We start from the raw sequence: 60,948 nt of genomic DNA on the forward strand, positions 1-60,948 counted from the left end.
GCCCTGCAGGTCTCCAGTTCATAATCTATTTACTGTTCCTTCTCCAGGGCCCCACCTTCTGGTGTGCAGATCTGCCATCCCTTTTCTCCAACATGGATTATTGTTCTACACTCCTCTCTGCCCCAGGCTTTACCTCTTTCCTCCTGGCTTAATTTCATCACCCTTAATCTCTTCACTGTTCAGCCCTTCTTGCAGCTCTTTCCCAGTCTCCTGCCACTAATATCTGATCTCAACCAACCCACACAACAGCCCCTGAATACAGTAAACGGGGCTGAAAGAATGTAATTCATTTGCCTGTGCTAATCCCACGAGTGAGTGGTCCTATTCAACAAATTCTGTAAATTAGTAATGGTAACAATAATAGCTGGCACTTGAAATTGAGCTGATGGACAGGTTGCAGTTATTAGTAATGATGAAGTCTAAGGATTGACTTTGGGTGTGAGTGGCATGAGGCATGGAAGGGTGCAAGGCCATTTGAAGAGGGGAAGCCTAAGAACACTAAGACTAGATACTGTATTGAAGAAAAATCATCTCTAACGATAAAACAATCATCAAGGATGACAGGAACCACGTGGGTGAGAGGAAGCTTGAAGGAACGAGGGCGTGTGAAGGAGAAGGTGTTAGAGGACCGCAACACGGTGGGGTAGAGTTTGATGATGTGACAGTCAGAGGTGGTAGTGGGAGCTACGGAGTGGGAGGGAAAATAGCCTGGACACAGGAATGAGAACACTCACCCCATTTGCAGGCCTGTGGTCTGAGGAGTGTGGGAGAGAAAACGGCCATCAACAGCAAGGGGAGCAATGTGCTCAAGAGAACCAGGTCTAGCAAGCAGGCAAAGAGAGCATTCAGAGAAGTGAGGAAGTGAGGTTTTTGAAAGAATATAGCTGAGGTCCCTGTGGAAGAGTTGCAGAAGTTGGGGAGTGGGCCGGTGCAGTGGCTGACGCCCGTAATGCCAGCACTTTGGGAAGCCGAGGAAGGGGGATCAAATGAGGTCAGGAGTTCAAGACCAGCCTGGCCAACATAGTGAAACCACGTCTCTACTAAAAATGCAAAAATTAGACGGGCGTGGTGGTGCGCACCTGTAGTCCCAGCTACTCCGGAGACTGAAGCAGGAGAATCATTTGAACGTGGGAGGTGGAGGTTGCAGTGAGCCGAGATCACACCACTGCACTCTAGCCTGGGTGACAGAGCAAGACTTTGTCTCAAAAAAAAAAAAATTTAAAAAGTTTTTTTTAAAAAGAAGAAGTTGGAGAAGGGTAAGACATGGGATCAGAAAAGGGGATATCCAAGGCCATGTGGATATCAGAGTCTAAAGGATGAGTGATGACCTGGGAAACTGGGCTGACATAAACAGGGAGGAACAGGAAGGACATGATGGGATTAGTCCCAGGATCCCAGAGCAGATTGCAGTGGCACAGCTGTGAGTTCGGGGGGCAGGATAGTAAGAGTTTTCAGGAACATGAGGAGTTCTTGCCCACTGCAAATTAATAATCTGTTGGGGGAGCCCCATATACATGACAGAACCATACATCCCAGATGCCTTTGGAAATTGCAGATATGGAAACCTACAGGAGAGGGACCCAAATCCAACAGGGAGGGTCATAAAACACTTCGAGGGAGAGAGAGAGAATAACAGAATTCCATAAAATGATTGCAACCACTAGAAAAAAAAATTTTTTTTTTTTGAGATAGAGTCTCACTCTGTTGCCCAGGCTGGAGTGCAGTGGCATGATCTTGGCTCACTGCAACCTCCACCTCCCGGGTTCAAGCGATTCTCCTGCCTCAGCCTCCCAAGTAGCTGGGACTGTAGGCATGTGCCAGCAAGCCTGGCTAATTTTTTTTGTATTTTTAGTAGAGATAGGGTTTCACCATATTGGCCAGGCTGCTCTCAGACTCCTGACCTCGTGATCCGCCGGCCTCGGCCTCCCAAAGTGCTGAGATTACAGGTGTGAGCCACCGCGCCCAGCTGGAAAATAATTGAGATGCTTCTCCTATGGCAATGAGTCTTTGTATAAATGAACCATAAGTTGAAAAAAGTTGTATAATATTTTATATTCACATTGTTTGAATAGTCTTTAGTCTTGTCAGAGTGAAATGTATTGCATTTGGCTAGAGAACTTTGCAAGATTTACACAGCACGAGGTGAGTATATTACCTTTAATGTAAGTTGTAAAATTCTAAATAGATGTAGGTTAGAGATTTTCTAAGATTCTAATTCTTTCCCTATCCCTTTAGTACCTGAAATCTCTGAAATTAACTCCAGTATTTGGGGTGATGGCTAGAGATAGAAAATTAAATTGATGGAACCTTTCCTGACTCCCTTATCTAAATTAGCTAAACTACCTTTATGTCAACATGTGCTGATTGCCTGAAATGTATCTCAGATAATCCTCATAACAACAAGCAAGGTAATAATTTCTATTTTATAAACAAGAAATCTAATGTTCAGAGAACAGCTGAAGCGGGACTCATGATTGTCTGTTAACTGCCCTTTCCTGTAGACCATAATGCAATCACATTTTCAGCGTTGTTAAAATGCAAAAAAAAAAAAGGCCGGAGCGCGGTGGCTCATGCCTGTAATCCCAGCACTTTGGGAGGCCGAGGCGGGCGGATCACAAGGTCAGGAGATCGAGACCATCCTGGCTAACACGGTGAAACCCCGTCTCTACTAAAAATACAAAAAAATTAGCCGGGCGTGGTGGTAGGCACCTGTAGTCCCAGCTACTCGGGAGGCTGAGGCAGGAGAAGGGCGTGAACCCAGGAGGCAGAGCTTGCTGTGAGCGAAGATGGCGCCACTGCACTCCAGCCTGGACGACAAAGCCAGACTCCATCTCCAAAAAAAAAAGCTATTGTGTTGTCCATGCTAGATGGTAATTCACTTACCTCTGCTAGTAGTTTCAAGGGAGAATACTAATTGATTAGACCTTAAAGCTTTTTATATGGTCATTGATAACATAAAACAAATTAAAATAGAATGTGGGAGAATCCCCCTAGGGAATTCTAAAGATTACAAGCTAGTTTTCCAAGAGGAAATTGGCTTGTGTTTAGTAGAAGCAATAGATTGGAGACAGACCGATAGATTTGGACAGCCAGAAAGTCCAAATGGGACCACTCATTATATCATAACCAGACAGGTAGTGTTGAAAGCAGGCTCAATCTACAGAGCATCCTCATTTCATTTTATTTTATTTTGAGACAGAGTCTTGCTCTGTCACCCAGACAGAAATGCAGTGGTGCAATCATGGCTCACTGCAGCCTCAACCTCCTGGGCTCAAGCAATCCTCCCACCACAGCCTCCCAAGTAGCTGGCCCTCATTTTTACAAACAAATAAAAAGGCATCTGTCAACCCACATAGATGGACTACTATTCAAATGTAGAGCATTTACTCATCTTAAAACAAATCTGTGGCTGGTTGTAGCGGCTCACACCTGTAATCCCAGCACATAGGGAGGCTGTGGCAGGAAGATCGCCCAGGAGTTCAAGACCGACCTGAGCAACAAAGTGAGACACCAACTCTATAGAACATTAAAAAATCAGCCAGGCATGGTAGTGCACTCCTGCAGTCCCAGCTACTCAGGAGGCTGAGGTGGGAGGATTGCTTTGGCCCATAAAGTCGAGGCTGCAGTGAGCGGTGATTATACCACTGCACTCCCAGGGCAACACTTTCTCAAAAAGTGAGACTCTTTCTCAAAAAAAAAAAAAAAAAAAAAGAAAAGAAAAAAAAGGAAAAGAAAAGAAAAAGAAATGGATTTAGATTCAGGATCAGAATCCTGGGTTTACCATTATTAGCTGTGCAACCTTGGGTTACTTAACCTTGGGTTCCTCATTACCTTACCTATAAATTCGGTATAATATTGGCACTCACCTCACAGGGGTGCTGTAAGAATTAAATGGATTAATGTTTGTAAAGTTCTTAGCATAGGCCTGGCTCATAGTAAACCTTTCATAAACGTTCACTATTATAATTATCCCTGGTTCTTAGACTTTTTTTTTCTTTGTTTCTTTTTTTTTTGAGACAGGCTCTTGCTATGTTGCCCAGGCTGGTCTTAAATGCCTGGGCTCAAGCAATACTCCTGCCTCTCGGCCTCCCAATGTACTGGGATTACAGGTTTGAGCCACCTCACCTAGCTGGTTCTTAGACTTTCAAACTTCCAAAATCAGTGTTTAAAAGAAGAATTAGGAAATCAATGTGGGTTTGTCTTCTTTGCTTTTTTGTTTTTTTTAACTTTTCCCAAATCAAAACAGTTTTTAAAAGCCAGTACTTTCTATAATAACCAATATTTCATAGAAAAAAAAATATTTTAATAACACAAAATTTAGGCAGAAGATAATGTCAAAATAAATGACTTCCATTATTACATTTAGCTTTGAGAGAAACTTAAAATTTTTTTTTTAGAGATGGGGTCTCATTCTGTCATCCAGGGTGGAGTACAGTGGTACAATCCTAGCTCACTGCAGCCTCGAACTCCAGGGCTCAAGCAATCCTCTAGCGTCAGCCCCCCACGTAGCAGGGACTAGAGGCCGTGCCACTACACGTGGTAATGAGAGACATTTTTTATGTTATGCATATTTTTCTCAGTTCTCCTTGGAATAGTAAGCATATTTTTTGTTCACTGTATTTGAAGACGACTTAGTCATATTTTCCAACACCCTTACACGTATAGTTTTTACTAATTAGTAGTTAAATGTTTTTAATTTTTAAAAAACTAATCATAGACTATAGACAGTAGTGTTTGTAAACTGCGAATGAAAGAACAGGATCATAAGGTCAGTTACTGGCTTTGCACATTGCAAATAACAGACAAAAAGAGAAATATTTTTCTGTAAGACACTGGAAAAAAATAAAAGTGGAGTTAAAACCTATTCTTTGGACAAGAAACTTGGCATTCCTACTTTTACTGTGATAGAGGAGTCCCTAAAAGCAGTTGAAGTGAAAATGAAATTCCCAAGCACCCACGTGCCAACTCATTTGTGGAAGAGCAAAGAATCTAATTAACTCGAAGCAAGACCTGAAAAGGGACAGAATGCTCAGGAAAACTACATGAACTGCCCAAACTATTGATTGAGCAATTTGCAATCATTTCTAGTTTAAAAACAAATAGTTTGGGTAAATGAATGAATATTCCTATTGCATTATTTATTTAATATTGCTATTGCATTACTTCTTGCAAAGTTTTCCAAGGAATTTCATAGTTCTCAGGCATATATATATATGCATATATGTATATATATGCGTATATATACATATATGTATATATGTGGATATATACATATATGTGGATATATACATATATGTGGATGTACATATGTATACATATATGTGGATATACATATGTATACATATATGCATATGTGTGTATATATACACATCTATACATATATGTATAGATTGTATATATACATATATGTATAGATGTGTATATATACGTATATATGTATATATATACGTATATATATACATATATATATATTTTTTAAAGACAGAGTTTCACTCCTTTTGCCCACACTGGAGTATAATGGCACGATCTTGGCTAACTGCTGCCTCCCACTTTCAGGTTCAAGAGATTCTTCTGCCTCAGCCTCCCGAGTAGCTGGGATTACAGGCGCCAGCCACCACGCCCAGCTAATGTTTGTATTTTTAGTAGAGACAGGGTTTCACCGTGTTGGTCAGGCTGGTCTTGAACTCCTGACCTCAGGTGATCCACCTGCCTTGGCCTCCCAAAGTGCTGGGATTACAGGCATGAGCCACAGCGCCCAGCCATCAGGCATATATTTAACAAGTATATAATAATAATAAAATTAAACTACCACTTAATGAGAGCTTACTATGTGCCTTGCCCTGTGCCGTTATCTCATTTCATCATCACAGCCATTCTTAGTGATAAGGGAATATTGTTATAATGTCCATTTCAAAGATAAGGAAACTGAGACTTATACAAGTTAAATAATCTGCTCAAAGTTTACACAGGTGGAACCAGAACACAAACCCAGACTGGCTAACTCCAGAAGTCTTACTCTTTTGTTTGTTTGTTTGTCTGTTCATTTTGAGACAGGGTCTGGCTCTGTCACCCAGGCTGGAGTGCAGTGGCGTGATCTTGGCTCACTGCAACCTTTGTCTCCTGACTCAAGGGGTTCTCATCTCCCAAGTAGCTGAAACTACAGGTGGACACCACCACACCCGGCTAATTTTTTGTATTTTTTGTAGAACTGGAGCTTCACCATGTTAGCCAGGCTGGTCTCGAACTCCTGACCTCAAGTGATCCACATGCCTCAGCTTCCCAAAGTGCTGGAACTACAGGTGTGAGCCACCACACCTGGCCCGCTAATTTACTCTTGACCAGTGTGCCACACTACCATCCTAGGCCCTATTTTATCATTTGTATTTTTTCTTTATATATATATTTTTTAAAAATTATAAATAGAGATGGGGGCCTCACCATGTTGGCCAGGCTGGTCTGGAACTCCTGACCTCAGGTGATCCGCCCGCCTCAGCCTCCCAAAGTGGTGCTGGGATTACAGGCATAAGCCACCATACACAGCTGATATTTTACCTTTTTTTTTTTTTTTTTTGAGACAGAGTTCCACTCTTGTTGCCCAGGCTGAAATGCAATGGCATGATCTCGGCTCACTGCACCCTCTGCCTCACAAGTTCAAGTGATTCTCCTGTCTCAGCCTCCTGAGTAGCTGGGATTACAGGCATATGCCACCACGACCAGCTAACTTTGTATTTTTAGTAGAGAGAGGGTTTCTCCATGTCAGTCAGGCCGGTCTCGAACTCCTGACCTCAGGTGATCCATCCACCTCGGCCTCCCAAAGTGCTGGGATTACAGGCGTGAGCTACCGTGCCTGGCCGATATTTTACTATTTTTAAAAGTTAAGGAGAGGTCAGGTGTAGTGGCTCACACCTGTTATCCTGGTACTTTGGGAGGCTGAGGCAGGAGGATCGCTTGTGGCCAGCAGTTTGAGACCAGCCTGGGCAAGATAGAGAGACCCTGTCTCTACAAAAAAAAAAAAAAAAAAAAAAGTTAAGGAGAAAATAAAATGCTTCAGCCGGGTGCAGTGGCTCACTCCTGTAATCCCAGCACCTTGGGAGGCTGAGGCTGGTGGATCACCTAAGGTCAGGAGTTTGAGACCAGCCTGGCCAACATGGTGAAACCCCGTCTCTACTAAAAATACAAAATTAGCCAGGTGTGGTGGGCGTGCCTGTAATCCCAGCTACTCAGAAGGCTGAGACAGAAGAATCACTTGAACCCGGGAGGCGGAGGTTGCAGTGAGCTGAGATCGCGCCATTGCACTCCTGCCTGGGCAAAAAGAGCAAAACTCCATCTCAAAAAAAAAAAAAAAAGACACCAGCCTGGACAACATAGCAAGACCCTGTCTCAAAAAATTAAAAAAATAGGTTGGGCAAAGTGGCTCACTCCTGTAATCCTAGCACTTTGGGAGGCTGAGGTGGACGGATCACTTAAGGTCAGGAGTTCGAGACCAGCCTGGCCAACATGGTGACACCCTATCTCTACTAAAAATACAAAACTTAGCTGGGCATGATGGTGGGCACCTGTAATCCCAGCTACTCAGGTGGCTGAGGCAGGAGAATCGCTTGAACCCAGGAGGCAGAGGTTGCATCGCACCACTGCACTCCAGCCTGGGCAACAGAGCAAGACCCTGTCTCAAAAATAAAATAAAATAATCATTTAAAAAAATTGTTTTTAAAAGAAAATATAACGCTTCTACTGAACAAGAAAAGAAAACATGCTATGAGCCATCTTTAACAAGCATCTTGGAAGACACCCGAATTACAAGAAATCTTCTGGCCAGGCAAGGTGCTTCACACCTGTAATTCCAGCATTTTGGGAGACCGAGGCGGGTGGATCACCTGAGGTCAGGAGTTCGAGACCAGCCTGGCCAACATGGTGAAACCCCGTCTCTACTAAAATTAGAAAAAATTACCCAGGTGTGGTGGCGAGTGCCTATAATCCCAGCTACTTGGGAGGCTGAAGCAGGAGAATCCCTTGAACCCAGGAGGCAGAGGTTGCAGTGAGCAGAGATCGCGCCATTGCACTCCAGCCTGGGCAACAAGAATGACACTCAAGAAAAAAAAAAAAAGAAAGAAAGAAATCTTCCATTCTAGGCCAGGCTCCCAATTCACTCCATAGCCCTCAGCAGGTCCCAGCAGCCTTGGCTTGCTCATCTCTTTTTTTGAAATCGGTGATGTCTAGTTCTGGACAACCACGGAATTTATAGGGATAAATTATTCCACTGATTTCTTCTTTTCTTAAAGAGTTGGCTTCTAGTCAACAACTTATTTATTTATTTATTTAAATTACAACCTGTTTTTTTTTTTTTTTACTTCATAGCCAATAGTCTACAATTTAGATGGGATGCGGGTAGTGTGGAAAAGAAATAAGACCCTACTTTTTACTGGTTTTGTTTTGTTTTGTTTTGTTTTGTTTTGTTTTGTTTCTTCAGTTGAGATGAGTCTTGCTCTGCCACCTAGGCTGGAATACAGTGGTGTGATCATCTCTCTGTAATCCTGAACATCTCAAATTCCTGGGCTCAAGTGATTCTCTCGCCTCAGCCTCCCAAAGTGCTGGGAATTACAAGTGTGAGCCACCATGCCCAGCCTTTTTTTTTTTTTTTTGGTGGGGGAGGGGGTTCCTAGCCACTAGACCATCAGGGAGGAATAGTAAGAATTATTATTTTAGAAGACTAGCAGTCACTTTTCTTTCTTTTACTAGTTATACATCTAGCAAGACCATATTACTTACAAGCACACATAAAGTTATATACCAGGATCTTGGAATATTCATTTTACCAAAAAAAGTCAGTAAAGTCAGTTGTGCTGCTACAGTTTTCATATTTTCTACAGATTCCAATGAGCCAACAAAAGTTCTACTAATAAAATCCACACAAAATAAAATGCAGTCAGTGGAAACACTATATGTACATTGTAGGCATTTATACTAAGACTGTTGAATACAATATTCCAGAGTAAAATGATCTCAATAACAGCTATGAGGCTTCTTTTTTTTTTTTTAAGAGATGGAGTTTCCCTACGTTTCCTAAGCTGGACTTGAACTCCTGGACTCAAGTGATCTGCCTGACATGGCCTCCCAAAATGCTGGGATTACAGGCATGAGCCATTGTGCTGGGCCTATGAGGCTATTTTTAAAGTCTGAATCTTAATGTCTAGGTTGGATGATATTAAATCCCCATTTACTCATTCATTAGCTCTTCTGAGAGAGATTTTTCTCTCTTAGAACTAGTTTTCTTTTTTCTTTTTTTGAGACGGAGTCTCGCTCTGTCGCCCAGGCTGGAGTGCAGTGGCGCGATCTTGGCTCACTGCAACCTCCACCTCCTGGGTTCAAGCAATTCTCTGCCTCAGCCTCATGAGTAGCTGAGATTACTGGCACCCACCACCATGCCTGGCTAATTTTTTTGTATTTTTAGTAGAGATGAGGTTTCACCATCTTGGCCAGGCTGGTCGCGAACTCCTGACCTCAGGTGATCCACCTGCCTCAGCCTCCCAAAGTGCTGAGATTACAGGCGTGAGCCACTGTGCCTAGCAGGACCAGTTTTCTTATAAGAATACCTAATTTTGGAACTATAAGATGTATACCCCTTGAATGGGAAATTAGATTTGTATTTTACAATCATCACACATAGTACTCTTGAAATAAAAGCTAAATATATTATTCTTTCATTATAGACCAAAATTATAAGCTCATACACATTTGCCCTATTGAATAAAATAATGGTGATTCCTAATTGCATCCAAATCAAACCAGTCATATACTAAGATATATTCCGTTGACACTGACATTCTTGTAGACTTATCACAGTCCAGCATTAAGCAAGGTGCCTGGCACAGAGTAGATGTCCAATAGTTGTTGAATGAATGAATGAACGAACAAATGTACACACTTCTCTGTAATTTACACCTTTTTAAGTCCATTTTCCCCAAGAAATACTGTTTCCTTTTCCTCTAATCCACCTTGCTCATGTAACTACACTAGACACTTTTTCCCAATGGCTGACATGAGTTTGAATCTTCACAGAATCACTTTCTGATCATTAAAAGCTAATATAATGAGACTCAGAGATCTATGATCAGAAAATGTCTTTCAAGTATTTCTTTTTCTCTTGGTTGGTTTTAGGTAGTAGCCCCCAAATTGCAAAAATTAAAATGACCAACCCAGTTAAAATGGTTTTTATCCAAAACACAGGCAATAATGAACGCTGGCAAAGATACAGAAAAAAAAGGGAATCCATAGACCAGGTGCAGTGGCTCACGCCTGTAATCCCAGCACTTTGGGAGGCCAAGACGGGTGGATCACGAAGTCAGCAGTTTGAGACCAGCCTGGCCAATACGGTGAAGCCCCGTCTCTACGAAAAATACAGAAATTAGCCAGGCGTGGTGGCACGTGCCTGTAGTCCCAGCTACGTGGGAGGCTGAGGTAGAAGAATTGCTTGAACCCGGGAGGCAGAAGTTGCAGTGAACTGAGATCACACCACTGCACTTCAGCCTGGGCTACAGAGAGAGACTCCATCTCAAAAAAAAAAAAAAAAAAAGAAGAAAGAAGAAAGAAAGAAATGATAAATGCTTGAGGTGATGGATACCCCATTTACTCTGATGTGATTATTGGATTTTGTATGTCTGTATCAAAATGTCTCATGTACCCTTGGGCAGGTGTGGTGGCTCACGCCTGTAATCCTGGCACTTTGGGAGGCCGAGGTGGGCAGATCACTTGAGGTCGGGAGTTTGAGACCAGCCTGGCCAATATGGTGAAACCCCGTTTCTACTAAGAATACAAAAATGAGGTGAGTGTGAGGTGCAGGTGGTGGCACGCACCTGTAATTCCAGCTACTCAGGAGGCTGAGGCAGGGGAATCACTTGCATCCGGGAGGTGGAGGCTGCAGTGAGCTGAGATTGTGCCACTGCACTCTAGCCTGGGCAAAAGAGTGAGACTCTGTCTGAAAAACAAAACAAAACACACAAAATCTCATGTACCCCATAAACACATATATCTACTACATACCCATAAAAATTAAAAATTTTTGAATAATAATAAAAATAAATAAGTTGACAGTCAAAAAAATAAAAATAAAACAACCAATTAAGCTTAAAAGCAAATAGTTCTGCTCCCCATATCTATGGGTTTATGGTTAAACTCCATGCCAAGTATTTTCCTTGTCTTTCCCCTAGATCCTTTGAATGTTACTTTAGCTAAGTCTTTTTTTTTTTTTTTTTTTTTTTTTTGAGATGGAGTCTCACTCTGGTCGCCCAGGCAGGTGTACAGTGGCATGATCTCAGCTCATTGCAAACTCCACCTCCCAGATTTCAAGTGATCCTTGTGCCTCAGCCTACTGAGTAGCTGGGATTACAGGCACATGCCACCAGACCCAGCTAACTTTTGTATTTTTAGTAGAGACAGGGTTTCACCATGTTGACCAGGCTGGTCTCAAACTCTTGACCTCAACCAGTCCTCTCGCCTCAGCCTCCCAAAGTGCTGGGATTATAGGTGTGAGCCACTGTGCCTGGCCTAGCTAAATCTTTATAGTACCCATTTACTCCCACACTCCTCCTCCATGCACCATTCATAAATTGATGCAGCATCAAAGGTTTGCTGCTTCAAAACGAGGACACACTGACTTTTCCCTAAATTCATTTCACACAAATAAAAAACAACCAAACACTGACCAAATGACACAAGAAAATGCAGTACGACTGAAAACTGCACCACATATATTGCTTGTATAAGTTTGTGTGGCAGACTGTAATATATCTGTGTTTTTATGGTTTTGAAAAAACAGCTCTAGGAAATGTGAAATATAATTATGTCTCCTAATTTCAATAAGGCTTGCTTTGGCAACTGGCTAGAAATAAACCCAAAATGTGATTGAAAGCCAATTTTTGCCATTTTAACGGATGTAACATTCAATCAAATCAGAGGTTGGTTTCAAAAGAGATGTCATTCTCCTCCTTTGAATCTCATTTAAAAAAATACTAAAATATACCCACTGGAGAACACTTAACAAGAACTAGGCTCTTAATTAATTCAAGACTTTGTAGAAGATACAATGGTGCACCTGAAAATAGTTTTTATTCTTTCCTTTGTGTGAAATTCAATTACATAGAAAGCAAACAAATGGAGCAAACAGTGAAAATGACACATGGGTTTTTTTTTTTTTCAATTACTATAAACTGTACTCTCTAAAACAAAAAGACCATTTATGCAGCAATTGCATCTAACGATGTGCATTGTTCTGTCATCAGGCTATTTCTGATTTTAAAAATGCTTTTGCTTAGAGCCTCATACCACTAAACCCAGTTATTAACTCCTTTAGAACAAGAAATTACCTCTCCCCATAAATGCAAACTAAATAATAATCTTGCTTTTGTCTTGATCTTTCTGTCAAAAAACTTAAAAACTTAGACAATATTAAGAAAGACTCAATAAGGTGTTTATGTCTTTCTAGAAATATTTCAGTGAGCCTACTGTGACCATTCTAAAGCAGGAAAAATGGAAACTATGGCATCTTTTTGCTTTTACTTAACTACTACTAATATATTATTTTGGAATAAGAAAAAAATCTACTATATTACACAGGTGTAAACCTAAAAATACCAAATCATACATCTACCAGATTGTCTTTGTTTTTCTTGCTGCTATAAGAGAACACCACAGATTGGGTAATTTATTGGCTTATTTTATGTATTTATTGATTTATTTTGAGACAGGGTCTTGCACTGTTGCTGAGGCTGGAATGCAGAGGTGCTATCATGGCTCACTGCAACCTCAACCTCCCAAGCCCAGGTAATCCTCCCACAGAGTGGATGGAACTGCAGGCGCAAGCCACCACACCTGGCTAATTTTCTCTCATTTTTGTAGAGACAGAGTCTCACTATATATTGCCTAGGCTAGTCTCAAACTCCTGGGCAAGACCTCTCAAGAGGTCAAGGCTACAGTGAGTTGTGATCACGTCACTGCACTCCAGCCTGGGTGACAGAGTGAGACACTGTCTCAAAATAAATAAATAAATAAATAAATAAATAAATAAATAAATAAATAAAACACTAAAATTCTTCTTTTCATTTCTTAAAATAGCAATCTCTTATATTTAAAATACAACTCATAAACAATTAAAATTTGGCTCCAAGGCTGGGTGCAGTGGCTTATATCTGTAATCTCTGCACTTTGGGAGGCCAAGGTGGAAGGATCATTTGAGGCCAGGAGTTCAAGACCAGCCTGGGCAACATAGCAAGACTCCATTACTACAAGTAAAAATATTTCATATTAGCTGGGCACAGTGGCATGCACCTGTAGTTTCAGGTACTCAGGGGGCTGAGGGGAGAGGATCGCTTGAACCCAGGAGATTAAGGACGAAGTGAGCCATGATCATGCCACTGAACTCCAGCCTGGGTGACAGAGCAAGACCCTGTCTGAAAATAAGCAAATAAGAGATAAAATTTAGCTCCAAAAGACAAAAAACAGATACTGTAACACATTTCTGTGAATAACACATGTCTAGGAGAATAATACCAAGAGAGGTTGTCTGAATTTAAAATACATATATACATATATAACTAGTATATATATTATATATAGTGTGTATATATAGTATATACATATATTACTAGTATATAGTATATATTATATAGTATAATAAATTCAGAGGTTGTCTGAATTTAAAATATATATATAACTAGTATATATATTATATACAGTGTGTATATATAGTATATACATATATTACTAGTATATAGTATATATTATATAGTAATATAATGTATACTGTATATTACTAGTATATATGTGTTTGTATATAAACAAACACATATATACAGGTAATATATGTATATACTATAAATATACTACATATATGCATACACACACATACATGTACTAGTAATATATGTCTTACTAGCAGATACTAGCAAAAATCTGGGATGATTTCTACATTAAATGATTGGAAAGATGTTACAACCTTGTCCTGTGCCTTCCGACCCACCCCCTACCCCAACCCTGGAGCACAGATTCAAGTTGCACTTTGAATACACTCCCCCAGTGTTTTTATTATTATTATTTTTGTGTCTTTTATTTTATTCTATTTTATTTTTGAGACAAGGTCTGGCTCTATTGCCCAGGCTGGAGAGCAGTGGTGCCCCGTCTCAACTCACTGCAACCTCAACCCCCTAGGCTCAAGCCATCCTCCCACCTCAGCCTCCTGAGTAGCTAGGACTACCGACATGCACCACTAAGCCCTTCTGATTTTTGTATTTGTTGTACAGATGGGGTTTCATCATGTCACGTAGGCTGGTCTCGAATTTGTGAGCTCAAGCGACCCGCCTTCCTGGGCCTCCCAAAGTGCTGGAATTACAGGCGTGAGCCACCTGGACTGTGCCCGGCCTCCCCTTCTTTCATTTAAATGTATATTTGATGTTTCATTTTAAAGTAATGGCTCCTAGGCCGGGCGCGGTGGCTCACGCCTGTAATCCCAGCACTTTGGGAGGCCAAGGTGGGCAGATCACCTGAGGTCAGGAGTTCGAGACCAGCCTAGCCAACATGGAGAAACCCTGTCTCTACTAAATATACAAAATTAGCGGGACATGGTGGTGAATGCCTGTAATCCCAGCTCCTTGGGAGGCTGAGGCTGGAGAACCGCTTGAACTAGGGAGGTGGAGGTTTCAGTGAACCGAGATCGCCCGTTGCACTCCAGCCTGGGTAACAAGAGCGAAACTCCGTCTCAAGAAAAAAAAAAAAAAGTAATGGCTCCTCTGTAAGGCATCCAGGAATTCTATTGAGCCTTTCTTTCATGTTTACTCCAGGTGAAGTTGGAAGTTGCTACTCTCAGAGTACGAGTTGCAAAGTTAGAATCACAAATAATGTGTATCATTATTGAGGCAGATTTTTAGTGCGTATCTGAACTCATCCTCCTGCCTTGGCCTCATAAAATGCTGGGATTACAGGTGTGAGCCACCGCATCTTGCAGAACATCACTATTAAGGTTGAGAATTGTCTTGTTCATGCATTCATGTATCCACTGAGTACACTTTTACTAAGTTTCTCACCTAGGGCCAGCAAGGAAGACAGACCCATACATAACCAACCATAACGCACAGGTGCTATTGCTCTTAAGGAAGAGTGAAGGGAGGGCTGCAGATGACAATCAGCAAGGTCCCATACAAGAGGGGATGTTCCAGGTTGAGGCACATATGGTCAGACAGGGATTCTTGGAAGGAATGCAGAGGACTGTCAGGGCCACATACAAGTGGTTCATACAGGTCTCTCTAGGAATAAGTAGTAAGGAGCAATTGCATCCCCTCTGGAGACTTGCAAAGTGGTGATCTCCATTGTCATTGTGGAAGGGACTCAGAAAGAGTGTGGTCTAAGAAGTGGGTGCATTCAGGCCACAAGGGGCTCCAGACTGGCTGGATCATCACTGTGTAAGTAGTTTTAAGGACCACCTACTCGGGCTGGCCATAGTGGCTCACACCTGTAATCCCAGCATTTTATGAGGCCAAGGCAGGAAGTTCACTTGAGGCTAGGAGTTTAAGACCAGCCTGGGCAACATGGAAAGACCCATCTCTACAAATAAAAATAAAAATAGCTGGGCATGCTGGTGCACATCTGAAATCTAACTATTTGCGAGGCTGAGGCAGGAGGATTGTTTGAGCACAGGCGTTTGAGGCTGCAATGATTTATGATGGTGCCATTGTATTCCAGCCTGGGCAATAGAGCAACACCTGTTTCTTAAAAACACAACGAAACAAAAAACCTCACCAACTTGAGAGGGCAGTTTAGTTAGAAGGAAGAATCTGCAGGGAGAAGACAAAGTTCTCTGTTAATATATCCTTCCAGGTGGGATGAGTAAATCAGATTCGTTGTATATCTGATAATCTAAATAACCAGTGTAAAAGTTTCAAATATAAATTAGAATAGATTAATGAATAATAAAGTGATGGCTGCTTCTGTTTGATTCTATATATTCTTTTTTTTTTTTTTTTTTTTTGAGATGGAGTCTTGCTCTGTTGCCCAGGCTGGAGTGCAGTGGTGCAATCTTGGCTCCCTGCAACCTCCGCCTCCCAGGTTCAAGCAATTCTCCTGCCTCAGCCTCCTGAGTAGCTGGGATTACATGCGCGCACCACCATGCCTGGCTAATTTTTGTATTTTTAGTAAAGACAGGGTTTCACCATATTGGCCAGGCTGGTCTCAAACTCCTGACCTCAGGTGATCTACCTACCTCAGCCTCCCAAAGTGCTGGGATTACAGGTGTGAGCCACCGTGCCTGGCCTGATTCTATATATTCCTGATTGTGTTGTTGATAACAACAATAATAGCAGCTACTACATATTGGGTATTTCCTATGTTTCAGGCAATTATTTCAGTGCTTTACATTAATTTTTTACAATAACCCTACAAAATAGACAGTGTTTGCAAATCTCCACTTTACAAATGAGCAAACAGAAACAGAAAGGTTAAATAACTAGCTAAAGACCACACAGTAAGTAGTGAAGCTGGGTTTCAGACCCAGAACTGTCTATAACTCCGGAACCTGAATTCTACCCTATGGCCTACATGCTTATGGAATCTCTAAATGGCTCTATGGACATTCGAAAGAAGAACTCATCAAAGTGCTCTCTCCTTTTTACTAACATCTATTATAATAAACATATTACTAACATTTACTAGAACAATGATAAATTTTTAAATCTTAAGAGTTTTAGGTCTCAAAGGGACCTTTGAGGTATTTAATCAATGCCCACAATTCTACAAATAAGGGACTGAGCTATCTCAAGTTCAACTGAGCTACAACTAAAACACCAATGATTCTCTTAAAAATGTTACACAATGGCCGGGCACGGTGGCTCATGCCTGTAATTCCAGCACTTTGGGAGGCCGAGGCAGGTGGATCATGAGGTCAGGAGATTGAGACCATCCTGGCTAACACGGTGAAACCCCATCACTACTAAAAATACAAAAAAATTAGCCGGGCGTGGTGGTGGGCGCCTGTGGTCCCAGCTACTCTGGAAGCTGAGGCAGGAGAATGGCGTGAACCCAGGAGGCAGAGCTTGCAGTGAGCTGAGATTGCGCCACTGCACTCCAGCCTGGGTGACAGAGATTCCATCTTAAAAAAAAAAAAAGTTACACAATATAGACCTCATTGTATGTATACATGTTGTTGTTGATGATAACTACAGTCTGAAATTAAATGATCATGTACTGGGAAGATGGTATCAGCCTAGCCATGGATTTGACACAAAAGACTGGCATGCTTTCAAACCTTACTTAGTAAATTTGTTGCTGGACTACAAGGCCAAAAGCAAGTGGCTGCCTGGACACTGGCTATTCAGCTCTCCTTTAATCTTTCTTAAAATATCAAAGGTATGTTTATTTTAAAGATGTCCTCAGTGGATGCATTTTTATTTAAAAACCTGGTCATCCAAAACTGAATTTACTTTTCCCCTACAGCAAAAGCAAAACCTTTCTAGAAGTAATTGAAAATAAAAGCATTGCCTAAAAAACAAACACTATTCAAAAATCAAGATTATATTGGCTAAAAATAACAGAGACAGAAAGTTCAGCTTGTGGTTTTTTACGTTGTTTATTTTTTATCCTCCTATCCTTAATAGGATCAGTTTTTTCCATGAACAGTTTATTGATCATTTGGTAAGTTTGTTTTTTTTAAGTAAAAGACCATTTATTTCCACTGTAAAATGAGAAAATAAAATTTTCCTCAGAAGAAAAAATGTTCAACTTCACTAATAACCTGAGTGATACAGATTAAAATGAGATACCATGTTATAAACAATGAAATTGACTGAGATCAAAGACTCCCCCCACCCCACCCCAATTCGCAATGTTGGTCATGGTGTGAGAAAACAAGCTTATATGGTGTTTTGATAATATTAGGAAATAAACTAAGGCAGTCTTTCTAGAGGTCATTTGGCAAAATCCCTTAAAAAGTGCATTTTTGGCCAGGTGCAGTGGCTCACACCTGTAATCCCAGCACTTTGGGAGGCTGAGGCGGATAGATCACCTGAGGTCAGGAGTTCGAGACCAGCCTGGCCAACAAGGTGAAACCCTGTCTCTACTGAAAATACAAAAATTAGCCTTAGCCAGGTGTGGTGGCACGTGCCTGTAATCTCAGCTACTCCGGAGGCTGAGGCAGGAGAATTGCTTGAACCCAGGAAATGGAGGTTGCAATGAGCCGAGATCACTGCACTCCAGCCTGGGTGACGGAGTGAAATTCCGTCTCAAAGAAAAAAAAAAGTGCATTTTCTGGACATAGCAATTTCACTTCTATGAATGTAAACTACAAAAACAATTAAGCTTTATGTGCAAAGGCTTACCTATAATGATATTAATAACAGGGTTGTTTGTAATAAGATGGAAGGAAGGAAGGTTAGAGGTGGAGGGAGAGAATAAAGGAAATCAGAATTTCCATCAATAGGAACTGGTTAAATAAACAAATGTGGTACAGTGCATGCATCAAAAGCAGTATTATTTTTCCATTGAAAGTGATGCTGTGGATAAATATTATTGAAATGGGAATTGTTCACATAGGTTACTAGATTTAAAAAACAGATTACAAAACTCTGTGTAACTGTATGTTTCTATTTATATGAAGGTCAAGATCAGGCAAAGCCAATCTGCAGTGGTAGAAATCCAAACAATGGTGGAGGGAAAGTGGGTAGAGCAGAGTCTGATTTGGAAAGAAGTAAGGGAACTTTCTGGAGTGATGGAAATGCTCTAAGATCATATTCTTGCCATATGGCTTGTGGGGGGTGGGAAGTACAGAGTAGGTGGACATTTGTCAGAATTCATCAAAATGGTCAGTTAGCATCTATACATTTCATTTCATGTGAGTGATACCTCAATTTTAATAAGAAACAAAATACTCAAATGTACAACATGATCTTAAGTTTATAATAAAAACAACGGTTTCTATTTGTACAGACAGAAAAGGATTTGGAGACTGTCTTAGTCCATTCTGTGCTACTATAACAGAATATCACAGACTGGGTAATTTACAATAAACAGAAATGTATTGGCTCACAGTTCTGCCAGTATCTGGCAAAGACCTTCTTGCTGCATCATAACACAGCAAAAGGCATCACATGGCAGAAAAGTGATGGAGAGAGAAGGGGTGTGGGGAGAGAGAGGGAGAATGAGCAAGACAGCAAGAGGAGGCCAAACTCATCCTTTTATAAGGGACCCACTCATGCAATAATGTAATAATGGCTTTAATCTGTTTGTGATGGATCCACCCCCGTGACTAAACTCCTCCATTAGGCCCAATCACCATCAAGTTTCTAACCCGTGGACTTTGGGGAACACATTCAAACTATAGCAGAAAGGATTTAGAGGTAGTGGGATTGTGGGCATTTTTAAACTCTTTTTTTTCCTCATTTGTCTCAACAAATGTTGTAATAATTTAATCATAACAATTAAACACAAAATGTAAATGTATCCAAATGTGTTTCAGTGAGCCTCTCTTGCTCTTAATCTGAATATTTCCCAACACCGCATTAAAGGGTACTGTGCAGATTACCCAGTGCATCACGGACTTGCTTGTAATTCCTTGGAAGGATACCAATGGCGTCCCACCCCTTGTGGAGGTCTTTCACCATATGCACTTCCGGCCATTTGTTTTACTCTTTCAAACAGCTCAAAATGCCAAAGTTAAATCAAGAATTTTATCATTTAGAGGCATGCTTGAAGTAGATTTTATTTCTGGTGCCCAAACCCCTCTCAGGTCCAGAGTAAAAAGCTTCAAATTCCTGAAGGTAACGCAAATACTTTACGGGCTGAGAAGTAGCTGTTTCTTTGCATGTGTCCTGCCAAGCTTCTAAGAATGGTTTTGCCATTAGTTCCAAACCCACAAGCAGCCTGGTCTGAGCTCCACCACCTCCAGCAGGCTTATTACAGATAAGTCAGCTGGTCTTCATGTGACAGAGAAGCCTTCTGTGCCAGGTGTGCTCACAGCCAAGACTGGGTGTCTGCCACCTCATGCTGATGGCAGCTCACGTTCACATGCAGCCCACAGATCTCAGCACAGGCTGCTGGGTGGTTAACAATGCAGGCACAATTACCTCCTAACAATAATAGTGCAAACAACTATGGGCAGTTGGTTGAAGGATGGGAGAGAGGAGGAACAGTAACAAGCAGATGAAACATCATTACACTTCTCTAAACTCCTGCAGGATGCAGCCCAGCATGGTGGCTCACATCTGGTAATACCAGCACTTTCGGAGGCCAAGGTGGGCAGATCACTTGAGGTCAGGAGTTTGAGACCAGCCTGGGCAACATGGCAAAACCCCATCTCTACTAAAAATACAAAAATTAGCCAGTTATGGGGGCATGGGCCTGTAATCCCAGCTACTCGGGAGGCTGAGGTGGAAGAATAGTTTGAACCCGGGAGGCAGAGGTTGCAGTGAGCCAAGATTGTGCCACTGCACTCCAGCCTAGGTGACAAAGCAAGACTCCATCTCAAAATAATAATAATAATAATAATAATAATAATAATAATAAACTCCTGCAGGATGGATACAAATTGAGAACTGAAGTAGGTGGGAATAAGTGAGAACTGAAATCTAGCTTTTCCTTGGGATATAGCCAAAGAAACCAATGGACAAACAGTGCCAAAAGAAACTCACCTCCAACAACCTGGCCTGGATCTGGTGCAGAGAGGAAGACAAATGTCCATGGATCTGTATCTCTACCCTACTGAATAGCTAGACAAAAACTTCCCACAGGGCCATCAGAATTACCTGGTCTAACATCCCTGAACTGAACTCAACATCCCTTCCTTGCCTCCAACCTGCTATGTGTTTTGCAAAGACATATAATAACCAGTGTATAACACAGGTTGCTGGGTGTATAATAACCAGTGACCCCTTTACAAGAGCAAGAACTTAGAAGCCCTTTAGACCTCCTCCTTCTTCATCTTCCACATATGATTAGTACCAGTTCCTAGTTAGGACACTATCATCCTAATATCTTTCTGACTAGCCCTTCCTTCTTGTTGTGCTGCCAACTGTCACAAAATCTAATTTCCACCTCACTGCCTGACTGATCTGTCTACACTGCAAATCTGATCATGCCTCTGGCCTATGCTAGTCTTTCCACGGTTCTCCATTATCTACCCAGCATATTCTTGAGAAGATCTCAAATGCCTTCACTACCAGGCACTCAAATGTGTGAAGCCATGGGGTTTAATATGGCCAAGAAGGAAGTTGTATGGACCTGGAGAAGATCTGTCCTACCTAAAGTTATTCAAATCAAAAATTATTTTAAAACAGCTGCACTGGCCTGGGAAAACTTTCTGAGGTCACTTTGATACTCCTGGTCTACAACAGAGTGAAATTCCTTAGCCTGTGATGTAGCTGAAGCCTGCTTCTCTAGCCTTGTCTTCACCTATTTTCAGTTAAGCAGCCTGCATTTTCCTGAAGGTTCTCTTTCACACAGTGATGCCTTTGAACATGATCTTTTCTGCTTGGGTCCGTCTCCTTTCCCCACCTTGCCTAGAAACTTATGTCAAGACCTCATCTGCCAGCCTTTGTGGAGCCCCGGGAAGAGTTATACCCTGGACATGCATCTGTTATTGTTGTTCTTTCCAAGCTTGCAAATATTTATTTTCCTTCTCTGCAAGTAGTACTTAGGGGACCTGTCTTATAATGGCACAAATTGTATGTTACAAAATAAATGGCAAAGGCTAGAGACAGTTTTCCTCCCCAACATTTTAAATAAGATTGAGAAATTATTGTTTACATCACAAAATGTCATTTAAAAAAAAAATTCGGAGTGTCCTTTAGGAGCTAATAGAGATTTTACGAGGACTTCCAAATATGCCCTGTGTCCCTAGCTAGCCTTCACCAATAAACCTGTATTGAATAGGATAGTACAACAATCCTAGTCCAGAAAAACTGCTTCAGGCCTTGATCAGGTTCCCAAAATATTAGAGGTGATATTAATCATTATCATAATATTTTAGTTGTTCCAAAAAAAAAAAAAGAAAAAAGAAACGGTTACATGCTCCAGTGCCTTTTTAAAAATCACTTAAAGAAATAAAAGAGAACTCAACTCCACTCCCACAACTGGGTCACAAGCTCCATTGGCTAAGGTAGTTGAGTTCCCAGCCACATGAAATAGTTCTATTTCTCAGAACTTGTCCAAAAGACCTCACCTGCCTGCAGAGATAGAAGTAAGGAAAAGAGAATCTTTCCTACGCCTTTAAGTTTGACCTGCCTCATTTTTTTTCCCTCCCTTTCTGTCCATTGATTTAGGCCATCAAGGAACTGTAGAAGTAAAATAGGAAGTGGGAAAGGGAAGAGATAGTGAAGGATGAAGGCGTGGGCCAATCGTGGGGGGCTTTCAAGGGATCTATGTCTATAATGGCTGAGGTTAAATGAAGTTAACCACAAAGCTAGAGTCACCTCACCACTTCCTACTTTGTAGACTAACAGGCTGAGCTCTGGTTTAACTTAAACTTGAGTGGTCTGGAGTGAACTCATTGGTTCTACACCAGTTCCTCACAGAATATTATATATTTTTTATCATTATTATTGAGATTTTACGTGTTTTTATTCTTTCCTTTTTTTTTTTTTTTGAGACAGGGTCTTGCTCAGTTGCCCGGACTAGAGTGTAGTGGCGTGATCATGGCACACTGTAGCCCTGACCTCCCAGGGTCAAGCAGTCCTCCAGCCTCAGCCTCCCAAGCAGTTGGGACTATAGGTGCACACCACAACACCCAGCTAATTTTTTTTTTTTTTTTTTTTTGGAGAGATGGGGTTTTGCCATGTTACCCAGGCTGGTTTCGAACTCCTGAGTTCAAATAATCTGCCTGCCTTGGCCTCCCAAACTGCTGGGATTACTGGCGCGAGCCACCACGCCTGACTGTTTTTATTCTTATTAACCAATCTGAAAGCAATTTACTTAATGTCTGGCTGAACACACACACACACAGATGATATTCTAATACAAATGAACATGCATATGACATAATTTTGAGAAATACAGGAAAGCATAAGGAAAAAACTATAGTTAACCCAAAAATAAAAATTATTAACTATTTTGTCAATTCTGCTATTAAGATCTTTACATAGTTGGGACTGTATTGTATTCACAACTTTTTTTTTTTTTTTGAGACAGAATCTCACTCACTCTGTCACTCAGGCTGGAATGCAGTGGCACAATCAGGCTCACTGCCTCCCGGGTTCAAGGGATCCTCCCACCTCAGCCTCCAGAGTAGCTGCGACTACAGGCATATGCCACCATGCCCAGATAATTTTTGTATGTTTTTTTAGAGATGGGTTTTGGGTTTGGCCATGTTGCTCCAGGTGATACAACCTTTAATACTTAGAAATATAACTTTGTAACAAGCTCTTGCCTTGCCTTTAGAAACTATGTAAGCATTGTTATTTATAGCTACATAGAACTCCTTGAAGTGTATATACTGTAATTTATATGACCATTTTTCTTTTTTTTTTTTTTTTTTTGAGACAGAGTCTTGCTCTGTCTTGTCACCCAGGCTGGAGTGCAGTGGCATGGTCTTGGCTCACTGCAAGCTCCGCCTCCCGGGTTCATGCCATTCTCCTGCCTCAGCCTCCCGAGTAGCTGGGACCACAGGCACCCGCCACCACGCCCGGCTAATTTTTTGTATTTTTAGTAGGGACGGGGTTTCACCATGTTAGCCAGGATGGTCTCGATCTCCTGACCTTGTGATCCGCCTGCCTCGGCCTCCCAAAGTGCTGGGATTACAGGCGTCAGCCACCGTGCCCGGCCTACTTATATGACCATTTTTATATTACTAGGCATTTAGTTTTTAACTAAACATATTTTGGGATAATAATATGGATTTCGACCTTTTAAAAGCTCTCACTACCAGCAATGAGAAAATAAGACCTCTTTAAAAAAGGTATAGGCAGCAGTAGTTTAAAAGTATTTTAGTCATTGGTTTCCTTTAGCCAAGAAAAACAGGTACAATATCACTGAATTATGGACAAAAGCAGGAAATACCCTGAAATTTTCCCAAGAATAATATATTTCTTAAGCATATGCTGATGTGAAGGTTGGACTTGTTCTAGGAAGGCTTTAGGAAAGAAAAGAGTCTTGAATAGGAGAATAAATATACAAGAGGTGGTATAAAGACATGAAGTTGGGGGTAAGAGAAAAAACATGGCAAATGTCGTGAGGTGAAGAACTCAGACTCTTAATGTGGTACCTGACAGAGTTCCTCTGCCATCACTGACTTTGATGGTGACTGGACTCTGGTAAGCTTACCACAAATCCTTAAATTCTAGGCAGAACACTTTCTTAAACAAAGAATTTAAACAACCATTTGCTAATGGTAATCTCCTGCCTACTCTAAGTGTCTTTTCACCAAATCGTTCCTCTTTTTCTATGCTATTTAGACTTTGCCAGCAATAGAGTGGGCAGCCAGATGTTATTTCACAGAATTCACACAGCTGGAATCGCTGCTGTGAGAATTCTTTTAAAGGGATGTAGAACTTATAGTCTTCCTAAAGCCCCACGTCCCTGAACTTCTGTAGCAATCTGGGGAAGACAGAATGTTGCATTATTATATTACATTTGATTTTCATTTAAATCAATTCTTTTCTTAGAAAGTTATCTAAAAATTTTGATTCATTCTACATGTTTTGCCCAATATGTTTCCAATTATTTATCACAGTTTGTCTTCACAACACCCTGAGAGATGGGTAGGCCAGATGTTGCTACTTCCATTTTCTTCAAAGAGAAGAAAACCGATGAAGAGACTGAAGGCATTGCCACCAGAACCCAGGTGTCTCATCTTTTTGGCCCAGGGTGTGTTCCTCTGACACATTAAACTGTCACAGTGGCTTTGACAGATGGCATTGGCAGAGAGTCCATAGAGACACGGGTTGTGTCTCTGCTATTGGATATCTCCGGGAAGTTTTATACTTCAGTTTTTCAAACCTGCCATAAACCCTGAGTATTTCTTTAAGCACATATCAAAGTAGTCTGTCTATCTTAAAGTATCTCCAAGTTTTTTCCAGATTTGGATTTTTTAATTTTTAAATTTATTTCATTTTATTTTATCTGAGACAGAGTATCACTCTGTCACCCAGGCTGGAGTGCAGTGGCACGATCTCAGCTCACTGTGACCTCTGCCTCCTGGGTTCAAGAAATTCTTGTGCCTCAGCCTCCCGAGTAGCTGGGATTACAGGTACATGCCACCACCAGGCCCAGGTGACTTTTAAAAATTTCTTATCTAATTAACCTACATAGGCCAAGCGAGGTGGTTCACACCTGTAATGCCAGCACTTTGGGAGGCCAAGGTAGGTGGATTGCCTGAGCTCAGGAGTTTGAGACCAGCCTGAGCAACACGGCAAAATCCCGTCTCTACAAAAAAAACACAAAAATTAGCTGGGCTTTTGGAGGTTAGGAGTGGAGGGTGCTGAGGCAGGAGGATTGCTTGAGCCTGGGAGGCTGAGGCTGCAGTGAGCAGAGATTAAGCCACTGCACTCCAGCCTGGGTGACAGGGCAAGACCATGTCTCTTAAAAGGAAAAAAAAAAAACCTACATAGAAGTAGGAATAAAAGATGACTTTAGCATTCATTTTCCAAGTATATATAAGAGGAATTAAGATGAATATTTACATAAAGTAACATATTTGAAAATCTGTTGAGATTTAAATGACAAACAAAATTAGGAAAAGCCAGTATCTCTTTTTTATTTTTTATTTATTTTTATTTTTTGAGATGGAGTTTCACTCTGTCACCCAGGCTGGAGTGCAATGGCGCCATCTCTGCTCACTGCAAACTCCACCTCCTGGGTTCAAGCAATTAATTCTTCTGCCTCAGCCTCCCAAGTAGCTGGGACTACAGGCGGGTGCCACCACACCCACATAATTTTTGTATTTTTTTTTAGTAGATAATGGGGTTTCACCATGTTGGCCAGGCTGGTCCTCAAAATCCTGACCTCAGTTGATCCACCCGCCTCAGCCTCCCAAAGTGCTGGGATTAGAGGCATCACCCACCGGCACTTGGCCTTTTTTTTTTTTTTTTTTTGAGACAGAATCTTGCTGTTGCCCAGTGGCATGATGTTGGCTCACTGCAGCCTCCACCTCCTGGGTTCAAGAAATTCTTCTGCCTCAGTGCCCCAAATAGCTGGGACTACAGGCATGCACCACCACGCCCAACTAATTTTTTGTATTTTTAGTAGAGACGGTGTTTCACTGTGTTAGCCAGGATGGTCTCAATCTCCTGACCTCATGATCCACCTGCCTCGGCCTCCCAAAGTGCTGGGATTACAGGCGTGAGCCACCGCACCCAACCAGAACAATGCTTCTTTAAAAATGACTAAAAATACAAAGGGCTGGATATGGTGGCTCATACCTGTAATCCCAGCACTTTGGGAGGCCAAGACAGGAGGACTGCTTGAGCCCAGGAGTTTGATACCAGCCTGGGCAACATGACAAAACCCTGTTTCTACAAACAAAAAATACAAAAATTAGCCAGGCATGATGGTGTGGGTCTGTAATCCCAGTTACTTGGGAGGCTGAGGTGGGAGGATGGATAGAGCCCACGAGGTTGAGACTGCAGTGAGCTGTGATCACACTACTGTACTCCAGCCTGGGCAACAGAGTGAGATCCTATCTCAAAAAATATAAATAAATGAATAAATAAATAAATAAGAATTAAAAAAATTATATAGATTTTTTTTCAAGCTGAGCCTTATATAAAATGCATTTGTGTATGTAGGTCTCCCTTTGTAAATAATATGACTTTTCTATAAACCTATAATATAAAAGACTCTTGGAGAACATACGACAGAAAAAGGACATGTCCACTCTATATCATACTTGAAAGTATTATTGATTTTCTTTTTAAGATAGAAAGGAAAAGTCATATTAAAAGCTACTTTTGGCTGGGCACTGTGGCTCACACCTGTAATCCCAACACTTTGGGAGGCCGAGGCGGGCGGATCATGAGGTCAAGAGATTGAGACCATCCTGGCCAATATGGTGAAACGTCGTCTCTACTAAAAACACAAAAATTAGCTGGGTATGGTGGCGCACACCTGCTACTCGGGAAGCTGAGGCGGGAGAATCGCTTGAACCCAGGAGGCAGAGGTTGCAGTGAGCCAAGATTGCGCCATTGCACTCCAGCCTAGTGACAGAGCGAGACCCGGTCTCAAAAAAAAAAAAAAAGCTACTTTCACTTGGGATGTCTGTGTGCACACATGTGTTATTGTCGAAGAGCAGTTTCCAAGAACCCTTAACTAGCCTATGAACGTGGTTGCAAGTTGACACTTGACAATACTCAGTTCAAGACTATACCTGATACTGCTGTACTCCCTTATATTATTTCCTGTTTCCCCAAAAGATAGCAAGTGTCTTGAGGTTAATAACTATCTTTTATTTCTGTTATGTCCTTCATAGTGTTTCCCATCATATTTGTGTTGAAATGAACATTCATCTGATGTTCCAGGAGACTCACTCCCACTAATTTATCCAATCTTTGAAACAAATTGCTCTTATTCTCTGAATTGTAAAATTGAATCTTAATATTACTATTTTTTGGAATATCTTGACTCTACAATAATCTACATTTGTATGATATGGTTGCAAGCATTACTATCATGTGAAAAAGAATAGTTTTTTTGTGCTTATTCCCTAAAAATTTTGAAGCTTTGGATATAATTTTATCAACGTAGTGAGTAAGTCTGTGTGTGTGCACTCTCTCTCTGGCTCATTCCCACCTTCTCTTGCCTTCCCTCACCCTCCCTCCCTTTCCTTACCTCTCTCCCTCTCCTCTCCCTCTCTCCTACCTCTCTTCCTTTCTCCCTCTCTCCTTCTCTCCCTGTCTTTCCCTCTCCCTCTCCTTCCTCTCTCCCTCTCTCCTTCTGTCCCCTTCTCCTTCTCCTTCTGCCATAAAATGAAAAATAAAAAAAGTAGTGAATAAGAGTAAGTAAATGATAGAAAAGCAAAAGCCCATCACCCCCTGAATCTCTTGTAGGTTGTTTTTAAGGTAGGAGGAAACCTCTTAGGTTTCTAGGTTTCTCTTAATTTCTCCCATTAGAATTCAACTGACCAGCATTAACATTAAAACAGAGATCTTGAGACTGACAAAACAGACTCTTCTAGTAGAAGATACCAAATCTTAACCTGACTGTATATACTGACTGTAGCATAGCATCACATGACAAATAGCAAGGCCTTAAATAAATCCAAGTATTTTACCCCAAAATACATTTCTTTGACATATTTTGGAATGGCCCTGCAAAGCTGTCTCTTGTGGGGAAAATCTACATTCTGTAGAAAATCTCCTTTCCTTTCCAAATCTTTTAGTCATCCAGGAGAGACTATCTGTCCCCTTCAAATGTACAAAATCAAGCTGCAACCAACCACCTTGGGCACCTGTTCTCAGGACCTCTCGAGGCTGTCTTAAGCCTTAGTCACTCATATTTGGCTCAGAATAAACCTCTTCAAATATGTTACAGTGTTTGAATCTTTTCATTGACAATTTCAAGAGGTTCATGATCTTTCAGAGGCCCCTTATTTATTTATTTATTTATTTTATTTTTACTGAAAAGGCGTCTTGCCATGTTGCCCAGGCTGGTCTCAAACTTCTGGGTTCAAGTGATCCTCCCCCATCAGCTTCCCAAAGTGCTGGCATTACAGGTGTGAGCCACTGTGCCCAGACTAAAACTATTTTTTTAACATCATTTATTAATTAATTTATTTTCGAGACAGGGTCACACTCTGTCACCCAGGCTGGAGTGCAGTGGCACAATTACAGCTCACTGCAGTCTCGACTTCCCAGGCTCAAGAGATCCTCCTGCCTCAGCCTCCCAACTAGGCACATGATACCATGTCAAGCTAATTTTTTGTATTTTTTGTAGAGATGGGGTTTCATCATGTTGTCCCATCTGGTCTTGAATTCCTGAGCTCAAACAATACAATCCACATGCCTAGCCTCCCAAGTGCTGGAGTTACAGGGGTGAGCCACTGTGCCCGGCCCTCAGAGAACCCTTTTGAGGGATTTCTGCTGGTAGTAACCTATAGCATTTTTTATTTTTATTTTATTTTATTTTTTGAGACCAAGTCTTGCTCTGTCACCCAGGCTGGGGTGCAGTGGTGTGATCTTGGATCTCGGCTTACTGCAACCTCCACTTCTCGAGTTCAAGCAATTCTCATTCCTCAGCCTCCTGAGCAGCTGAGATTATAGTTGTCTGCCACCACACCTGACTAGTTTTTGTATTTTTAGTAGAGAAGGTGTTTCACCATGTTGGTCAGACTGGTCTCGAATTCCTGACCTCAAGTGATCCGCCCACCTCAGCTTCCCAAAGTGCTGGAATTACAGGCATGAGCCACTGTGCCTGGTGATAGTATTTTTTAAAACTACAAAAAACAATGCACATACGTTTCAGAAAATCCTCAAACTGTGTTTTTCTTCTGCTCTCACACAACAATCATAAATACAGAAGACTTCTGTGACCAAATATTGGGGCTTCTCGTCACTACCAATTCTGCAGTAGATACCAGCTGGGTTTCCTCGGATTCAATTCCGGGATTATCTACCTAGAGATAGTGTGAGATCCCACAGTTGAGGGCTCAGCCCCCAAGGCTGGACCCCATCCCCCACCAGTCGCAAGGTCAGGCCTCTGGAACTTCTGACTGATCAGCTTCAAGTTAGGGTTTCCATGACCCTCTCTTTGGGTTCGATTAATTTGCTGGGGGCAGATCACAGAACTCAAGGAAACACTTATGTTTACTGGTTTATTATGAAGGATATTAGAAAGGATACAGACGAAGAGATGCCGGGAGCAGTGCCTAGGGAAGGAGCACAGAGCTTCTTCCCTAGTGGTGCCCTCTCTGGGTACACCACCCTCTAAGAACCTCCCTGTGTTCAGCTATCTGGAAGCTCTCTGAACCCAGTGTGTTTATGGAATCTTCATTCCTTCCCCCAGGGTATGGGGCGGAACCCTCTCTGGAATGAGGGTCTTAGGAATCACAATCAGAAAGGCGGAGAAAGATTACAGTCCCACCTTGGAGCAGGTGAAAGGAGGGAGAAGGTCAAAGAGTTTCTGTTTCCTGAGGTTGGCCAGGCCCAACATAGTAACAAAATGACTGTAACATAATCTAGGATTTTTTTTTTATACCTGCCAGTGAAGATGTTCCTTTCAGTTTTGGGGGGTTTTTGTTGTTGTTTGTTTGTTTTTTTGAGACGGAGTCTCCCTCTGTCACCCAGGCTGGAGTGCAGTGGCACAATCTCGGCTCACTGCAACCTCTACCTCCTGGGTTCAAGCAATTCTCCTGCCTCAGCCTCCCAAGTAGCTGGGATTACAGGCGCCCGCCACCACGCCCAGCTAATTTTTGTATTTTCAGTAGAGATGGGTTTCACCGTGTTGGCCAGGTTGATCTGGAACTCCTGACCTCAGGTGATCCACCCGCCTCTGCCTCCCAGAGTGCTGGGATTGCAGGCGTGAGCCACTGCGCCTGGCTGTCCTTTCAGCTTTTAGATAGAAGGGAGAAAGAGGTCAACTCAGATATCCAGAACCAAACTAATGAAGTTATATTGTTCTTTTCTATTTCTGATCAAATAAGTTTCTAAACAGCCATTCCAGGCTCTAATATAACAAGTGTACACAACTTGTATTCTAGCAGTGTGGGGATTCATGTCCATGTCTACAAAACATTCTTCCTCTCCCCAATTTTCCTAATGGCTTACAACTTAATATTTTAAACACTTATAGAAAATTTCAAAAAATGCCAAAAAAAAAAAAAAAAAGAATGCAACCATATCTCAACTATGACAATAATCAACTAATGGCCAATCCAGCTTCCTTCACACTCCTACTCATTTTCTTTGCCCCCAACAACCTAGATTTTTCTCCATCATAGTACTGCAACTGCAAATATTTTTGTACATATGCTTAAAAGATAAGGACTCCTTTTTCGAACATCATCACACTGCCCCAAAAGCAACAATAGATGCTTAATATCATCACATATTCAGTGTTCACATTCCCTAATTGCCCTTATAAATGTCCTCTTAAAAATCTTTGCTTGCCTAGTGGGAAAAATTAGTCATATTAAAAAATTGTTTGAAAGTTTGTTGTTTGGGGCTAGGTGTGGTGGCTCATACCTGTAATCCCAGCACTTTGGGAGGCTGAGGCAGGAGAATCGCTTGAACCTGGGAGACAGAGGTTGCGGTGAGCCGAGATCATGCCATTGCACTCCAGCCTGGGTAACAGAGTGAGACTGTCTCAAAAAAAAAAGGTGTGTTTGAATCTGCATCAAAACAAGGTCCTGGTTGGGCATAGTGGCTCACACCTGTAATCCCAGAACTTTGGGAGGCTGAGGCAGGAGGACCACTAGAGCCCAGGAGTTTGAGACCAGCCTGGGCAACATGGCGAAACCCCATCTCTACCAAAAATACAAAAATTAGCCAGGCATGCTGGTGCATGTCTGTAGTCCCAGATACCTGGAGGCTGAGGTGGGAGGATCGCTTGAACCTGGGAGGCAGAGGTTGCAGTGAGGCATGATCAAGACTATTGCTCCATCCAGCCTGGGCAACAGAGTAAGACCCTGTCTCAAAAACAAACACACAAGGGTAGGGTGTGGTGGCTCACACCTGTAATCCCAACACTTTGGGAGGCCAAGGTGGGTGGACCATCTGAGGTCAGGAGTTCGAGACCAGCCTGGCCAACATGGTGAAACCCCCATCTCTACTAAAAAAAAAAAAAAAAAAAATACAAAAAAAAAAAAATTAGCCAGGCATGGCGGTGGGCACCTGTAATCCCAGCTACTCAGGAGGCTGAAGCAGGAGAATAGCTTGAACCCAGGAGCCGGAGGTTGCAGAGAGCTGAGATCGCGCCATTGCACTCCAGCCTGGGCAACAAGAGTGAAACTCCGTCTCAAACAAACAAACAAACCAACCTCCAAAAAACCAGTGTCCATTTATTGTGATAATTAGCATGTCTCTTATGGGCAACACTGTCCTTTTTTAGCCTTTGCCCTCAAATAAAAAAATTGTTATGTAGCAAAAACAACCATTTCCAGATGATGCAAGAGTTCAAAATGCTGGCCTGAAGAAGTCTATGAAAATGTCAAGTCATGCCTTTGCGAGGAGATAACTACTTGGCATATACCTTTCCCTGAATGATAAAGAAGAAAAAATGTACTTCCAGTATACATATTCATTAGCCACAGACAGCTGCATATAAACATGATGCTTACAAAACAAATGCTCTGCAGTAAATGGGAATTGAGAAAATAGGTAATAAGTTGCAAATCTGAAAATCATTTCTTTATTTCAATGTAAGAGAAGTTTATAAACAGTCAAACCAAAAGGTCTGCTTTTAAAGTTTTGCAAATGCTGGTCAGATTGATTAGTCCTTTTTTGAATTTTTAATCCTAAAGCCTTTTAATTTAAGGCTTTTAAATTTTAAGTTTGCTTACTCCATTCTTTTGTAAAAGAAAAAAATCACTTTAGATTAAATGAAATTGTAATTAAGACTTCTACTTCCATTTCTCACCTAACGAGCTTATCTTCTAGATCCCCCCCTTAAAAAACAAAGTTCCTTTTTCATTTAAAAATTAAGGAAACTCCTGGGTTAGTATCTAACACATACAAACTAATAATTACCATGTAATAGAAGCAACAGGACAAGCTCACAGTAATATTACAATGCAGGAGGTAAAAACTTGGGCAACATAGAAAGAAGGCTCCGTTTCTTAGTCTGTAAATGGGGACAATAAATAGTAGCTGCCTCATAAGGCTGATGCTGGGATCAGTCAAATGAGATCATGCAAATCACCCAGCACTGGCTAACACTCAATAAAGAATAGCCGTTATGATCATGAGGAAGACATAGGAAGAGACTTTTGTCATTGTTACAGTTTTATCTTGAAAAGGAACGTACTGTATGGTAACATTCTGAGTCAGTTACAAGAGAAAGCAACAAGTGACCTGCATTGCTGAGGATCCTGCCTCCTCCAAGCTACCCTGCTACATTGTTAAAACACCCTGGGGGAGAAAAGTATCCTATTCAGCCAATGTTAAACTGTTTCCTTTTCTGAAAGTTAGAAATAGATGAAAATAGCATAAGAAATAACTCTGTATATAGTAAGTTCTAGGTAAGACAATATTGTGGTAAGTGAACTAAACAAAGATTAATCTGAAATTGGACTCTGATCCCCAAGTGAACCAGCCGGTGTAGCCCAGTCTTTACTGGACCTGAGGAGGAAAAACAAGCCTGTGTCTATCTCAAGCATGATCTGGCTAGATATGATCTAAACTTTGAAAAGTGCCTAAGCGCATTTCAGATGCATATTACGTGTTAAATACTAAGCAGGGAGCTCTGAGCTGGGGCAGTGCACCCTGACACTGAGGAACTGACATAGGAAAATGAACACCTAGCATTGTAATTTGGCCTTTTGCTATTCTTTTATTTATTTTTATTTATTTATTTATTTATTTATTTATTTTGAGACGGAGTCTCTCTCTGTGGCCCAGGTTAGAGTGCAGTGGTGCAATCTCGGCTCACTGCAACCTCCGGCTCCTGGTTCGAGCGATTCTCCTGCTTCAGCCTCCTGAGTACCTGGGATTACAGGCATACGCCCCCACGCCCAGCTAATTTTTGTATTTTTAGTAGAGATGGGGTTTCACCATGTTGGCCAGGCTGGTCTCGAACTCCTGACCTGAGGTGATCCACCTGCCTCGGCCTCCCAAATTGCTGAGATTACAGGCGTGAGCCACCACGCCCAGCCTATTCTCTCATTTTAGTCAGACAAGTTTCCTTTTCTGTTAGATCTCTCCCCAATAATTGCAAAAACAAACCAAATAAATAAGTATGGGAGAGAGGTGGTTATTTATATTATGAAAGCATTCTTCAGTTTAATTCATTGCAGAATCTAAGATCCTTCCCTCCACAGTGTTAAAATCCATAGCCCTCTCAATTACTCTTCCACGCTTTGAGAAAAAGGAAGAGAGGGAGGAGAGATCTCCAATGGAAATTTCCTTGTTAATAACATCTTATGTTTCTCTAAATGTTTTATAGTTTCAAAGGACTTTCAGACCCACTCTGGTATGTTAGTTAAGCCTTGTGGAAGATACCATAAATCATATTATACTCAATTAAGAGGTGAGAAAAGGCTCAGAGGTGAAGCAAATATAAATAGTAGTAATTAGTTATATATATATATATAACATATATGTATATATAGATAGAGAGAGAGAGAGAGTACAATTGGTACATGTGAGACCTGAAGCCAAGATTTTTAAACCAAGTCCAGTGGCCAAGAAACTGAAGCAAGTGGCTCACACTCACTGCCTTGGTGCTGCTGTTTTTCCTCCCTTCCGTGATTTGGTTCTAAGCATCTTCCCTTTTTTTTCTCAGTTAATTCTGATTCATGCCTTCCCTCATGTAATTAATAAATGGGAAAGACTTGAGTGAACAAATATTCAGCCAACTAGTATTTATTGAGCAACAACTAGAAGCCAGATCTTTGAAGGGTTTTAAACAAAGGAAATGGGAATCTCTTGTCATTTAAAAAGACCATAGTAAAACAAATAAAAATAAAAAACAAAAAAGACCATAGTGAGGATGGTGCAGTAGCTCATACCTGTAATCCCAGCATGTTGGGAGGCTGAGGTGGGCAGATCGCCTGAGCTCAGGAGTTCGAGACCAGCCTGAGCAACATGGTGAAACTCCATCTCTACTAAAAAATCCACAAATTAACCAGGCATGGTGGTGTGCAACTGTGGTGGTTATAGCTACTCAGGAGGCTGAGGCAGGAGAATCCCTTGAGCCTGGGAGATGGAGGCTGCAGTGAGCTGAGACAGTGCCATTGCACTCCAGCCTGTGCAACCAAGCCAGGATTAATAACTTTATTGATGTGAACCAATTATCCAAAAATAATAATCACATATTAGCCATAGTGGACTCCCCAGCTAGATGTTTTCTGCCTGTGTTTGTAAATCCTGGACATAGTTAAATTTCAAGTGCCTTCAATAAGAAATCAAGGGCTTGGAAAACATCTCTGCGCAGTCTTGATAAGATTTCTAATTGTGGTGAAGCCTCATTCCTTAAATTATTTATTCAACACTAACCCATTCTACAAACTTACATCTGCTGGGCTCTGGGAGTAACAAGATGAGTTAGATGCAGCAGTCCCAAATCTAAAGGAGGTTGGAGACTAGAAAGACCAGTGCCTGCTCTGAGCTCTCCAGTGGTCCCCAGCCTCTCAGTCAGGCCTCACAGGCCCCTTTGCCAGAGGCGGAACCAGCTTCCCTCCGCTCTGCAGCCACACTGGCCTTTTCTTTCATTCCTGAGAACTCTCCTCACTCCCTCCCACTTTGGGCTCTGCAGAAATCCCAGTTCCCTTTGCCTTGAAAGCTCTTGGTCAATTTAGCTCCTCCTCCTTCAGCCCTCAGCTCCTGCCTTGCTGCCCCAATAACCTTTTTCTGACTGCAGATCTGGTCAAATCTTCGTTTGAAACCCTCTACTATCTTAGACCCCATTACATTTGTAGTTTTACGTGTACACGTGTGATCATTTAATATTTGACGGTTTGCTCTCAGGTGCCTACGCTCCTGGAGAGGCAGGGGCTGACTGGTTTTGTTAGATGCCAGTGCCTGGCACACAATAGGCCCTCAAGGGGTGAAAAACCAACCAACCAAGTCAGGACCCAAGCAACCTGGGCCTCTGTGGAAGGGCAGGATGGCCTGAGTTTGGGTTTCTCTTGAGCTACCTTAAGATTAGGCCTCCTGGCTCCTATCTTAGCCCTTCTAACACTCTGAAGTGTAGAGGTTGTTTGTTCCAAGTCCCCAAGGTACTGTAAGCTCCCAGATAGCAGAAATCCCATTATATTTTAGTGCTGTGGCCCCAGCATCCAGCTGTGCTGTTACTTAGCATGAGATCCACATGAAAACCATTTCGCAACTATTAGCCATTGCCAGTATTAATACTTTCCGGAAGATGGCACAAAGTGGGGGATGTTATAGACAGCTTCAAAGAAATGTTTAAGCTAGAGCTGACTCTTTAAAAAATACAAGCCATCGCCAACCAAAGATTAAAAATTTAAATACAAAAAAAAAGGAAATTTGCCTACCCCTCATTTGTGAAAACAGAGAAAAAAAAAACACTTAACGTCTTAACCTTTTTGGCCTTCACTCTCGCCTCTCCCCGCGCTACACGGGCGAATTCTGGACGAATCTACACAGTCACCGCGGAGTCTGCAATCGCCGCAACGTCCCCTGGCATTTCTTGGCCAGGCTGCAACTTTGGTGACGGTGTATGTAGTTACATCTCCTGTAGTGCAGCTGGTATTTAGGGTCCTCATTGGCAAAGTTGAGGGTATAAGCAGGGAGGGAGGGGACGTTGGCTTCTTTCCATTCACTGGGATGTTTCCGGGGCACGGTCATCGCACGCTGGGCTCCAGCGCCAGTCCCAAGGCCTCGCCGAACTCCAGCCCGGGAGTGCGCGCGGCCCCGCCCACCGGGCGGCCGAGGTCCCGCCCCTACCTCCCCCGCCCCACCTACCCACCCACCCCATTGCAACGGTCTCAGCACGCAGGCGCAGTGGCGCGCGGGGAGGCGGGGCGCATGTGGGCCTCACTTAAACAGAGCAGAGGGGGTGGCGTGCGGTCCCCGCGGTGCTGCTGCTGAGTGGGAGCGGGTCTTCGCAACTGTCTCCGCGTGGCGCGCGCCTCTAGCCGCCCTTCCCCTGGCGGCTACGGCCGGAGGGAGCGGAGGCGAGCGTGAGTCGGGCTCCATGGAGAGCGGCGGACAACTGGGCAGAGGCGGAGCTTTCATCTCGGCACCCGGGTTCCAGTGACCCGCGCTAGCGTCCCGTCCCGCCCGCGTCGGAGCGGCCGCCGGCACCGGGACTGACCGGCCTCGCCGCACCTCCCGCACCGACTAGCGCTCCCGGGTGCCCCTGCGCCCGACTCGCCCTCTCCCCCACTCCCCGGCGGGGTGGCGGCGGCCGGGCCCCCACGGCGGCTACCGGAGCAGCAGCAGCAGCAGGAGCCCGCCTCTATGATGAAGTTCAAGCCCAACCAGACGCGGACCTACGACCGCGAGGGCTTCAAGAAGCGGGCGGCGTGCCTGTGCTTCCGGAGCGAGCAGGAGGACGAGGTAGGGCGCCCGGCGCCGCACGCTGCCCTCCGGGGCGCCGGGGTCTGGGGCCCGGGTGCTTCCCCTCGCTCCCCGCCGCTGCGCAGGCTGCGGGGCTGGGAGGGATTAGCCCCCTTCCTCCCTCCCTCCTTTCCTCCCTCACTTCTTCCTTCCTTTCTCTGGGCTGATAGATGAGACAAAGGGGGCTCGCCCAGCCCCAGTTTCTGCATCTGGGCACTCGAGAAGGCGCCTGGTCCCCGGGAAGGTCCCGGGCCGTGTAAGTCTCGCCTAGCGGGAGTCACCATTTTAACGTGCGAATTGAGTTGAAAGCCGGATAAACCTCGAGTGCTCAGCGAGAGGAGGGTGGAAATGGCGTGAGTGTTGCAGCAGAGCCCTTGTGCCTCTTTTACATGTTTTCCTTCCATGTTACAGCCGTTTGCGGTCTCTGATTCGATCTAAGCATGTTTGTGGAGTAACAGACAGTCCTCGTGCTTGGAAGTGAGGACCCCACAGTCTAGTCTTGGCAATTCTTGTGGGTCCATGAACCCGCAAGCTGTTGGCATAATTATGCCTCATTTTTAAAACGGCCTTCCCTTCTTAAAGTTTTCTGACTGCAGAAAAATGGTTAGTGAAAAATGTGGAATAATGCCAAAAGGGAGACGATGGACTAGAGATGCGCAAAGCTGCCATTTTCAGACAGTAATCTCCAGCTCTCAGCTTATGTGTAAAGGGTTCTTTGCTGTCTGGCTTGACATCTGGAAAGGAGTAGCCTTTCTCGTTCTAAGAGCAGTCGTTCTTGGATAATTTACCCATCTGAATTGGGCAGAAAATGAGACCCTTGGGGTTTCCCTGGAGAGCGATTTTTACTTAATTCAGTCATATTTATTTAAAATGGCTAACTGTTGAAGTTTGCTTAGGGCAATAGTAGCCTTTTGGTATTGCCACGCTTAAGATAAATTACACAGGTGAAAAAAATTAACATTCTGAGTTCTGCTTTCATAACCAACCGTGTATAAAATACTAGGCTAAGGCTGGAGATGGGAATTTAATGGCTTCCTTACTGCTAGTCCCTGTAGTTGTGATGAGTATGACACAGAATACACTCAGTGGCTTAGTTCTTGTTATGTTAACGAAAAGTTCTCGAAATTTGCCCTTCAAACCCTGCCTTTATTTTTTTGAAAAGAAACCAAGCCGTTTAAATGGGTTGCTCTGTGCTCACTCTTAACCTTTACGTATTAGACTTGAATCCCAAACGAGTGTGCAGAGAAATACGGCCCCAGCCTTTGAGATGGGTCTGCTTAGGAGAGCTAGAAACTGCAAAGGGAAAGGTTATTAACTTTTAAAAATGAACAAGTCAACAGACATTAAGTGTGTTCTGTAAAAAAGATAAAGCCTTAGCGGAAAGGGGCCATGTTGAGGCAAAGTAGTAAACTTTAAATATAAAAGGAATGATAGCCAAAAGGGATCAAGATAGATCAAGGATCTTGTCTGGTTTCCTCAATATTGTGTAATGATATTCTTAATTGAGTGCTTACAATGTGCCAGGCGCTGCCAGAAGAAAACTTGTTATACATTTAATCCTTTTAACACTGGGAGGTAGTGAAGTTACTCCCATTTTATAGTTGAGGAGACAGTTGTAGAGCATAAGTAGTTTCCCAAATGACACAATTAGGAAGTGGTAGAGTCAGGATTCAGGGTCCAGTCCTTACTCCTGATGGTGGGCTCTGTTTGTTGAATGAGTGAGATTTTTGTGAGGCTAAGTTTGGAAGCCTTTCTGAAAGTGGTGACTGAAGTGTTGCCATAATGTGAACTTGGAATTCAGGCTTTGTAAAAATACTAGACTCTAGGGGAAATATGAGTGATGGAAATTGAAATGATGATCTATATTGTGCTTATGGTAAAGCAAAGACTGATAGGAGCTTTAGGAATTACTTTAGCAATAAAAATAAATGATTGTTTTTATGCTTGGATATTATTTCTACTGAAATAAATACTAAATTCATAGCCTGTAGTTGAGTCAAGAGACCAGTGTCGTTAGGTAAGGTGAAGTAGGGAGCAAGTTTTGGAGAATGTATTAGAGAAATCCATTGTGTAAAACTTTGTAAATCTGATAACCTGTAGGTTGAGAATCAAAGAGAGTGAGTCATCTTGTTAGAGGATATGATCTGAGGGAAGACTCTAGAATTCTCCTTAAGTGTAATGCACAGCCAATTTTAACATCTGGTTTAGCTCTTCAGAATTTTCATTTCTGTGATTGTGTGTAGTTGAGGCTCTATCTATTACATGATGATTACAGAATAAACTCTGTTAGCTTTCCTGGAGATCCTATTGTTTCTCTATGAATTTGCCTTCACTCTGTTGAAATTGCATTGCCAGACTTCCCAGGACAGTCTAGAAAACCAGCTTGAACTCACCTCTCTAGTTAATAGGTGAGAAATGTTTCCCTCTACTGGATGAAAAACACCTAGATCCTTGTTAGAAGATTTAAATATATGTTTTGTCTGAGGATGAAATGTTTATATACAGTACAAATGGAAGTAAAAGAGTAATTGCAATTTGACCCCAAAAAAGCTATGTGGCGCTCCCATCTGGCTGTTCCTGTACTGAAGTTCTCAGTAAGTTTCTACTTTAGAACAGATTGTTCTAGGAAAGAAGGTTGTTCTAAGAGCAGAGTTATTCTTTTAAGGTGGCTTTATATATTAAATATTTTCCATTTTATCTTTTTCTGTTCTATAGGGTAAATAAGTATTAGTATTTGTTTAGGAAGAAATTAGGTAGCAGAAGTAACCTATCCCAAGGTCACAGAAGCTGGCAGATCCTTTTGAGCTCTGGTCCTTTGTTTCTAAATATTTTGTTTATTTGACCTACCTCCCCAGCTAGTTATTTCTGTGGGGAAGCACCCTCAGTTTTGGCAGCTGGGCTTCTAGACAGGCCCACAACTAATTGCTCTGTAGAGTAGCTGGGTACTGTGCTTGTACAGTGAAAGATGACAATGCTTTTACAAATAGGTAATCAGAAATGGATTCTGTTGAATGTATTTGCATATATGATAGTTTAAAAGGGGATGAAGAGATGAGGTCTTAGCTCCTAAGAAACACTCTGTAGGGGAAGGTTGGACAAGGGATCAATGGAAAGGGAAATAAAGTAAAAGGGAAAAGTGCGGTCGGGTATTCTGGGGTTCAGATCCAATGTGAGTCATTTGGAGTTGGATGTGGGTGACTGGGAGAGGAGGAACCAGGCGTCCCAAATAGAGCAAGACTTGGGGCTGTGATAGATTTGGCTGCAGCTTAGGGATAGCATAGAATCAGTAATAGTTGAAAAATAAGCAACACTTCAAATGTAAGGTTGAGAAGTTGCTAACACAAGAACAAAGTTTTGTTTTGAACTTAGTTTTGAACAAAGAACATTTAGATACTAGATGTGTTCAAGCTTGAGAGTGATCTGGCAGCAAAATAGGTTTAGACTGCTAAGGGGAGAAGTAGAATGACTTGATCCTGGGTGAAATCCAGACATAGTTGCAAGAGAGGCATTAACAAAACAGTCTTAAGGACTAACCACTACAGGCCAGGCGAGTGGCTCACGCCTGTCATCCCAGCACTTTGGGAGGCGGAGGTGGGCGGATCACCTGAAGTCAAGTGTTTGAAACCAGCCTGGCCAACATGGCGAAACCCTGTCTCTACTAAAAATACGAAATACAAAAAGTAGCCGGTCGTGGTGGCATGTGCCTGTAATCCCAGCTACTCAGGAGGCTGAGGCATGAGAATCCCTTGAACCTGGGAAGCAGAGGCTGCAGTGAACCGAGATCATGCCATTGCACTCCAGCCTGGGCAACAGAGCAAGACCTTGTCTGCAAAAAAAACAAAAAACAAACCAAAAAAACCCACTACTCTTCCATAGGACTTGATGCCCTAATTAGCTTTTAAGCTCTATGAGCCAGGGGCTGTCTTCTACAGATGGTCTGCTATAATGCTGAATATATATTCCTGAAAAATCTTGAGTTGTACAAAATCATTCAGTGAAGCTTTGGTGGGAAAGGTCGAGTCTGAAAACCTAAAACCAGAGCTCCGATGAACAACAATACTAATTCAAAATATTACTAGAGTTAAATCTCAACTAGCATTTTTATACTTAGAATCAACAGTCAGTCCACCCTTTTCACGCAAGTACTATCCAAAGGTAGCCTTTTTTTTTTTTTTTTTTTTTTGAGACAAGAGTCTCAAAAAATATATTTTTTTTTTTGAGACAAGAGTGGCGCGATGTCAGCTCACTGCAAGCTCCGCCTTCCAGGTTCACGCCATTCTCAAGTAGCTGGGACTATAGGCGCCCGCCACCATGCCCGGCTAATTTTTTGTATTTTTAGTAGAGACGGGGTTTCACTGTGTTAGCCAGGATGGTCTTGATCTCCTGACCTCGTGATCTACCCACCTCGGCCTCCCAAAGTGCCACCGTGCCTGGCTTGGAAGCCTTTTTTAAACACAGGGAAGTGTCACCAACTTCTTCATCTGTGCCTCCAGCTCTCCCAGAAGGTTTCCTATCATTAAACCAGGCATTAATGTAGAATTTGCATTGGATTTTTTTTTTTTTTTCTTAGAGTCTTGGTATAGCTCAAGCCTTTCTCTAATTGAAAAAAAGCTTACCCTGTCACTTTAAAACATTGACCTGCTAGGTAAAAAATCCATGGTCAACCTGACTTACGACATTATTGATAATACTTATCTACCAGTCCCATATAACTTAGAGCTAAACATAGTTTAGAAGAAAGAACTGTTATTTCTGGTCTACTCTGCCTCTGTGGTCCAAAAAGAAGTACTAATTTTCTTAATAATAGTAGGTAGCTGTTTAGCATGTATCAAACCATTTTCATAACATATGTTCTTTTAAAATGTCTATGTGCATAGTGGGTGTTCCTAATAACACTGCTGGCCTAATTTTGGCTAAATTTTGGTTAAGTGTAGTAGAAGTAGGTTAACATGTAATTTTAACCATTCATGATACCCTGATTCATGATAATTTGGAAAGAAAGAACAGCAACCTCGAAACAGTTTCTAAGTAGGCCAGGTGCAGTGGCTCACACCTGTAATCCCAGCCCTTTGGGAGGCCAAGGTGGGTGGATCACCTGAGGTCAGGGGTTCAAGACCAGCCTGGGCAACATGGCAAAACCTCGTCTCTACTAAAAATACAATAATTAGCCAGGCGTGGTGGTGTGTGCCTCTGTAGTCATGGCTACTCCGGAGGCTGAGGTAGGAGAATCCCTTGAACCCAGGAGGCGGAGGTTGCAGTGAGCTGAGATTGCGCCACTGCACTCCAGCCTGGGCGACAGAGCGAGACTGCATCTCAAAAACAGCAACAACAACAAACAGTTTCTGAATAGCTACAATTTTCATAATAAACCTCTTCATTCTTAGGGATCACTTGAGGTTCTCTGGATGCCTCCTCCGCTCCCCTTCCCAGGAACAGAAATGGTATCTATAGTGGTTGGAGTTCCTAGAGCCAAGCCATGACAATTGCAGCTTTAAGGGTAAAAGCTGAAACACGAATGGGAATTCGAGGCCCAGGGACCTACAGCCTCTGAAGGCATAAATGCATTACATAGCCCTTGAACAGCACCCTTTTATACATCACCAGCGAGGAGGACCCGTCAGGTGATAAAGGGTATAGATTCTATACAATAGAACAGGGGTGCCCAATCTTTTTTTTTTTTTTTCTTGCTCTGTCACCAGGCTGGAGTGCAGTGGTGCAATCTCAGCTCACTGCAAACTCTGCCTCCTGGATTCAAGCGATTCTCCTGCCTCAGCCTCCCGAGTAGCTGAGACTACAGGCGTGTGCTACCACGCCCAGCTAATTTTTTGTATTTTTAGTAGAGACGGGGTTTCACTATTTGGTCAGGATGGTCTGGATCTCCTGACCTTGTGATCTGCCCACCTCAGCCTCCCAAAGTGCTGGGATTACAGGCGTGAGCCACTGTGCCTGGCCTGGGGTGCCCGATCTTTTAGCTTCAGTGGGCCTCGTTGGAAGAATTGTCTTGGGCCACACATAAAATACACTAACATTAATGATAGCTGGTAAGCTAAAAAAGTAATAATTGCAAAAATATTTTATAATATTTAAGAAAGTTTACAAATTTGTGTTTGGCTGCATTCAAAACCATCTTGGGCTGCATGCAGTCCACGGGCCACAGGTTGAGCAGGCTTGCAGTAGATCATTCTAATTCACAGACTTTTATCCAATAAGATTTAGGGTTGGTTTCCTGTTGACTACTGTCAATACACTATTCTTTTTTTTTTTTTTTTAAGAGTCTCACTCTGTCACCCAGGCTGGAGTGCGGTGGCGCGACCTCAGCTCACTGCAACCTCCGCCTCCCAGGTTCAAGCCATTCTCCTGCCTCAGCCTTCCAAGTAGCTGGGATTACAAGCGCATGCCATCACGCCCGGCTAATTTTTGTATTTTTAGTTGAATTTTGTATTTGAATTTTAGTTAAATTTTGTATTTTTAGTCACCATGTTGGCCAAGCTGGTCTCTTACTCCTGACCTCAAATGGTCCACCTACCTCGGCCTCCCAAAGTGCTGGGATTACAGGCGTGAGCCACCATGGCCGGCCAATACACTATTCTTAAAGTGATAAATGCTTCTCTCCAAATGCTTAAAACCTTAGGTATCTAGGAAAAGACAAAATAACTCTTCAACAGTGCCAGGTGAGCGGTGTTTTATTCTGGTAATTGTCTAATACATGGAAAGAGGGAGTAAGATTTAGTAGTGTAGTAGGAAGAATGCTTATGTGAAGATAGATTGAATAGAGTAGGAATAGATGTCTTCACTTTTCACCACACTAATAGCGTTGGCTTTGAGGTCTGAGTGTGCTCCAGGTCTGGCTCTGCAACCTGGTAGAATGAGTAGCCTCCTTTTCGTAAATCTTTCATATGGTCACAGCTCTGATTTATCTGGAAGGTTGAATGCATCTTCCTTCATCTCTGTCATCGCTAATGTAACAGACCAGCATCTTGATGATACAGAAAATCTAATCTACTCAGAGAAGGGAATTTCAAACCTATGAATGACCATGTGTGGTTCTGTCAGCTGTTGGTGTGTCTTTGTAGAATGAGCTTTTATAACCCATCTTTAGAGCATTAATTAGCATGCTAACTATACTAGTAGATTTGGGGGTGTTCTAGAAATGTACAGATGGCTGTTGTGTGTGTTTAGAGGGAGTATTGAAGAATAATGCATTGTGGTAGGTTCTAGAGATTGAGATTCTTCCACTTTTGTAGGAGGGGCTTAGGAGCAGCTGCCCATTATTCGAAATCAATATTATTGCAAGAAAAGCAACCGTTATGGTTATGTTGCTGTGATTCAGCAAATGGCGCCCCCAAAACAAGCCAAAAAAAACCTTTACAATAAATTGTGCTGAAATTTGATTTTAGATTTCTGCATGTATAGATTTTATATGTATAGTAAATCTTTTAAAATATATATATGTGTGTGTGTGTATATATATATATATATATATACACACACACACACATAATTTTTTTTTTTCTTTTTGAGACAGAATCTCACTTCTGTTACCCAGGCTGGAGTGCAGTGGCACAATCATGGCTCACTGCAGCCTCGATTTCCCAGGCTCAGATGATTCTCCCACCTCAGCCCCCCAAGTAGCTTGGACTACAGGTACATGCCACCATGCCTGGCTAATTTATTGATTTTTTTGTAGAGACAGGGTCTTCCTGTGTTGCCTAGGCTGGTCTTGAGCTCCTGGACTCAGTCCGCCTGCCTTGGCTTCCCAAAGCACCGGGATTACAGGTGTGAGCCATTGTGACTGGCCTATAGAAGATATTAATAGTTCAGGCTGGGCACAGTGGCTCAACACCTGTAATCTCAGCACTTTGGGAGGCCGAGGTGGGTGGATCATTTGAGGTCAGGAGTTCAAAACCAGCCTGGCCAACATGGTGAAACCCAGTCTCCACTAAAAATACAAAAAAAATGAGCCGAGCATGGTAGTGTTTACCTGTAATCCCAGCTACTCAGGAGGCTTACGCACGAGAATTGCTTGAACCCAGGAGGCAAAGGTTGCAGTGAGCCGAGATTGCGCCATTGCACTCCAACCTGGGTGACAGAGTGAGACCGTGTTTCAAAAAAAAGAAAAAGAAGCTATTAATAGTTGAGTTTTCCCACAGAGTTTTAGTAGAAAAGATATAGTGAAGCTGAAAAATGTGAGTATATAACTAGTAAAAACACGGACTGCTCAGAACTAGTATCTCCAAAATTTAGGTAAGAAACAAAATTTCCATTATTGACTACTAGATATTTTCATCATTCTCAAAAAAAAATTTTTGTGGAACACTTAAAATTTGTATTAGCAGATACATCAAATCTTTTGTCTAGGATGGAAAACTCTTAACTGGAAGAACATAGCTAAATCTTTGATAATGAAAGTATACCTTCTTATTAATTTTGGCCTCTGGAAAACAATACTGAATGGACTCTGATTTTTTTTTATTATTATTTTTGAGACAGTCTCACTGTGTTGCACAGGCTGGAATGCAGTTGCGCTATCTCAGCTCACTGCAAACTGCCTCCTGGATTCAAGCGATTCTCCTGCCTCAGCCTCTGGAGTAGCTGGGATTACAGGTGTGCACCACCATGCCCAGCTGCTTTTTATATTTTTAGTAGAGACGAGGTTTCACCATGTTGGCCAGGCTGGTCTTGAACTCCTGACCTCAAGTGATCCTCCTGCCTCGGCCTCCCAAAGTGCTGGGATTACAGGTATGAGCCACTGCACCTGGCTAGACTGTTTTATTTGCATGCTCTTTACAAAACGTGTTTTTTCAAGCTGAATTGCTTTAGTAGTTCTATAAAAATGTAGTCCAGAAAAATCTACATTGATGATTTTCATCTTCAACAGATTCCAAGTGACTTCAACCAAAAAGCTGTAATTCTTGAGTTCTTGATCGTTCTGGAGTGACAATACTCCACTACGGTGCGACTCCTCACCACCATCCGCAGTTTCTCTTTTATAATCTCAGGCTTTTTAACTTGGTGAAATGTTTTTCTGGAAAGAGAAATGGTCATATAGCACTGAACAATAGAGCAGGTGTGGGGGTTCTTAGGAAACCCTGAGTTATGTTTTCATCTTGATCTCAACCCCTTGCCTAAAAAGTTGTTAGTGTCCTCTGTTGTCTGCCTAATTAAAATATAAACATGCTCCAATGTGACACCAACTTTTTTTCATCTGTACTGGTCTAGATGTAGTGCTGGGGACCGCTTCCAAGTGCGTGACAGACCCCAGGGAATCACAGGATGGCCTAGCTATCGCACTATTTGGCCTTAAGTTAAAAAACTTTTCACTGTTATTGGGGTGGGGGGCAGGTAGGGGACTGTTTTAATTGTCCCTCTGTACTAATGCTATTCATATTTTTCCACCCTGGCGGACATACGCCATCATCCAGTCTATTCTCTTATCTGGAGTGTATCCCGCAGTTCTTGCTCACTCTTGTCACTGCCTTCTCCCCACCACCACCCCCCAGATGTGGCCTTGCCCTCATTTGAACACCCAAATGAACTATTCAAGATGAGTAGGCAAGTACTTAATGAAACAGACTTTCAAATCTGTCACCATGACATCTGTGTGAGACCTCTTTTCATAAGCTAGTTGTTTAGATGGCCAATCATTTCTATATCACAGATATTAAGTACCCATTTAAAGCGATCATTTTATGGAAAGATAATTTGAAGTTATTGGTTTGACCAAATTTATTCTTCCTGGGATGTCAAGGGACTCTTGGATGATAAGTTACTGGATTAGGCTAAATCATTTGTCCACAATTTATAGTGATATAGATTTATATAGATGTATGTGTTCTTGCAGTTTTTAGACACAAAATATTGAGCATTCTATGTGACTTTACTCCAACCCCACCTCCAAGAATATAAGCTCTTTGAGGGAAAGATGTATATTTTCAGTATCTTTTCATCACATACAATTTTTGTTGAGTATCACAATTAGTAGATAAGGAATAAAATCAGCAGCTTCTTTCTCCGCAGTGCTTCTCTTTAAGGTGGAGAACTTGTGCCGAATTGTCACTTTTTGACAGGAGTCAGTCTGTTCTCTGTCCTTCTAGAGGTTGAAGATTGTAAAGACAAAAGTGAATGGATTTAGTTTGGATACCATGTGCATGATGCTTCTTTCCTGCTAGCCCATTTTCATGATTCTGATTTTCTTTTGAAAAGCGTTTTAAAGTGGTAAGGTTTTGCATGAAAATTAAAAGTGGATAAATAACTAATAGTTACATATTTTACCTGTTCTGAAAAGGATATACCATTAATTGGCTGTAGATGTCCAATATGTGACCCTTGAGATGAGCACTTGAAATATGACTGGACTAAGGAATTGAATTTTAAATTTTATTTAATCTTAAATTTAACCATATGATGCTAGTGGTGACTGTGTTAGCTTTAGAGCCTCAAAAGCATGAAAGGTTCAAAAGTAGCAGAGTTTAGGACAGACTGGAATTAATTGGCAGATCAAGGGCCCAGAGGAGCCCAATTCTATTTGCAGGTTTGTCAATTTAGATGAGTAGACAAGTGCTTAATGAAACATACTGGATTTCAAAACTACCATCACCAAAAGTTGGATATTAGCAAATCTGCCTTAAGCTAGTAGTTTAGATGTGAATCATTTCTGGACTATAGATAATTACTCATTTAAACTTATCAGCTTTTTTTTGGAAGATACATTTGGCTGGGTGTGGTGGCTCATGCCTGTAATCCCAGCAGTTTGGGAGGCTGAGACGGGCAGATCACCTGAGGTCTGGAGTTCAGGACCAGCCTGACCAGCATGGAGAAACCCCGTCTCTACTAAAAATACAAAATTAGCTGGGTGTGGTGGCGCATGTCTGTAATCCCAGCTACTTGGGAGGCTGAGGCAGGAGAATCACTTGAACCGGGGAGCCAAGATTCTTATATCATAATTTATTGGATTGTGCTAAATCACTTATCAAATTTATATACTACTTTCATGAGGCTTTCTAAAAAGTAATTTATGAAAGAGAGATGTTGAGATACAAGGGTTCCATGTTACTGACTTTTGGAAGAAAAATTTAGTCATGCTGATGTCTTGTAGATGCAGGATTGGTTTTAAATCTGAAGCATAGGCCGGGCGTGGTGGCTGACACCTGTAACCCCAGCACTTTGGGAGGCCGAGGCAGGTGGATCACAAGGTCAGGAGTTCAAGACCAGCCTGGCCAAAATGGTGAAACCCCATCTCTACTAAAAGTACCAAAATGAGCTGGGCATGGTGGTGGGAGCCTGTAATCCCAGCTACTCGGGAGGCTGAGGGAGGGAATTGCTTGAACCAAGGAGGCGGAAGTTGCAGTGAGCCGAGATCATGCCACTATGCTCAAATCTGAATGACAGAGCGAGACTCTGTCTCAAAAAAAAAAAAACCTGAAGCATAAAATATTTCTTCAGAAAAGCAGACACATCTTATACTAATGGGTTTTCAACATTATTAATCTCCTGTAATTTAGCTCTGTCTTGGAGAACTGGAAACATCATAGTGAATGACCTAGATACATGAGACTTTGCATTTCATTTATTCAGGACTGCAACATTTTGAATATGGATGATTTTGAACTCCCTATTTACTATTTACTAAGTGATGATGTACTTTTCAGGCAGCTAGCCACCTGCGTTATGTCCCATTATTGACGTAATCCAGGAAGTTGCTTAGAGAGCATAGAATTGTGTAACAAGAATTTCGTCTAGGCAATAGAAACCAGTTTATTCCTAACCCATACCTAGTGACCAGAAAAAGAGGCCTGTAACTCTGCAGTCCGGACCAGTAGTTGCTGTTTACTTTTCCAGTGATGCGAGACAAACTCTTAACATTTTTATTTAACTTAAAAACTAACATTCACTTGCCAGTCTTGATAGAGGGCCAGTGCCTTTGGTTGCCATAGATCCTCTGTAAGCCTCCAATTTTGAATAAAATTCTAATTTTCGATAAAGTCTCATCTGGGTATAATTTGATAATGTAATAACCACCCCCCCCTTTTTTTTTTTTTTTTGAGACAGTCTCATTCCGTCATCCAGGCTGGAGTGCAGTGGCATGATCACAGCTCACTGTAGCCTCGACCTCCTGGGCTCAGGTGATCCTTTCCACCACAGCCTTCTGAGTAGCTGGTATTATGGGCACATGTCACCATGCATGGCTGATTTCTGTATTTTTTGTAGAGGGAGTTTTGCCGTGTTGCCCAGGCTGTTCTCAAACCTGCCCGCCTTGGCCTCCCAAAGTGCTGGGATGGGATTACAGGCGTGAGCCACCATGCGCGGCCTGGAATACTGCTTTTCTAAGAGGGGGTTCTATGCCTAAATAGATATTCTCTTTAAACTCAGCATTTTGGGGGCTTGAGAGAAAGGTGGGAGTTGCTGAATTATCAGCTTGAAACTTTCCAGTTTGGAAAAGTTGAGTTCCTGGTAACTTAGTCAAATGAGAGAGGACTCCTGTGCTGGCTGTGAACTCTCAAAGGCCAGCAGCTCCTGGCAGCAGGGAGGGAGCAGAGCAGATAGAAGTGCTGGCATGCATTTAAAAAAGAAAAAATCAGTCATGGCTCTTGCCTGTAATCCCAGTTGGGAGGCCAAGGTGAGAAGATCACTTGAGCCTATGGTTTTGAGACCTGTCTAGGCAACATGGCAAGACCCCACCTCTACAAAATAATACAAAAATCAGACTGGGCATGGTGGCTTACTTCTGTAATCCCAGCACTTTGGGAGGCCAAGGCAGGCAGATCACTTGAAGTCAGGAGTTTGAGATCAGTCTGGCCAACATGGCGAAACCCCGTCTCTACTCAAAATACAAAAATTAGCTGGTCATGGTGGCAGGTGCCTGTAATCCCAGCTACTTTGGAGGCTGAGGTGGGAGAATCACTTGAACCCGGGAGGCAGAGGTTGCTGTGAGCCAAGACCATGCCACTGCCCTCCAGCCTGGATGATAGGGCGAGACTGTTTCAAAAAAAAAGTACAAAAATTAGCCAGGCCTGGTGGTGGGTGCCTGTACTCCCAACTGCTCGGGAAGCTGGAGTGAGAGGATCACTTGAGCCCAGGAAGTGAAGGCTGCAGTCAGCAGAGATTGTGTCACTGCACTCCAACGTGGATGTCCAAGTGAGACCCTGTCTTAGTTATCATCATCATCTCTATCCACACTGGGAATTAAACTTCGTGATGAACCCTATGTGTTTGCGAGGGAGAACTGTTTAAATTTACTTGAAGGTAGTATACTAAGATAATTTTGTGGACACTTTTGTTCAAATTGACTTATTTATTTTTATTTTTTATTTTTTTGAGTCAGAGTCTCACTCTGTTGCCCAGGCTAAAGTGCAGTGGTGCAGTCTCGGCTCACTGCAACCTTCGCTTCCTGAATTCAAGCAATTCTTGTGCCTCAGCCTCCTGAGTAGCTGGGACTACAGGAATGTGCTACCACACCCAGCTAATTTTTGTATTTTTAGTAGAAATGGGGTTTCACCATGTTGGCCAGGCTGGTCTTGAACCCCTGACCTCAGATGTCCACCCACTTCAGCCTCCCAAAGTGCTGGGATTATAGGCGTGAGCCACCACGCTCACCTCGAGTTGATTTTAACTTTAGTGAAGTTCAACCTAAGCTAGCCCACAAATATTCCTTTTTTTTTTTTTTTTTTTTCCTTTTTTTGAGACAGAATCTAGCTCTGTTGCCCAGGCTGGAGTGTAGTGGCATGATCTCGGCTCACTGCAACCTCTGCCTCCCAGGTTCAAGTGATTCTCCTGCCACAGCCTCCCAAGTAGCTGGGATTACAGGTGGCTTCCACCACGCCCAGCTAATTTTTTGTATTTTTAGTAGAGATGGGGTTTCATCATGTTGGCCAGGCTGGTCTTGAACTCTTGACCTCAGGTGATCTGCCCACCTCAGCCTCCCAAAGTGCTAGGATTACAGGCATGAGCCACTGCGCCTGGCCAGATATTCATTTAAAAGATGGGTATGTAATACCTGTTAAATAAAATCTAGGATACTTGTCTGAGGTAATAGGGTATTTTTTATAACAATTTGTACATTTCAGTCCTTTTTTTTTTTTTTTTTTTTTGAGATGGAGTCTTGCTCTGTTGCCCAGGCTGGAGTGCAGTGGTGCAATCTCTGCTCACTGCAACCTCCGCCTCCTGGGTTCAAGTGATTCTCATGCCTCAGTCTCCCGATTAGCTGGGATTACAGGTATGCACCACCACGCCTGGCTAATTTTTGTATTTTTAGTAGAGACGGGGTTTCACCATGTTTTGTCCAGGCTGGTCTGGAACTCCTGACCTCAGGTGATCGCCCACCTCGGTCTCCTAAAGTGCTGGGATTATAGATGTGAGCCACCACGCCCGGCCGCATTTCAATCTTAATGCTATTCTTGGTAAGGGGTCCATAGACTTTTCCAAATTAAGGGCCAGATAAACATTTTAAGCTTTGAGGGCCACACAGTCTCTGTCACAACTGCTTTGACTCTGCTGTTGCATCACTAAAACAACCATAGACAATATGTAAAAATGAGTAAGTGTGACTCAATTCTAATAATTCCATCTGTGGACACTGAAATTTGAATTTCACATAATTTTAAAATGTAAAAATACTTCTGGCTTACAGACTGTACAGGTGGTGAGCTGCAGATTGCCAGTCCTGTTCTAGATCATAAATGATAGCTGCCTGTTAGCAGAATGAAGTGACTTTTGCCCATGTATGCAGGTTTAAAATATGAAGGATGCTTCTTGCCACCTAATCATAACAGTAACAAGCACTCTGTATCAAGAATCGGCTTTATGTGCATTTCCCGATTTCTTTCTCACACATCTGTTATCTTCTTAGTATTCTTATTTTTTAGGTGAGGAAACAAGGTAACCTACCTATGGTCATTTCCTTAAATTTGGAATATTCCATAACTAAATAAACTTATGTGACCATAGACCTCAGTGCATACAACTCTGGCTAATAAGCCAAGTTTCTGTTTTTTGTTTTTTGTTTTTTTGAGATGGAGTCTCTGTCACTCAGGCTGGAGTATGGTGGCACGATCTGGGTTCACTGCAACCTCCACCTCCTGGGTTCAAGCGATCCTCCTGCTTCAGCCTCCCAAGTAGCTGGGACTATAGGTGCCCACCACCATGCCTGGCTAATTTTTTTAGAAGAGACGGGGTTTGGGGTTTCACCGTGTTAGCCAGGATGATCTCCTGACCTCTTGATCCACCCGCCTCGGCCTCCCAGAGTGCTGGGATTACAGGCGTGAGCCACCGCACCTGGCCAAGTTTCTGTTTTTATCCTTTGTTAGTATCCAATAATTCAAGAGTTTTACCAGTTGAATCTGGTAGTTTAAATTATTTTATTAGATACAGGTGATTTGGTAATGTGACCATGTTAATGTTAATTCTGATTTCAGAAAGACGGTGTTTAACAAAGGCTGTCAATTGCATTTTTGTGGTATAATGTGTACCCCTAATTTTAATTAAATTTTAAAATGGATTAATCTAGAATAGAGTTACAACCTTGCAGAGGTTTGAGAATGTTGTTTATATATGAAGTGTTTCTCAGGCTGGAAGTATACAGTTACGGTTCACCTTACAGGTGCTGTTGGTGAGTAGCAGCCGGTACCCAGACCAGTGGATTGTCCCAGGAGGAGGAATGGAACCCGAGGAGGAACCTGGCGGTGCTGCCGTGAGGGAAGTTTATGAGGAGGTGAGATGTTCTTTCACACAAATTCTGTTTCAGAGTTTTAAAAACAAGGCCTTTGCTACATAACACTAAGACAGACGGGTTCAGGAGTGCTTTTTGCCTGATGCAACTTTATTTTTAATTTTAATTTCTTTTTTTTCGAGATGGAGTCTCACTCTGTTGCCAGGCTGGAGTACAGTGGAGCGATCTTGGCTCACTGCCACCTCTGCCTCCCAGGTTCAAGTGATTCTCCAGCTTCAGCATCCCGAGTAGCTGGGATTACAGGCGTGTGCCACCGCGTCTGGCTAATTTTTGTATTTTTAATAGAGACAGGGTTTCACCATGTTGGCCAGACTGGTCTCGAGCTCCTGACCTCAGGTGATCTGCCAGCCTCGGCTTCCCAAAGTTGCTGGGATTACAGGCGTGAGCCACTATGCCTGGCCTTAATTTTTGTATTTTTAGTAGGGACAGGGTTTCACCATGTTGGCCAGGCTGGTCTCGAACTCCTGACCTCAAGTGATCCTTCTGCCTTGGCCTCCCAAAGTGTTGGGATTACAGGCATGAGCCACAGCGCCCAGCCAGAAATACTAATTTTTGATCAGTCCTTGCTACTTATGAAGTAAATGACAATAAAAACTTCACAGAAGCAGGAAGATAGTGAGTTGGTATGGGGAGGGGTATTGTATTTAGATTTAAGTAAATAGCCAGAGTGTAACTTGTGTTTATATACATTTTGTTATAAAAAGGTAAACATTTTATATTTCATCTTTTTTTAATAGGCTGGAGTCAAAGGAAAACTAGGCAGACTTCTGGGCATATTTGAGGTGAGTTAAAAAGTAATCTTCACTTTGCTGATAATAGAATTAATGATTTCTTCCTAACCAACCAAATAATGTGGCAGCAGCCTGAACCAGACATTTCTCTCAGACTAGCAGTAGGCAGTCAGTCCAGGATTAGGTAGCGAGGGAAGTAAAAGCCACTTTTTCATATGCCATCACTTTTATTTATGTATTTATTTTTAATTAATTAATTTTTAAGACAAGAGTCTCGCTCTGTCGCCAGGCTGGAGTGCAGTGGTGCAATCTTGGCTCACTACAACCTCTGCCTCCCAGATTCAAGCAATTCTCCTGCTTCATCCTCCTGAGTAGCTGGGACTACAGGCACACGCCACGACGCCCAGCTAAGTTTTGTATTTTGAATAGAGACGGGGTTTCACCATGTTGGCCAGGATGGTCTCCATCTCTTGACCTAGTGATCCCCCCCGCCTCGGCCTCCCAAAGTGCTGGGATTACAGGCATGAGCCACCGCGCCCGGCTGCCATCACTTTTATACAGCATTATTATGGTAGTGATTACTTCTGTTTGACAATACAGTGGAGCTGATACTGAAATGTTTATCTTAATCCACTGTAGACTGTTTAGGGTATAGATCTTTTAGGAGGTACAATATTTTTAGTATGACCTAAGAGCTTAGGTCTCGTGTATTTTATCTGGAAATGTCCCCATTGCCCTTAGCAAATAATATTATATGATAAAACCTAGTGACTTAAAGGATTGTATGAAGATATAAATCTCTGGTACGTAGAACAGATGCTAAAAGAATAGAATTCTCTTTCATATATTCTCTTATTACTGAAGGCGGAATAGAATTTTCAGGGAGGGAATTTGAATGTGATAGGCACTCTTTGGAAGCCAGGGAGAAAGGAGGTCCAGATGTATTTTCATCCAAGATTCAGACCTAGATACACAGTATACCAGCAACATGGTCACTTTCCTTTTTTCAGGGTACTCTTTATAGGTTAGTTCAGTCTTTATAGTAGAACCATATAAATTTTATTTTTAAACCTTAGGAATTCAGAAAAAATCCCGATTTTGTAACTTGGTAGAATTGATGATGACTTTTACCGGAATACAGTAATTAAGTAAAGTTGGCCGGGCGTGGTGGCTCATGCCTGTAATCCCGGAACTTTGGGTCGGCCAAGGCAGGCGGATCACGAGGTCAGGAATTCTAGACCAGCTTGGCCAATATGGTGAAACCCTGTCTCTACTAAAAATACAAAAATTAGCCGGGCCTGGTGACGCATGCCTGTAATCCCAGCTACTTGGGAGGCTGAGGCAGAATGGCTTGAACCCGGGAGGTAGAGGTTGCAGAGCGACACTGCATCTCAAAAAAAAAAAGAGAAAAGTCATTCAAGTAGAATTCAGTCTTTTCCAGAATTCAGCAGTTGCTTCACCCAGTTAAATAGCACCATCTCCTGGTTAAACTGAAAAACATACTGAGGTTTTTACAAATAACACATTTGTCAATATGCTGACAAGGTTTTTGAAGAAAATGTCTCACATTATAAATAAAGCTTAAATAATATGGGAAGGTAACAGTATTAAGTGCTTTACAAATACTGTTTAACAGGACATGTCAATCAAAAAATACCTTTCCCCTTAGAAAATATAAGGGAAAATTGGATTGCCCTGCCCATTCATCCCAGTGATTTTTATGAATTTGTGAATATAGCATGATAAATGTATCGATTTGTCAGACATAGAAATAAAACAACTGATTCTTAAAAATAATGATGTGTTAAGTGACAGTTGCCTCTAATTTATTGTTGTTCTTATTCCTTCTCAGATATAAAAAGGTAATCCTTCCCAGCTGTAAAAACCCACTGTTTTGAGTAGATTATTCAGGTTGTTTGTGACCAAAATCAGGACAGTTATCTAAAGTTGTGGACTATGGCAAAGAAGGCTAACTTTAATCAGGATGAAGGAAGGCCAACTTCTTTAATTTTTAACCCAGAAACAAGCTCAGTTGCCTGTTTTATTTAATTTATGTGTTTTTTTGAGATGGGGTATCATTCTGTCATCCAGACTTTAGTGCAGTGGCATGATCTGGGCTCATTGCCACGTCCGCCTCCTGGGCTCAAGCGATCCTTCACTTCAGCCTCCCAAGTAGCAGGATTACAGGCACACGCCACCACGCCTGGCTAATATTTTTGTATTTTTAGTAGAGACAGGGTTTCACCATGTTGGACAGGCTGGGCTCGAACTCCTGACCTCAAGTGATCTGCCCGCCTTGGCCTGCCAAAGTACTGGGATTACAGACGTGAGCTTCTGCGCCAGGCCATGGGCTATTCTTTATGTGCACCTTGATAGGCCTGCAGGAGGAGTGCTTAAAGGAACTGGTGCTGTTTGCTCTTACAAAGGTCCTAAAGGAAGTAGTTTTCCATGGCATTGAAAGGTTGTCAGGATTAGCCCCAGGGAAGAGGGGATAGGATAAAAACTATGGGAATGCAGGTCTGTTATTTTAATAAGATTCCATTCAACTCTTAAGATTTTCTTTATGAAAATAACATCAAGATAGGCCGGGTAAGGTGGCTCACACCTGTAATCCCAGCACTTTGGGAGGCCAAGGTGGGTGGATCATGAGGTCAGGGTTTGAGACCATCCTGAACAACATGGTGAAACCCCGTCTGTACTAAAAATACAAAAATTAGCCAGGCGTGGTGGCGCGCACCTGTAATTCCAGCTACTCAGGAGGCTGAGGCAGGAGAATCACTTGAACCTAGGAGGCAGGAGAATAACTTGAACCTGGGAGGCAGAGACTGTGGTGAGCTGAGATCGCGCCACTGCACTCCTGGGTGACAAAGCAAGACTCCCTGTCTCAAAAAAAAAAAAAAAGAAAAGAAAATAACATCAGATATATAGAAATAAGTGTTAAAAGTTTAGTACTGGAGGCTGGGTCCTCATACCTGTAAGCTCAGTTTTTGGGAAGGCCAAAGCAGGAGGTTCCCTTGAGGGCAGGAGTGGACCAGCCTGGGCAACATCTCTAGACTTCTACAAAAAAAGTAGTATTGAGAGCCAATTTCACCACTAGTAATGATGAAGCTCTAGTTCTAGTCTTCTGTTTAACTTTTAAATGTTTTGTCTTATATAAAATCACTTTTGTGTTGGACTGTACAACTGAATATACTTGCCTGTGCTGGGAAATATGCTATGCTAATCAGCAGTATGCCAGACTAATTTTTTTCCCTTGGAAAATGTGTCCATGGCTAGCTCCTGTAGATTAAAATGCATTTCTTTTTATATTCAAGCAGAACCAAGACCGAAAGCACAGAACATATGTTTATGTTCTAACAGTCACTGAAATATTAGAAGATTGGGAAGATTCTGTTAATATTGGTAAGTTTCCTTTTGTTATCTGAATACTCTGCTCTAACAGAAGATTGGGAAGATTCTGTTAATATAGGTAAGTTCCCTTTTGTTATCTGAATACTCTTAAATGTATGCTTATATTCCTGTGTCCAGTTTCCATCTTAGATTTTTTTTTTGGGTCACTTTTCATTTAGAGCAGGGAAGATAATTCAAATGTAGAGATGCATATTCATCTTAATTCTTCCCCAACATATTGTTGTCTAAGTCATTTATCAGGGAGTAAGTGGACATTACTTATATGGCTTGCTTTTTAAAATGGACTGTCTTGTAACCAATGTCATTCTTTTCTCTAGGAAGGAAGAGAGAGTGGTTCAAAGTAGAAGATGCTATCAAAGTTCTCCAGTGTCATAAACCTGTACATGCAGAGTATCTGGAAAAGCTAAAGCTGGGTTGTTCCCCAGCCAATGGAAATTCTACAGTCCCTTCCCTTCCAGATAATAATGCCTTGTTTGTAACCGCTGCACAGACCTCTGGGTTGCCATCTAGTGTAAGATAGAGAGAACTGGGTAGGCCTCTCCCACCACGTGCAGTCTCATGGGGAGAGGCTTCTTTCGTTTCCTGTCAAACATCTGAATGACGCTTGCAAACTGTCTGAATTTGCCATGCAAGGTTTTCAAACAATTTGCATGTTTTTCAGATGCTTTCAAATCTTTTTTTAAAAAAAAATAGTGTAAAATATTTTAATAAGCCAAAGCCATGTGGAATTTTTGTTTAGATGCCTTAACTGTGCCACACCCCGCAACCCCCCATATTATTTTGGTTGTCTATTTCTCACAGCATATTTTCAGTTTTTTGTCCATTTGACATCAGTCTGTGGTTTGTCATCAGATTACTTGTGGGTATACCTCCCCCAAAATTGTTTTCTCATTCACAGCATTAGCATATTCAGCAAATCCATCTGTGGTGGGAATTAAAAATATTATTGGTATTAAAGAAATCCGTTCACCCCAAAACTTGTTTTACAGGATTACAATTTTAATTCAAAATTTCCAGATTTGGGCTATTTCTGTATGATCCAATAACTTATTTTGTCACAGGGCTTAATTTGCCATTTTTGGGGATTTGTCAACTCATTTGTCTGAATTTTCACAACTGGTATTATGTCACTAGCTACCTGATACGGCTATTTCCCTTATAACTCAATAGTACCTTAACACAAAGTATAACTCTGTAGAGTTGGTGAATGTTTTAGGGAAATATTAGCAAAATGCATGTAGTAAAGACATCTTATGAAAACTGTATTCATGGAATTTGATTTAGCATGCTCAGTTGCCAGTTCCCATTATCGATACTCTTTCTATGCAGAATACCGTAGAACCGTTATTTCCCTCAATGTAGATGGCTCTTAAAATGTATTCAGTTATTTAATCTAGTAGCCCCCCACAGGAGTGGAGTCTTGAAATCTAATTCTAAATGCCAGTCAGTGATGATTGCATCACACTTGAGTGAAACAGCCTTCCTGTTCAGCTGTTAGAGACTGAAGATTGTTAGGGCACCTTAGAATGTCTCATCTTTTCTAGGTTGTCAACAGGTACTGTTTGTCACATAACTAACTTTCGAGGCACTGGAACATACCTGAACTAAGAATTAAATCTTTTTACTTTATACTCACTTAAAATCAAGAATCCCATCTAAAACACATGGGTACCTTATCTGAAACTCTTGCACTTCCCCAACCAGGGCAGAAATGAGGTGGGAGAAGTTTGACTAAAATGAGGGATGGGGGAAAGTAAAATATTTTTTTGTTTTTTTGAGACTCGCTTTGTCACCCAGGCTGGAGTGCAATGGCACAATCTTGACTCACTGCAACCTCCGCCTCCCGGGTTCAAGCGATTCTCCTGCCTCAGCCTCCTGAGTAGTTGGGATTACAGGCGGCTGCCTCCATGCCTGGCTAATTTTGTATTTTTAGTAGAGACAGGGTTTCTTCATGTTGGTCAGGCTGGTCTCAAACTCCTAACCTCGTGATCCGCCCGCCTCGACCTCCCAAAGTGCTGGGATTACAGGCATGAGCCACCATGCCCAGCCAAAGATCATTTTTTTATATAGACTTCAGCCCTTTGTAAATATTGTAACTGGGGAGTATAGAGTAGAAAAAAGTATAGTTAAAACATTTATTCTACAAATTAACCTTTAAAAATATAATTACTGCTAAAAATAGAGTGCTGTTACACTTAAGGAAAATTAGTGCCATTTTGAAAATGAGATCTTGTGCCATAAATACAGCTGAACTAAATATAAATGTTCACAAATTAATGCTGTCAAAGGAATGAGTAAAGCAGAAAAACTTTTAACCAGCAACATTTCATTCTAAAGTACGTAGTGTGATCAAACATGATCATCCAGAATTTTTATATTTTTTCTTTGTACAGAGGTTACATATTCTGGGTGTTCTTTTATAAAGGAAACATTTTAAATCCCACAAATTGATACTTTCTGTCTTCAATGGACTAAGATTTTTTTGGTCAGTAATCTCTGAAATTTCCTTATATACTTAACATAGCAGAGAAACTGGATTGTTTTTGTATATAAGACTGCTTCCCCCTGAAATGCTGTCATAAGTACTGGGGGGTAGGGGAGTGCCTATCTTGTACATGATATTCTTAGAGGTAATAAGGTAATAATGCATGAATTTATTTTATAAACTCTTGGACTATGTATTTGACATGTAAAATATGTACAGTATTAATGTCAACCATCTCTTTAAAGTTAGCCTATAAATATTGTTGTATAATTTTCTTTGGTCAGAAACATTTGGACTGAATAGTGACACTCAGTAAGGATTTTCAATGCCATTTAGCAAACTGTCTTTAGTCTATGCAACTAGCAAAAATCTGCATAATGCAACAATACAGTTTTCACACTTCAAATTTTACATGAGGGGTTCTTCACGATTCTCCTGGAACCCAGTCTAGCAAAATTAGAGGAAAGGCCCTAGGGAGATTTATTTCTGTTAAATAGTTAGCTCTACTGAGTATAACAAATAGTGTCTACTATCTCAACCCTCCAAAATTTGCAGAGTGTTGGGACTGTCATTTGTGATTTTTTTTTTTTTTGATGGGGTAGTTGAATAAAATTGGGCAGCTAAATTTTTCAGTTCCATGTGCCTCCCAAATAAAAAACAGAAAATAAGTAGTTTTTGTGAATTGACTTGCAGACAAAGTAGAAACTGTCCTGCATGATGTTGTTATTTTGTAAACAGATGACATTTTCCAACCGGGCACATGGCATCCAATTTTCTGTCAATCACACTGTTGTATAAAGCGGCAGAACTGAAGGGGAAAAATGATTGTTGTATACACTGAATTGCTTTGCATGGTCTCATTTGAGATACTTGATGTAAGAATCTTGACTTTTTTATATTTGGAAATATCAAATAAAAATGGAAAAAATGATCATGGCTTTAAAAAAACACACACACACACATGAACTCAGATTTGCAAACCAGGTTTCTGAAACTTTGGGTAAGGTGTATGCTTTTAACTTTGAAATGTATAAACACCCAGCGGAAACGTATACCTTTCAGTGCATACTGCATTATGTGCTCACCATGGGTTGTTTAAACTCTGTTCAAATATTCCCCCTCCAAGTGAAAACCTGTTGGGAATTCCACAGTAACACCTTTACTGTTCTCCCGTTGATGATCATATACATTATTACCTCTTCCTAGCGGTACATTTGTATGATCCTTACTAGTGGAATTACTGGGTTAAAAGGAAATGCTTACCACTAAGATGTCAGTATTCTCCTCATGGATATTTTCCATCTTAATGTTGCCAGTCTAATAGTATAGTATGTGGTTGCTTTACTGCTGTTCTCCCCACCCCCATGGAGTTGTGTCGTTATTTTAATGAATGTGAGCTCTTGACTTACTCTAGAATTCTAATACAGATACTTTCTGCACTAGTATCACTTTTATTATTGCAGT

At 41.9% G+C, this 60,948-nt stretch overlaps 1 protein-coding gene across 3 annotated transcripts; it reads left to right on the forward strand.

The window, feature by feature from the left end:
* The first annotated feature begins 36,223 nt into the window (after nucleotides 1-36,223).
* NUDT4 (nudix hydrolase 4) lies at nucleotides 36,224-60,415 on the forward strand. 3 transcript variants are annotated; one of them, XM_009248098.4, is made up of 5 exons: nucleotides 36,224-37,133; nucleotides 52,729-52,839; nucleotides 53,595-53,639; nucleotides 56,903-56,990; nucleotides 57,317-60,415. In XM_009248098.4, the coding sequence occupies exons 1-5, from the start codon at nucleotides 37,035-37,037 to the stop codon at nucleotides 57,517-57,519; spliced, it is 546 nt and encodes a 181-aa protein (XP_009246373.1). In that variant the 5' UTR covers nucleotides 36,224-37,034; the 3' UTR covers nucleotides 57,520-60,415.
* The last annotated feature ends 533 nt before the right edge of the window (nucleotides 60,416-60,948 follow it).

Source organism: Pongo abelii, chromosome 10 (genome assembly GCF_028885655.2).
Source record: "Pongo abelii isolate AG06213 chromosome 10, NHGRI_mPonAbe1-v2.0_pri, whole genome shotgun sequence".
NCBI classification, from domain to species: domain Eukaryota; kingdom Metazoa; phylum Chordata; class Mammalia; order Primates; family Hominidae; genus Pongo; species Pongo abelii.

What these genes read in the sequence shown, in the direction of transcription:
- NUDT4 (XM_009248098.4), top strand. Translation starts at nt 37,035, where the DNA reads ATGATGAAGTTCAAGCCCAACCAGACGCGGACCTACGACCGCGAGGGC. An exon ending in GGAGCGAGCAGGAGGACGAG is followed by an intron (nt 37,134 to 52,728) that starts GTAGGGCGCCCG and finishes TTCACCTTACAG; the next exon opens with GTGCTGTTGGTGAGTAGCAG. An exon ending in GGAAGATTCTGTTAATATTG is followed by an intron (nt 56,991 to 57,316) that starts GTAAGTTTCCTT and finishes TCTTTTCTCTAG; the next exon opens with GAAGGAAGAGAGAGTGGTTC.